The 72089-nt window shown below is 34.2% G+C and overlaps 2 protein-coding genes and 1 long non-coding RNA gene across 7 annotated transcripts; 1 reads left to right on the top strand and 2 right to left on the bottom strand.

The window, feature by feature from the left end:
- Positions 1 to 19167: 19167 nt before the first annotated feature.
- On the bottom strand, positions 19168 to 56493 carry LOC149531125 (cold-responsive protein kinase 1-like). 4 transcript variants are annotated; one of them, XM_089811210.1, is made up of 6 exons: positions 56142 to 56492; positions 55906 to 56021; positions 54821 to 55031; positions 54091 to 54328; positions 53164 to 53314; positions 19168 to 19811 (listed from the first exon to the last, which is right to left on the bottom strand). In XM_089811210.1, the coding sequence occupies exons 2-6, from the start codon at positions 55972 to 55974 to the stop codon at positions 19542 to 19544; spliced, it is 939 nt and encodes a 312-aa protein (XP_089667336.1). In that variant the 5' UTR covers positions 55975 to 56021; positions 56142 to 56492; the 3' UTR covers positions 19168 to 19541. The 4 variants fall into 4 exon arrangements, with proteins under 4 accessions (XP_089667336.1, XP_089667335.1, XP_089667337.1 ...); XM_089811209.1 differs by having other exon boundaries at positions 56170 to 56492; XM_089811211.1 differs by having other exon boundaries at positions 55906 to 55980; positions 56170 to 56492.
- LOC149531126 (uncharacterized) lies at positions 19610 to 55296 on the top strand. Its single transcript, XR_016359118.1, has 2 exons — positions 19610 to 19748; positions 54935 to 55296. It is a non-coding gene; the product is annotated as an uncharacterized LOC149531126 (long non-coding RNA).
- LOC149531127 (uncharacterized) lies at positions 49255 to 50547 on the bottom strand. 2 transcript variants are annotated; one of them, XM_089811213.1, is made up of 3 exons: positions 50331 to 50547; positions 49932 to 50160; positions 49255 to 49816 (listed from the first exon to the last, which is right to left on the bottom strand). In XM_089811213.1, the coding sequence occupies exons 1-3, from the start codon at positions 50537 to 50539 to the stop codon at positions 49601 to 49603; spliced, it is 654 nt and encodes a 217-aa protein (XP_089667339.1). In that variant the 5' UTR covers positions 50540 to 50547; the 3' UTR covers positions 49255 to 49600. The 2 variants fall into 2 exon arrangements, with proteins under 2 accessions (XP_089667339.1, XP_089667340.1); XM_089811214.1 differs by having other exon boundaries at positions 49700 to 49816; positions 49967 to 50160.
- Positions 56494 to 72089: the final 15596 nt, after the last annotated feature.

Raw genomic sequence — 72089 nt, 5'->3', positions numbered from 1 at the left:
CGCCTTCTTGCTGTGAATAACCTTTACAAACAAGTTTGGCCTTGTTTCTCAAAACTTCTCTTTGCTTATTCATTTTATTCCTGAAAACCCATTTTGTTCCTATCACATTCTTGTCTTTTGGTCTAGGAACTAACTCCCATGCATAGTTCTTTATTATCTTATCCAATTCTTCCTTCATTGCTTGAATCCAATGATTGTCTTTGACTGCTTCATTTGTGCACTTGGGTTCAACTTGAGATATCAAGCATATCTCTTCACTTACTTTGCTCCTTGTCATAACACCTTTGTCTTTACTTCCAATTATCTACTCAGGAGGGTGATTCCTTGTCAAATTTTGGTTACAAGTAGGAATTAACATTTTAACTCTTATCTCTTCTCTAGATTTAGAACTTTGTTCTCCTCTATGCTCAAAAGTTAGCACATCATTTTGCAAGTCATTGTTAGTTTGAAACAAAACTTAAGCATTTTGTTTAACAATTCTAGAGTTATTTTCTTCTTCATCTAAATTATAATCTATCACCTTTTCTTTTGTTCTAAATTTCACATCAATCCTTACATATGTGCATTCAACTATTGTCTTAGTTCTATAGTTGAAACATCTATAAGCCTTATTTTTCAAAGAGTAGCCAAGAAACATACCTTCATCACTTCTTGGATCAAACTTACCAAAGTCATTGTCTCTCTTAATATAATATTTTCTCCCAAATATCCTAAAATATTTGACTGATGGTGGATGTCCAAACCATAGCTCATAAGGTATCTTTTCCATACCTTTTCTGACATGTACTCTATTCAGAGTATACACTATTGTATTCATTACTTCTCTCCAAAATGTCTTAGAAACATCATTTTCAAATAGCATTTCTCTAGATGCCTTTGCTAAAGACTTATTTCTTCTCTCAACAATCCCATTTTGCTCAGGTGTTCTAGGTGTAGATAGTTGCCTTTTGATTCCATTTTATTTGCAAAACATGTTAAATTCTCTAGAGGTAAATTCTCCTCCTCTATCAGATCTCAAACACTTAATCTTAACACCAGATTCATTCTCAACTCTATTCTTAAATATCTTAAACTTCTCAAAGGCTTCAAATTTCTCTTTAAGAAATGTTACCCACATCATTCTAGTGAAATCATCAACAAAATTCATAAAATACCTTTCACCATAGAATCATCTTGTTCTTGAAGGACCACTTAGATCTGTGTGAACAATCTCTAGCTTCTCTATGGTAGTGAACTTCTTGCTAGGGAATGATACTTTTTTTTGCTTAGCCAAAATACATTCCTTACATACAACATTAGAAGGCTTAACAATCTTAGGAAAGTCTCTAACTACAAAAGTTCTACTAACCTTCACAATGTTCTCAAAGTTTATGTGATAGAATCTTCTATGCCACAACCAATTGTTATCCACTTTAGCTAACATGTCATCTCAGTAGGATTCAACTGAAATACATTAACTCTGGATCTAGTACTAGTTCCAATCATCTTACCATCTCTATCTTTGATAGTGGAGGTCTTCTTAGTAAACTGCAATTGATAACCTTTTTCCACCAACTATCCAACACTCAACAAGTTATGCTTCAATCCATCAACAAAATGGACATCATTAGTGTTAAATTTACCATCAAGAATAATGGATCCAATTACTGTTATATGACAGGATGCATTGTTACCAACTCTACCAATACCTCCATCATGATTCTTAAACTTAAAAAACTTATCCATATCACCAATCATGTGATGTGAATAATCACTGTCAATTATCCAATTAGACTTCTTTTCCACTTGGGTAACTAGAGCTCTTTCTTCTCTAATTTTTCTATCAAGATCATCTTCCTTGATAGCAACAAATCCTAATTCATCATCACTCTCACTTTGACCTTTCTCATCAAATTTTTCATCTTCATTTGCATATAAATAATTTCTATCTCTATCTCTTATAGGGTTAAATCTTCCCTTGTATAGTTTCTCTATTTTAGGATATTTAGATGCATAATGACCAAATTCATTACAAGTCCAACATTTAAAAATTTTCTTACCATCTTTTTCTCTTTTCACCAGAAGGGCTATTCCTTCCTCAATCTTGTTGTTTTCATCAGCTATGTTGCTACCAGCGAAATCTCCATGGGTGATTGCACTCCTTGTCAAATTAGGTCAAATGTTTAGGGCATTAAAGGTTGTTTCAACTCTTGCAAGTTCACCAAACTATCTCAAATCTACTTGTTCTGATTCTAATCTTCCAAGTAATGTTTCCTTAGTGAAATTTTTAGTGCAAGGCATCACTAGCTGAATCATCTAAGCTATTGGCTTGAATGGTGGTGTCAAAATTTTCAAGATCTTCCATACAACCCCATCATCTTCATTGGTTCCACCATGAGACTAAATAGCTGCAACCATTTATAATATTCTGCCAATATAACTTCTTACATATTCATCTTCCATCATTCTAGCATCTTGAAATGTGCATATCCAATTCTATAATCTCATTCTTTTTGCATGATCATCACCTTCAAATGTAGACTCTAAAGCTTTCCAAATTTCATGAGATGTTACAAGTGATTTTACTTGACTATACTCATTCTCTAGAACTGTTGTTAGTAGGGATTCTCTTGCTCTCATATTACACATGAATAGATCTCTCTCTTCTTCACTACAACCTTCAAAATCTTCTTTGTTAACGATTGTCTTCTTACTTTTTGTCAAGATCCAATATCCTAGACTCATGCACAATAGATGAGTCTATCTTTTCCTCCCAACTATCATAGTTGGCCTCATTGAATCTTGGACTATCCTTCCTGAACATATTCACCATTGATCTCCCAAAACTATTAACTTTTTCCTTCAAGGACCTAAATCTCTTATACCCATTGTTAGAATATTTAGTCCACTAATATAACTGAGAGGAGGAGGGTGAATCACTTATCTAACTATTATCACAAGCAACAGATTTAAACAATCTTAACCATAAGAGTAATATAAATTGAAACCATAACAAGATACTCATACACAATAACACCAGATATGTTAACTAGGGAAACCCTTGATTAGAGAGAAAACCCCGGTGGGGATGGTACCCACAAGATGATGTACTAATATAAATATTTCTTGTTAGAGGATAGACCCTATTAGGAGTTTGTTACAACATTAAATACATATGAGTCATTGTGAGGAGATTTTTAATCCCTGTTAGGAGTTGTGGAAGACAATTGGACCCACTGCCCAAATAGCTCTGAGGGCAAGACAAATGAACCCGTTGTCTAAATGATCTTTGTATTATTCCTTGGAAAATAATAGAACTGAATTGTACTTCTTTCTGTTGTCTCTATCTTGTCAATTGGACTTTTTCTCCTTCAAATCTTGTAACCAGATCTCTAACTACACATCCAAAAAAAATTTGGATCGCTTACATGCATTTAACAAGCACTCTACTCCTTTTCACATTTTGCACTTGAACAATGATCACAATACTTGAAACGCATTACAATCAAGGAAAACATCTTTCCTTTATACCATATCTTCATAATAATCCCTTGAGTTAGCCTTGAGGCTTTCCTAATTAATTATAATAAGATAATTAATTAATTACAATTCTAATAGCACTATCGGTTCACAGTCTATACAAAACTCCACATCTACAATACTAAGACTTGTGCACTCACTAATGTCATCATCTGACTGTCCTCTATCATTGCTTGATTGTGCATCACTTCATTACATCTAAAATGTAAGATAGAGAACAATCATTAGGAACTGTTTTCCCAATACTTTGTCTCTGAACTGCTCTCTGTAAATCAGGTACAACTTTCGTATGCCATTGTCTTAGACTCTGCACTCTTAACCAAGTCATCAGGATACTATGCTAAAAATGTCCATAAATGTGCATGACCAAACAATCAAACCATTGTTCATACCAACAAGATCTCTATTTTCCGCTCTATCAATCTTTATAGAAACAACATTATGTTGACATCAATGAAAAACACAGTCATGAATGCAACATATCAATACTCTCCAATGGTCAGAATACTCCCCCAATGTAGTATCATCAACATTCATGCTAACAACATGGGTGTCCCTTTGAAAACAATTGCACAATTTTTTTGGGGGGACTATTACATGCATTATTTAAGGATATTTTTTATAAGGAAAATCATCATGTTTTGGGGTGCATTTACATGGGGTTTTGTGGTTTTTACATCTACTGAACACCTGCCACATGGCGACTTTTCATCCACCTACAACAGCCTGTGACCCCACCCGACCTTGATTTCATTTTGTGTGCCTTAACATGCGTAATCTTGTGACATCATCAGAGTTTGCACTTTTTTTTAAATCACCAATAGTTTTAGCCATATATTGTGGTTTTATGTATTTTCTCTCTAGCGATTTCAAGTGTTTTTCACCCATTTTGCATGCAAATTTTTTTTTTAACCTTTTGGTGCATGCAAATTTTTATTAGTCACAGAAATCATTTTTCTAACACTGGCTCAAATTTCTCAAGATTTTTTTAGTAGACAACATTTTCTAGCATGTTCTTTTTCTAGCAAGGATGAACTTTTTTTTCCAACAATTAGGTCAATTTTATGACATTATTTTACCTTAATAGTCATTTGATCATCAAATTTGGGCTCGTCGCTTGTTGATGTCAGTACCTACATTAGCATGCATGTTTTCCCCTTCAACTCAGTTTGGAGTTATTGGTGGTTTTTTACTCATATTTCAAGCAAAAAAACTTTATTTTCCGCAAAGGTGATGTCAATGGAAAGTTGGTTCCAAGCCCGTCATATTGGTGCAGGTAATTTATAGTTTTGATACATTTTTTATGGATTTTTTCCTTTCAAAGTCAAGAGTTCATTTTTGCAATATGGGAGACATATCTTGAGCATCTAATCTTCAATTTGGAAAAATTTTGTATTGTTGGAAAGACCTTTCTATACTCTTTCTAGTGATGCTAGTTATTTTTTGAGATTTTTCTATAGGACCATTCTATTCAGTTATTTTCATTTTTGCATTCTGGTGGATATCTTGGTCATTGCATGTCTAGGGATCATTTTTATTGCTTCAAATGATTTTTCATGGGTTGTACTATCTGTTTTATTAGCCTTATGTCTCTTCTGGTCTTTGTAGACATCTATTGTATACATTTTTGCAAACACACTGAGATAAAATGCCATATTCCTTCTGTATTTTTGTTTTAGCTATTTTTGCCTTGTTTTTTCTTCTAATTCGAATAGTGTCATCTGAAAAAACTAATATAAATTACTATATTTTTGGGTTTCTCCATATCTTCTACCTTATTGTACATGCAGCACTCTAATTAAGTGCCATGGGGGGTTTATTTTTTGCCTTTTTAGTTACCATCTTCCTTTTTCGGTGAGTATTCCATCCATGGCATTAGCCTCATGATGTGTTTGAGATTGATCACCTCAGTACACACATATGTATTCTTTTTTGCATCATGATCATGGTTCCTTGATATGGAGTTCTTTTTGCCCACTTTCCAATTGCTTGTCACCTTACCCTTGTTTGCATTAGGGAGGAGGGGGGAGGGTTTTCCCATTGTTTCTTATGCTTCCTTGGTTTGATGGAGTGAGCTATGTATTCAGTATTTGTTCCTATGTACTAGGCACATGCGGTGGATAGGTACCTATGTATTCTGGTAAGATGGATCATTAACCATATAGACACTCTTCTTTTTGTTCCTACTCTGGATGCAGTCTTCCATGTTCGATTGATCAACTCTTCAAACTTTGGTGTTTCATGTCATTTGTATCTTCAAGTTCAGTTGTTTTCCTTTGTGTACCTCTTGATTCAAGTAATGTCTTCTAAGGGCACTCATGCAGATCACACTCTTCTCTATCGGTTTAGTTTCTATTGCAGTGGAGGTTCTTCAGATCAATGGTTTTTTTTCGACTGAGCTTTGCAGCTTCTTATGCTTCAATGGTGTTCTTCATGATTATCCTTTTGTTCCTATCTTTTGGGACATTCTCTAGTTTGGAGGCTTCTTTAGTCCTTCACTAGTTCTTTTAGCATTCTTTCCATCTCTTCTTGGAGTAAGGTTTTTCCCACGTGGTTTTCTCTATTTCTCCTCCTTACAAAGATTTAGTTGTGCTTAGTTACCTCATCAGGCCTTGTTCTTGGAACCCAAATTTATAAGTTTTTAGCTACTCCCTAATTTTATCTTAAGGGGGGTGTTAGAGTAATAAGGCATTTTCTTATTAACTCTATTTTACATAAACAAAACTTTAGGCATATAATTATTAATTATTATCATGCAACCTAGGTTTTACCTTTTAGGGTTTTGATATCATTTTATAAGGATTGATCTCTCTTAACAACACTTTTTAATTAATAGAAATTTATCTTTTTGCTCATATAAATTGTATCCTCTGTGGATCTATGAATTCCATCCTCCATAGTTTTTGTCCTCTCTTTCTATGACAAGTGTTTACATGCATTGATTCTTGGTAGTTGCAAGGTTGAGCTTTCATCAAATTCAATGGATCCTTTAAGGTATATCAAGTATGATTGTGATGTAGAGAACATAATAATAGAAGACAAGAAAGAAAATGATGTTCCACCAACATCAATACCAACATCCTCTATTAAGAAACTAAGATACACATATAGACATCATTTTGAAACTCAGATCATTGGAGACAAGAAGATAGGAGCTGTTACCAAAATCAAGGCAATACAAGATCATGCCCTATTATGCTTACTTTCAAAAGTTGAACCAAAATTTGTAATAGAGGCTTGTAATGATCATAGTTGGATTAGTGTTATGAAGGAAGAACTTGATCAAATTGAGAAGAATAAAAGTTGGGAAATTGTGCCTAGACTAAAAATAAGAATGTGATAGCTACAAAGAGAGTGTACTAGCACAAGCTAGATGAGAATGGAAAGTTGAAAGGAATAAAGAAAGATTTGTATGCAAATGGTATTCACATCTTAAAGGAATTGATTTTAAGGAGACATATACTCCTATTTCTCAGATAGAGGCCACTAGGAGGTTCTTGGCATTTGTAGCATTCAAGAGATTCAAGGTTTACCAAATGGATGTCAAGTGTGCATTCCTAAATGGATAATTGAGAGAAAAAGTATACATTCAACAACAAGAAGGTTTCATATAAGAAAAGGATCTTGATGAGGTTTACAATTTGAAGAAGGCTTTTATATGGACTGAAGTGCATACTTAGAGCCTGGAATGAAAAATATACAAATATTTAATTGGTCAGGGATTCAAGAAAGGATGCAACAATGAGGTAAATTCAAAGAAATTATGATTTTTGTTGTCTTTGATGATATCATCTTTGGAGGAAAAGATGACTTGTGCAATATTTTTTATGAAGAAATATTGATAGAATTTGAGATGCCAATGATAGGAGAGTTAATTTCTTTCTCGGGTAACAATTTAGTTAGAATCACAAAGCCACTTTTATCTCTCAATCCAAGTATGTGGAGTTACTAAATAAAATTTATCTCAAAATTTTCAAACCTATTTGCACTCCTATTATTACCATTTATAAGTTGACTAAGGAGGACCACTCACCAAAAGTAGGCACAAATATGTATAGATAAGTGATTAAAGGTTTTTGTATTTGACTACTACAAAATCATACATCATGTATGTTGTATTCCTAGCAACCAAATTTCAAAAAGAATCAAAAGAGTATTTTCACATACTTGAAAGGAACATAAGATATGGGAGTGTGTTATCTAGATGAGAGTCAAATTTTTCACTAATAGCATATACAAATGCTGATTGGGTTGATTATTTTGATAGCCAAAGGAGTACCATTAGTGGAGCTTCTTTTCTTGGCTCTTGGTTAGTTGCTTGGTCAATCAAGAAGTGGGATTTTGTAAGATTATCAATTGTTGAATCAGAGTACAATACAACATCTATTGATTTCACTTGGGTATTATGGATGAAAAAAACTTTGTAGGATATAGGAATCAATTTTGCAAAACCAATTCCTATCATGTATGATAGTACTAGTGCAATTTGTATGTTGAATAGTGATGCTTTACTTAACAAAATACATTGATATTAGATACCATTTTGTCAGATAAAAAGTTGAAGAAGGTGTAGTAAAGATGGAGTTTGTACCCAAAAAGGAAAATGTTGTAGACATATTTACTTGACCTTTGCGAAAATATACTCTTATCTTAGAGGGAAGTTAGGTGATGTACCCCTTGCTACTATAAATTAAATGCATTGCTGTGTGAGTTGATCTAGTGGTTTGCATGTCTATACTTTTCTAATTTAGTTTTTGGAGGCTTCCTCTTAGGGAGCGATGTCTTTCAAAAAGGGGGAGTTTGATTTTCCCTTTGTTATTGTTTTTTAAAGGGGGAGAGACTTGGAGATTCTTGGAATTTTTTCAGTAACATGTTGGTTACAGTTTGTTGCAAAATCAAGTTTTTTGTTGTTACCTTATTTTTTATTAGAGAAAATTAGGTTTTGAAAGGGCTCTAAAAATATATACAATAAATAGGGGGGGAATAACCCCACAAAGATACATAGTTGGCATAGATAAAATACTTACAATCTAGCAACCTAGAACAAACAACCAAAGAAAACCCAAGAAAGGATAGACAAACAAAGCATAGACTGCCCAAAAAATAAACAACCAACAAACTAGGAAGAACAAAAATGAAGCTCAAACTCTTTGTAAGGGTTTTGATAACAAGCTTCCTCAACTTGGAACAAACACTTACAAGAGGAACATATTAAGATTTTTCTTTGGCTCCCAACTAATTTTGGCAATGCACCAACATCTCTCATGGGGATTCACAACATAGTTTAATAGCCTGTTGTGTCTTCTATAAACCTAGTGGTTGTATGAGCATTGATAGGTAAATATTTTGGTGCAACGACAACCACTACTTGTAAGAAGTGGTGCCAAGTCTTGGTCCTAGGTTCAAATCCACATGCCACAATGAGTATGTTGGGATGGGATTGTTGGCAATGAGCCAATGTCTCTCATGGGGATCCATGATATGGTTTAACAGCCTCATGTGTCTTCTTAAGTTTAGTGGTTGTATCAAGCATTGATAGGTCAATGCTTTGGTGCAACAACAACCACTACTTGTAACAACTAATGAGAGAAAAGGGTCATATCAAAAGAAGATGAAGACCTTGTGGAATGTTTACCTTAGACTGAAATCTAGCCTTCTTCCACTTTAGCAACCTTGTCCTTCCTATCCAACGAATCTAATATATAGATCCATATACATGTGGAAAAGCTAACACACTATGTAGCACTAGTAGAACCAAGACTAGACATAGCCCCAGAGATAGCAACACCCACAAGGATATCACTAGTAGACTCACCAATAGGGTCCCTATCATACACTAGTATAGGTTCAACAGGAACATATCCAACAACACCATCCAAAGCTTCATTGGAAATACCAGTTGACCAGAAAGAGCTATATCTCTAACACTATTTGTGCTAGCAATAGGGATAGCACCCTCAACTATAGCCCCATGAGAAGGAACTATCCTATGATCTACTAGAATAGAACTGTAGAACCCACATCATGCCCCTATGAACCATTGACATGAAGATCTTGTTAAACCACATGGGAGAAGCTCTTAAAAATCATGTAATATTGAGAAGTACCTTTTCACCAAGAAGAAGGTTTCTTCAAAAATCACTTTCTCTTGATCACATTTAACTACCACAGGCCAATCTTGAAGCATCTTTTACATCTAAAGGGAATCCCTTTATAGTCCAAATGTTGGATCCAAAAACCCTTAGGATTCATAAGTTTAATCTTCTTTGTAATTCCCTTAGAAGTATCAATATCAACCAAAATACGAGGATACTTGAAATGAACAATATCATAAGACTACATCCACCATCAAAAAATCTCCAAGCACCTCACACACTTCCTCCAGAAATGCGTCCATCGATAGATGAAGTGGGGTGTGGGGGGGGAGTATAACCCAAACTGGCATCTTGCAAAAGGATTCAAAAAAGGGGTTAAAATCTAGATGCCAAGGTTTTATCATCAATGGAAAGTGATTCTCCCAAGTGAAAAAATTCTTGCACAAAATGATCTTTCTATCAACCACATTTTCAAATTTGGAAATAAAAAAGTCCTTAGCCATAGGGAAAAACTAAATAGAGTATGAAATGATGGGTTCCTAGTGCTTATAGATCTAGGTATGGAGCCCCAAAAGAATGGGCCAGAATCCCCAAAATTGGAAGATGACTACACTAGAAGTAAGGTCAAAAGAACATTGATCAATTTCAGTAACAGTCTCCTCATCTAGATGAAATATAGCAATAGAATGACAAATAGGAAATAGTCCAGTATCAGCATGATTCACCTTAGGAACAAGGACAAACCCCTTGCCCCTACCTTTAGCCATACATTTTGCATAAGAATCCCCAAGAGTCACAAGATCCTTCCTGAGAAACTATAGAATAGGAACCAAATCTCCTAAATCAATCATCGTTGATGGAAAAAAAGTTCATGACCCTTAGGAAGAGATGATAAAGTCCTAGCCATAGTAGATGAAGCCCCCAAAGAAGCCATAGTCATCATGGAAGACTCAACAACTAAAGGACCCACATAAGAGGACACAATGCCACCAATAGATAAACCTACTAAAGGAGGACCATTCCCACCTCCAATAGCCAATACCATTGACATAGAAGAGGCAAGCTTCAAAAAAGAAAGATATGCTAAAGGAGATAGGTGAACATTGACCATTGGATAAGATGCCATTACCAAAACCTTTACAAAAACCACTGTAGTAGTTGAAAGGAAGGTACAAAAATCACAAATGGAATTGGTGGCCCAAGAGGATGGTTGTCACTAACAAGCAACTAAGACAGTAAAACCCTAACTGCATGAGACATTGTCATAGGAGTCATAGTTCATCCCATGTGTTATTACCCTATTATTGATGAATATTGCCATCAATGCAAAAGTGGGAGATTGTTAGAATGTGAAGTTGATGTTTCTTAATGTGGTTTTCATGAATGATTGTCATTGATGTCAACATATCCCCATTTCAATCTTGGGATGTATTAGTTGATGTGGAACTCAAAAATTGGCATATCAATTATTACATATTAATTGTTAGTTTTTGTATTAGTTACTACTTTCACTGATGGCTTGTGTTGTGTGCTTATGGCAATTTTATGTTTGATTAGGCATCTAGATGAGTTTCATTCCCATTTGTGTGATGTAATGTTCTTCACATTTCCATTGGGTCTAAGTGCTTTAGGGACGGTGTCAGTTTTAGTATGAAGCATGACATTTTGTGTTGTTTGGGGTGGTCCTCATTAATTTCTTTCCCACAACAATGGCATGGTGTGACCTATTTTAAACGTGTAGGTTGACATGATGCATGTGAGTGTGATGTATATGTTGAGTGTATGGTCACACAAATCATACATAGATCTACAATAATATTGTATGGGTATGTGTGTGTATGTGTGTGTGTGTGTGCACACGTGTCTGTGTGTACATGTATGTGTATCTGTACGTGTAGGTCTTTGTGTATGTGTATTTCAATGTGTATGTGTATGGGTATGTGTATGTGTATTTGTATGCGTATGTGTATGCGTATGCGTATGCGTATGCGTATGCGTATGCGTATGCGTATGTGTATGTGCATGTGTATGTGTATGTATGAGAATGTTTGCATTTGTAATGCTTATGTAGCTTGTGTAGATTGTATGAAGTGACTATGAATCTATGTGAAGGAGATTCGTGTTCATTAATAGATCTTAGAGGTGGATTCTATATCTATACATATCTTCTAGCATTAAATCTTTGTGTATCGCCAATAAGCCTCTATGTATTAGTAATGAACCTTTGTGTATCAACAATGAGCCTTTATGTATTGTTAGTGATCCTTCATGTATTGGAAGTGAGCCTTTGTACAATATCACCTTTTGGTGTTACCCTAACATGCATTTTTATATTTCATGAGAATTAGCTTCTCTATGGCTTTTCCCAGTTGGGCTTTCTGCATAAAATCTAGTGTTCTATGTTTTGGTGTTCTTGTGTATTTCATGCTTATCTTTATTGTGGATTTTTTATGTACTTATGTAATGTCCTCTTCTCCGCACTATCTATAATGACACCTAGTTGGTCTATCTTTCCATCTAAATAGGCTAACAGCCTCTGATTTAGGATGTCAACCAGTCACAAGAGTTTTGGTTTCAGTTGAGGAGATTTTAAATGAGAAATTTTACGGTTAAAGTCACTTTATTTTATTGAGTTGAAATATAAAGTACTTTATTATTTAAAGTCACTTTATGACAAATGACAAGTGACTAAAAGATGAAATAGTTTTTTATCCCACATTGCTAAGATGTTTGTATCTCTCCACACTTTAAGGTTATAAAAGAAAACATTTGCATTGGGATTACCACCACAAATATATGTTGCTTTATAAAATCCTAAAGATTTCTTAAATGTGATTGGATATTTCCTAAGGACAAAACCCCTTAAGGAAAATAGTGAGGTTGGACGCAAACCTATAACTCACATTGGTACTTTTAGAACTGAAGTTCAATTGGATACAATGGAGGCTGATAGGAAGTTGAAGTCTCTCTCACAGTAATGAAGTAAAATAGGTTAGTACATGAGGATTGCATGCACAAGTCATCATTGAGTAATACTGGTTTAGGTTGTCAAGCAGACAAGAGAGCAGTCACCATGTAGCAGAGGAGATTGTTATAATATAGTACTTTGCATGCATGTCATTCCATTACATCTATTGTACATTACTAGTGTTTCTTTCTGGCATCAAACATATAGTAAGTTGAGTTTTTGAAAAGGAATAGCTGGTTGACAGTTCAGAATCATATCACAATGAAAGCAACACTTGAATACCTTTCTCCAATAGTGACGAGAAAGGAATCTGATAACAAGAACAGTACCTAGAAGTCGAAGGAGGTTACAAAATCACCTAAGTGTCCCAATTAGTAGTTCATGGGTAGTTCACGGGATCCCTCATTTCCAATCGGTGGCAATCTATATTATCAAATCATATATGTACTATCTCACACTTGTAACTATATGTTATGGTCTTCTTTTCTCATGTGTAGGAATTCTATCATTAACACAAAGCATAACTAACCTAGGTTTATCATTGCAAAATTAAATGGATATTATAGTCTAATGTGTCTGTACCACTATCCATGTATTTGTTGAAGTTTCTTCTCACATGATTGTTCATGGCATTTATAATGATATATAGTAAAGTGATAGTATAGAGGCATTTTTGTTTAAGGCGGTATATTGTATAACAATTGTTTGATGAAATTCCCTCTAGTCAAGGTTCAATATTTTTAATCAAAACCAGCAGAGATTATTACAACTTAATCGACAAATATTAAATTTGTATTTTTACTATTTAATTGTTAATCAAAAAAAGAAAAGTTTTAATGGCAATAATTGATTCGCCCCCCTCTCAATTATTTGGCATGTTCAACAAACCCATGGTAGGTCAAACTTTTCCATCACATACTTCTAAAGTTGCCTAGAAATTTGATAATGTAGTAAGAGGTGAGGAATAGATTATTCCTCTTGTTTACAGAGAATGGATTTGTGGGAGTTGAAATCCTCTTCTAACAAGGTTATCTTGGATTAGGATTCTATTATGAATAGTTTTCTAGCAAATGAAATTAATCTTACGAATTAGTTGTGGATTCCAAACTTTTCTCCAACTGTTCAAAGCACTTTCATTCTTTAACAACAATTTTTAACTTGATTTAACAAAAAACTATCCATTTTGGTTCTTCACCCAAAAGAACTTATCCTCCATGCATAATAGGGAGAACCAATCTTGTTTGTGATTCTTTGGAGCTCACTAGCTTTTTGGATTAGGCTTGATCTGTTCTAGTAGCATTCTATTAAATCCTTCCACCTTAGAAATCCTATAGTATCATTAACAACTTGTAGGCCAAATAATATTTTTGCAATCTCCACAAATTCCATGTGGCTTAGATTATCTACCATGGCCTTATCCCTAACCCATATGTCCTCCCAAAACCTAATTTTCCTGACATTACCAATCTACCATTTCATGTCATCCTTAATTGTATACTTGAGGATATTCTTCTACATTTTCAAACTTTGAGGCTAGCCATTTAAGGAAAGAATAATGTAAAATTTATAAAAGTTGAGGTATTTTGCCATCATGAAGTTACACTGGTCTACATTTTTTAGGGCAAGTTTTCATCCCATTTTGGCAATTAGTATTTTATTTAGAATTGTTTGCTTTCTCATCCCAAGACCACCTTGGCATTTTGGTTTGCATGCAATATCCTAGTTAACCAAGGCTAATCTCTTATTTTCTTAACACATGTCCAAAAAAAGATTATATGGATTCTTTCAAGTTTCTTTGTCATGTCTGTAGAGATTTTGAAAAGGGAAAGAAAATAATAGGAACATCTTGCAAGGAAACAACATGATGCATAGTTTTCCAACAACTTAATGGTTTGCATTTTCAACCAACGAATTTCTTTTTTTCTTTCGAGTATAGTAATCCAAAAATTTAGGGTGAGAAAGTAAGTAGAAGACTAGGGAAGTACCCAGAAAAATGGTGCACTAATATCCCAAAATGTTTTTAAATTTATTTTACAAATATTCCTTATGTTAAAAAATTAGACCCTCCTCTTCACATAGTTAATATGTTGGCTTAAAACCTTAGCATAGTCCAAGAGAAAGACCTCCCACTCCCTATTTTCCACAACCAAGGCTTACCAAAATAGAATAGTTTCATCAACAAACTACTATTGAACAAGACGCATAGTAGTGGCATCTATAAATCCTTGAAACTTCCCAAAGCTAATCATATTTAGAAAGTTCCAACCCATGACTTTCACTAGAAAAATGAATAGGTAAGGCAATAATGGGTTGCCATGCCTTATTTCCCTATCATCTTTAAAGAAATTCCTTGGGACTCAATTCACTAAGATTGATAATCAAATAGTTTGCACACATTCTTTTATAAATCTTATGAGTCTCTCATTAAAACCCAATCTTGTGAAAAGTTTAAACAAAAATTCCCACCAAACCCTAGCATATGCCTTTGAGATGTCAAGTTTGAGAACCATACCTAGCATTATGCACTTCAACATATAGCAAATAATCAATTGTGTGGATACAACCCCATTAAAAAAAATCTTCCAAGAACAACCTTTTTTGTTACAATTGATGAATTTGTCTAAGAAAGGCTCAATTTGATACATAAAATATTTTAGAGAAAATATTGTAGATAACATTACATGGGCTAATAGGTCTAAAATCGGTCACCTTTTTTGGCTCTTATATTCTGGGGACAAGAGCAATGAAAGTGTTACTCAACTTTTTGAGCAATTTCACTACTAATAAAAGTCTCTAGCAACCAGAGTAATATCATAGCTCACAATATCTAGAATTCCTAGAAGAAAGAAGGGGGAAAACCATTTCACTTTGGGGCTTTGCAAGCACCCATGAAAGAGTAGTTGGTCATAACTTCCTCTTTAAAGATAGGAGCTAGACTCAAATTATTTTCTCTCAAAAAGCATTTGGAAGGCGGTGTAGAAAATGATACTTTAAAGTTGTAGATCTCAAGTCCTGAATATTACTACAAGCTTCTTTGAAATATTGAACAATCATTTCTCCAAGTTGGGCATCATTAGTGATTTCATAGTTGTCATCATTCATCAAGCTCTTTATAGTATTTCTCTTCTTATGTTTGCTAGCTAACTCATGAAAGAAAGTATAATTTTTATCCCCTACTTTAAGCCATAACAATCTTGATCTTTTCTTCCAATAGACCTCTTCCTTTTTTAGGTCATCTTTTCATTACATTCATCTTCATGTAGGGCATAAGAGTAGTCTCCATAAGCCATTAGATTCCATAAATTTTCAAGCTTAGATCTAATCTCCTTCTTTTGGGTGAATATGTCACCATAATAGGTCTACCCTAGCCTTTAATTCACTTTCTAATTATATCCAAATTTTGAGAGACTATATACATGGTCAACCCTTGGATAGGAGCATCCCAGCATGTTTGGAAACCTACTTTGAAGTATGTGTGTGGGAGCCATACGATCTCATACCGAAATGGGAGAGGAGCACTTGGACATCTATCAAGCCCACGTAGGAGTATAGGATTATAGTCCAAGATAGTTCTTGGGAGATCCTTAAGAGAGGCATTACACCCTAGTCAAAACCAAAAACCTATCCATTAATTTAACTTGGATGAGGTAGTCACCTTTCTAGTTATTTGACCAAGGGATGACCCAACAATTATTTTTCAAAAAGACCAGTCATATTGATAAATTCTAAAAACTCAATTATGTTATCAGAGTATTCTATTAGGCATCGTGTCTTTCCAGAGAGAAATAGTGGAGAATTGGAATCATCAGTCACAATCCATAGCAAATTCAAATCACCAGGGATAAATGAGAAAATATCATCCCAAACATCCTTCCTTCTAGACCAGGTGTTAGGGGCATACACATTAATAGTCCTCAAACACAGTTTCCCAAGGTGAGAATCACAAGAAGGAAGCTATGAGTAACTACAAAAACTTCTCCTTTAATTTATTTGGGTTCCAAATAGTTAGCATGCCCCCTAATGTGCTCCAATATCTTCACTGATAAAAAATAACCTAGCCAAATTCTTTTAGCAATATTAGAGAAGGTCTAGGTAGTCTTTTCACTTCTTAGAGTAAAAGGATATCTATTTTAAACTCCATGATACAAATTTTCAGAGCATGTTGCTTTTGAGAACTATTTAGTCCTCCCATGTTCCATTAAAAGAACTTCATTTCTTATTTTTTGTGTTAGCATCTAGGGTCTTTTCCTTTCCATTGGCGATTTCCTTGGTCATCTCCTTTTGCCTTGATGTTCTTTTTGAAGGTTTCCCTACCTTCCTTTCAAATCCCACATCTACCTTGTTAGCTTGAGATTTAGTTTTATGATTAACCGTTATTTTTTCTCTATGTTCACAGGGTTACTAATTGAAGCTCTCGATGACAAGGATGACTTTTTAGCTTTTGGGATTATAATTATATTCTTAGTTATAATTCCATTAGCACCAAGAACAATTGAGGCTTGTTTTGCATTTGGGCTCAAACAAAGAAATATCATTTCTCCCTTAGTTCCAACATCCTCATTATGGCTATGAACTCATCTTGCACCTCAAACACAAGGGGTTCCAAGATGTGTTGCTATCCTCCAAGGATACTTCAAAAACTTGTGATTTTGCTAGAGTCTTTAATGGGAGCATCTCATTATCTTTGGTATAGCCTAATCCAGAGCTATTTTCAACAAGTGTGTTCTTCATTGAGCCTACCTTCACTTAATCTTCACCTATTTGAGCTTCATTCTCCCAATCCACCATATGAAAAGGAGGTTGATAATTCAAACTAGACTAAAACTTAGCCACCTTAGGAGTGGAAAAAATTTCCCCTTCCTCCAACATACTCTTATTTTCATTTAGAGGCATTGCTCCATTCTAAGTTGCAGCTAGCTCCAACACAAGGTAGCTACTAGGTGACTTTAAAAGCTTTAGTAGACCATCCATAAAGGGATAATCCTCAAGCACCAAGGAGTGCCCATACTCTTGTTGGGATTTCAAAATACATGGAGGGGAGGAACATTTATATTTCAACTTGGGCACCTTAATCACACTAGCTTTGCAATCAACTATTACATGTCCTAATTTTGACAATTGTGGGCAATAGATAGTTGCATTCTCATAAACCAAGGCTTGGGTCCACTTTCCCCATTTGGATTGCAAATTAATAGAGTTTGGGAGTCTTACAAATAATAATATTAACACAAAAAATGAGTGAATACTACCCTAGACCTTGCTTGAGGTATAGCATCTAAAGTCACATAGTGCCCAAAGGCATTTCCCACCCATCCAAAAAATTTCTTGATCGAAAATTTGAGTGGAAGACCAGGCATACAAACCCAAACTAGAGTCATTTTGTTGATATCAATCACTGGATCAAAACCCAATTCCCACCTATATAGACTCAAGTAATGCTTCCCATATGTCCAAGAGCCTGATAGTATTTTTATCGAGTCCTCTTGAGTCATGAATTTGAATTAAAAGAAACAAGCTTCCTGACATACCACTGGTAGAGACACTGCAATTTCCATCTAGCTACCACCCATCTTCAGACCATGCCAATAGTTGGTATGAAGGAGAAAAACTTGACAACCAATTTTTTTTCATTAAAGAAACAATTCTATCCATAACATCTAGTAGCCTGATTTTCATTCATTCACATGTTCTAACATATATAAGCATGATATTGCAAGCATTATTCTTGTAGGTCCCATTAACCAACACACCTTTCCAACTGAATTTTAAGGGACTCGCATTTTTCTCTCTCCTTGATGATTACTCAATGAATCCCCAAAAGGACCATTTGGAACAATTAAAAATTCAACAAAAACCCCATGCAAAAGTGTGGAGTCCACACAAGAGCCCTAGAGGGCACATACTCCCTATTGGAAGGAGGGTTAGGTTGTAGGGGGCAAAGTCTTACTCATTGTCAGTGTTCATGTGTATGTTTGAATCTTGAATTTCATTGGGGAGAAGTTGCAGAGCTTATTACTAGCAAAGTCTTAATGAAGTTATCCCTAGTATTTTTTAAAAATGTTGAAATTAATAAATTATGCTACATTGAATAAATAACATTGTATAAAGATTTTGGTTAAAAAATCAATCATATAAAGATTGACCAACAAAACTATTCATATTTCTACAATCATCTAATAACATCTTTAGATATTCTCACTATATTAACTATTTTATAATATTTAAGTATTACTTAACACATACATAAATTAAGTATAATTTAGAATCTTAAATTGCCTAATAAATAATATAAAAACATATTAGTATTGTTCTAAACCAAATAATTTGATAATTAATGTATTTTAAAAAATAGTTATAATACATTACACTTAATTGTTTTCTTTTTACTTTGGTATTTTGACATTTTTTCTCTTTATTTTCTTTTATTCTTAAATTTTTTAAGTTTTTATTTATTTTATTATCCTTCCTATTCTCTTAAATCATAGGCCTCCCTTCACTTTTTATATTAAGATTTACAACTTTACATCTATTATAATCCTGTTCCGCCCCATGATGAATCTAAAATCAGTGTTGTATTTCACACAGTTTAATCCAATAACTGCTATCGTAATCATATAATATTAAAAGAATCATTTCTATCAAATACAATAATTTGCCATTATCCATGGATCAATGCTTCTAAAGTACGTTGTCTTTTTTTTCACACCGTTCTTATCGTGATTGCACTCAATTCGTCTGATCATGGACTACAACGGTGATACAATATATAACATACAATCAAATCCCGAAATATTCATTGTAATCATTTCTAGTCCAATCCCATTTGTACAAAAATATGAACAGGGTCACCATTACGAACAACTGAAGATGGTGATTTTGAAAAACACGACAGACCGCTGAAAATGGGGTCGGTGTGCCCCTTCAGTAATTGGATTTGATTGTGGAATCACCTTAGTGTGTTAGTTTGGGGTTGAGGACCTTTGCAATGGACGTATTTTTAAATCTCTGAAATCTGAGATGAAACTAGGCGGAGAGACAGATGTCTGGGTAAAGGTTTTCTTTGCTGAGAGCATTGTGACGACTTCAGACATGGTCGGTCTGGTTGTGGGTGTAGCTTGAGTGCACAAAAGAGCAACTTTGATGAACTGCAAAGCTTCTTCCTCCGAGTACTCCTCTAACTTTGGATCCACCAACTCTAGCAATTTGTTTTCCTTGTACAAGCGCCATGTCTGTAAAACACTCGTGCCCAGATGACCATACATGAATCCTTTGAATTCTAGATAAGTAAAACCTAATCAGAGTAGAAGAAAACAGAATTCTAGTTTTAATAGGCATTACAATTACGGAGAGCAGCTGTAGATTGGAAGACGATTATTTTTAAGAGTATAGTAGTATTGATAGTAATTTCAATGTTGATCGTAATATTTAGAAATCGAATGACATGTAGAAAATTTAGAAAATGAAAATAAATCCTGAACATGACACTGATTAAAAAGAATTTGTGCATTAATTTCTTTCAAGAAGTCCATTATGACGCCTTAAGAAAAGCATGTTGCTGTGTTGAAATCATGATGTGTAATTTGAGAGGTCTGAAATTAAGTTGCAAAACCATACGAAATTTTGGTGCAAATCTACTTGCCTCTCTACCTTAATTAGTTTTGGTATCATTGATATAATTAGTTTTCGTATCATTAATATCACGGAACTCATAAATATCTTGTAGCATGATAATTGCCATCAACTCGTGCCTGATTTGAATATGGTTTTTGGAACGATGGCCTTTCCTAAGGGGACTAAAGGCTGCCTCATTGATGCTTTGTGCATATCTCGAATATGGATCTGGCATGGTGATTGCTTGCTTGACAACTATAAATTCTCACTATCTAAAGGCTCGTTAAAATAGTCAAGTAATAAGATGTTCTGTTGTGGGTAGGCCCAAGTCAAGTGAATACGTATGCATCTGTAATGAATTTGAAGCATTAAATATTAAAAAGCATGCTTAGCTCAAGTGTGTTGAATATTTGTTGTTAAGGTTCCTTCAATCTAATCCTGCCCCTGAGATTTCCTATCTCGATGCTTTAAAAATTTTAACGACTTGTTTATACAACTGATGGGATTCACAAATGCATGTGGACAAGAGCCTAGAATTTTATATTTAGTTTACAAGATTGATTATATTTAGTTTTTGAATATTAGATATAACTAGATATTGTTATTCACTCCAGACCTATTTTTCCTGGACTGGCATGAGATTCACCGAAGATCTATTAAGGGACTTCCGTGTTTTTGTTTGACAACAGTCCCTGTTTCTGATGACAACCTGGGCATTTCTGAGATTGAAATAGCAACCCTTTTGTTATGGGATGATCTTTTAGTAGACTATATACAAGAGGATAGCTCTTAAACATTCTGATCTGATGATTGATGGCTAACTGCAATATACCAGTCACTCGTAGGGTAGAGGGTATTGAAAAGAAATCCAATGAACCTGGTATAATTTGTTTGGATTGAGGAATGCTAAATTGCAAATCTTCCATTATGCCATGCACAAAGATTATACTCAGTTCAATTAATGCTTGAAACTTGGCTTGGACAAAACTGAAAGGATATGTTTCTTCATAATATGCTTTCGTTTAACCAAATCCAACTTGCGTGCTTGTATATTTTCACTAGAATACAGGGATTTATAGGTAAATCAACTGTAATTTTAACAACACATACTGGCTAAAAGATTGATATTGCTTCCAACTCTTACTACTGAACTGAAAGTACAGATAGACCACTTACAGAATTGGGCAAACTCAATATGGTGTACTTCCCTTTATTGACATTACAACTAGCTGTGAATAATTGGATACAACCACCTAGGCATCAACTAATTGTAGATAATGAAAGTGGTAATTTGAGTACCTAGACTTCAGTACCTTGCAATAAAATATTCTAAAATCTTACTTAATATTGGTATAGATCAACTGTATGCAGTCAATCATCCTCAATTAGAACTGGTATGAGCTGTAGAGGTGTAATCTCCAAATTCATGAGGTACCTCTATTGATGACTATGGATCTTAAACTCAACAAAATGTCAAAAAAGTCTATGTCCTATATCTTTACAATCATATTTGATTCGGGTCAACTACAGAATGTTGCAAACCTTGGGCACAAGAAGATTGGGAATCATGAGCTCATCAAGGCCCACTATAAACAAATATTTTTCATGTGGGAGTAATCATACAATCATAATAGATTATCTGTACTGTAAGTCATGAGTATCCATTAACTCAACCAATCACTGAAATATCAGATTGATCACGTTTCATTCTTTTCCAGAGCCTGTATAAAAGGTCTCTCCAGGGGATGTCAATTGCCTCTCAAGTGCTCCAATCACACTAAGAACCTAAAACGTCTGATCATTCAATCAAGCTATATCAATAGTCTCCTGAAATATCATCACTGGTCTCTACACCTGTGAGTCAGTCACTCAGTCACTCGTAGAACTAAAAAAACTTGACCCATGGAAGCTAAGATGCTCATGGAAGAACTGTACAATTAATTATTTTATGTACTACATTGAATAGCTGTCACCATTTGAAATTGCTTGAACAATCTGTCTCATTATCAAAACTTGGCATCAATCATATACTTATCCTGAATTATCTAACCTATGCATATGCCCCATATCCATGTCTAAAAATAATTCAATGATGTAGGTCATAATATAGCATATCCATACAATATCAAAGGATCCTGATGAAGCAAAATTTGTTTTACTAAATTGTGGCAATGTGCTAGTATTCACTCTAACTCCTCAATCTGTCAAGCTAAATGGGAAGTATTCCAAACAACATCACCTACAAATGATTCAGCTAACTGTGAAATGGCCCAAAACAAACTTTGGCAATATTATCATTGAATCGGTTACTCTTAAACATCGTCCAGCTCAATGGTCAACTTAAATTTTCACAATACAAGTTTCCACAAATCATCTAAAATATCCAATTCAACTTGAATTTAATTAATATGTTTTACACTTGTTACATGAGAGTGTGACAATGTTATGAACTGAAAAGATATAAATTGTGTACCCTCCTACATCAGATCGAATATAATCCATTAAAAGCTGCTGATGTATGCACGAAGTAATCCTCAAGCACTATGTATAAACTAATAAAATATAAAATAGAAGGGCTATCTTTATATGTATTTGGAAATATGAAAGCCAAGGCAGAAAAATGATTAACTAGTGACCTATCATCATCATTTGGGTGATTCTGTAATAGGGCATAAGCATTCTCTAAATAGTATAGTTGAAATGTGTCAATAACCTGAAGATCAAAATCAAGAATTGTTGGACTAAGAAAGGTTGCAATGGCATCAGCATAGTCATCAAGAAAATCATCTTCAGCAATAGAAAAATAATCTATGATATGGTGAAGAAGAAGGTGATACAGTTTTATTAGGACTTGTGTAGTATCCAGAAAATTCCATGGATAGAATGCATTGAGTAATAAAACTTATGTTCCGGTACTAGTATTGTTTCTTTGTCTAAGTTTAAATACTTGCCTCTCTATTGCTTCAGCGCTGTCCCTAGGCAAACCTAGGATTTGGTTCATACATTGCATCAAATTTGTCCTCAGATAATAGATTGTTGTCTTGCCTTCAATAGGATCTAGAATTATAACTTCCTTGTAGCATGCTTACCAATCTAGCTTTGAAGGTGAAAGCTATGCAACAAAAGGCAAAATCAACAAGAAGTTATTTTCTGACAAAAAGTTACTCATCTTTGATCATTGCCCACTCCTCTCATGCCAATCATCATCTACGAAAGGGCATTCTTCACCAAATGGATTTATTAAGGGCATGTACTGTTGTTAATGTTTTGTAGCTTTAGTCGGATAAACCTATAAATAATTATATATGAGATATAATGTGTTCATTGTATATGAGATATAAGGTTATTATTATATGAGATAAGTTTATTAATAAGAATAAATATATATATTAATTATGAAATTAATGAATAGACATGTCCCATGAAGAGACATGGGGACATGTCTCTTCATAATCTTATTCCCAATATAAATACAAGGGCGATTGCTGCATTTGAAACATACAGAAATCACAGGAAGCATTATTTCATTTGCAGCAATCCTCTAATTTTAAAATGGTATCAGAGCAAAGCCTGGAAAAAAGACCTCAACAAAGAAATTATAAAATTGATAGCAATTTGCTCCTACTTTATTGTCCTAAAACTGTAATTTTATTTTGCATTGCACATCTCAAAACACGAAACTGAAGAGAAGCAGGATCTGCTGCCTGGCAGAGCACTTGAATCAATTCCGGAGTTTTATCTAAGAGCTTGTAAGTGCTATGCATTTTTTTAACCTTTGCCTATTTAAGATGGCATTTGGTCTCCATTATACTGTGAATAAAAACTGAGAGAATCCGAGAAGAGCTTAGCAAAGCTCCAAAAAAAGGCATAAAAGATATGATGCGGAAGGACTTCTGATCAGTCTGTTGCAAAGCTTACCAGCCTAGCAATGACAGGAGGTGGAGAAGCTCGACGAACAGAGTCTGCTGTCCAAACATTGTTCATAAACACAGAAACAACATTCTTCACAATCCATGGTTCAATAAGAGACTCCTGTACGTGATATGATTCTAAGTTAGTGAGCATCACTTCTATGGCATCGTGTAGCTCATGTGGTTAATATCGGGATGTTTCTGCTCTGACTTTGTGCAGCTTCTGTCTATGTGGCTTCAAGTGTATGTGGCAATACATGTGGCATTGTGAGTACGTCGCAATGTATGTGTCACCATTCATATTTGGCATTGGGAGTGTCTAGTTGTATTCCCATCATCACGTCTTCAAGACTCTTCATGAAAGCAACGACTCCTATTTTTGTTGTCGTCTAATTTTATATTGTGGAGGATTTTATTATCATTTTTGTCGATTTATATTATTATGCGACAATGAATTGTGTAACTGACAAGGAAAAGAGAAAAATAGAACATTCAAAGGATATTGATAGTAGATGTAGACCAATATGTTCAGAATCCTTAACTTATTTAAAGAGTCAACAAAGGATTGTGGATGGAAAATTTCAATCTAATTTATGCATATAAAGGAAATTTTAATCTGATAAAATAGCTTGAGAATTGGTCTCGTGTCAGAAAGAATATGTAGTCACTCATATGTTTGCAGCAATATTATTGACCGCGAAACTTATTTCGAGCAAAAAATTTCAAGTTATTGTGGCTTCATCCCTTTCTATGTCAAGCATCTAAAATCACATGAAGGTTTAATTGCAAGGAAGACTAATTATTATTATCCGAATAAGGTCCATGTGTCTTAAGACGACATTCCAGACTGGCTTTATCTCAGGCACACCAGATTTAGGGGCTTATAGTAAAAATAAGATCACTAAAAGATAATAAAGAGTGTGACTTGGTTTCAAATAGTCTGCAGATGGCTTGACCAAGAGTATACATATGTTTAGCAATTTCTAGACTGGAAATATGAAACGCAAAAAGAATATTTGTATTCACTGGTGACTAGAGCAGCCTCAGTTCATTCTGGTGATATAATTTGATACAACATGATAATAAATGATAGAATCATTCCAAAGTGCAGTGTCCCATTTGATAAACATGTGGATATTTCCAGTTTGTGGTATTAATTCTCCTTAAGTTGCTAATACAAAGTAAGTCTGTAAATCAGGACTGTATCAGAAGTGTTACTCCAGCTATTGCTAGAAGGGAAGATTCAAATAGTACATAATCGTGTGGAGGGAGTTGTATCTGCTCACCTTGTTAACACACCTTATTTTGTAGGGAACATGTGTAAACTATTTGATGAAATGCTTTCAAAATAAAGAGCAAATATGTACTGCAAATAGACCTGGGTATGAAATTATATATGGATGTAACATAACAGAGTTCAGTATAATATAACAGAGTTCGGTGACTACTCAAACTTACATACACGAACAAATACCAGAGGAAGCACCCCAGATTGTTAAGTTACCTATGAAAGAAATCACATTTGGTTCTAACAGAGTTTGGAGACAATTCAAACCTAATTCCTTGGAGCAAGACATCTTTCCAATTGAGACCATGCGAGTTAGGTGTGTTTCCATACCAGAGGGAGAAACTAAAGGATTTGCCTAAATAGACTGTCAACTTAAGATCTATTAGAAGAAAATTGCTAAATTGTTCAAACGATATGAGAGTGGGAATTTTACATTGTGGGGGAGATAATAACTGATGTTCTATTCCCATTGTTTTATTTAGCAAATTCCTAGATGAAGGCATCTTCAGATTTGATGCATATGGACTTTCATTGGAGAAACTTGTATCAAGAATGTTGATGTGCAGATAAATATTTATCATCCTTGAGTATTGCATTTATCTACTCATTGTAGTCTCTTGTTTATATTTCTATAAGCACTATAAAGAGCTATTTGCCTTGAACTTCTCTGTCTCTGAGGATGTTCTTGTAGGGAAATAAGAATGGTACATTAGGCATGCTATCAAAAATGAGTATCCTTCTATAACAAGAGGGAGTTTGACATATCCGTCAACGGTAAACTTGGAAGTCAAGAGGTTGATGCATAAACTTGGAGCTTCAGATGGAAGCCACATTGGCATGAGTGTCCGATGTAACAAACCTGGGGATAAAATCATAGTTTAGTACATTCACTGATGTTACTATGAATCAAGGTGTGCTTTCATAATAGAGGGAGCAGATAGAGGATATGCTTCTTTTGACTTTTATCATAGGGAGTAAACAATGTCGAGATGGGTTCTCCAGTGATCAAGAAACTTAAAAGTTAGAGGACTATGATTCATGGGCTGAAGTTCCATGTATGTAGGCGAGAAAGCCTTATGTAGAGATCTAGACTATAACATTTCTAGATAGATGGATACTTGTTGAACCAAGGAACATGACACAACTTGTTGCTAGGAAGTCAGAAGGATGATATTAGATTTAGAGGGAATCTGACACTTCATCAGAGACAACCTTCATAAAAGTTGATATCAAATTCAAATGGAATTTGACTTCATATAAACTTTTGATGTCATGTGTGACTACATGATTTTAATGGGTCCGCCCACTATGTACATCATGAGGAACTGATGACTTTTAAATAATAATCATTTGTATATGCAGAATTTATTGGAAGGCAACGATCTTACAATAACTTAAGTCATGATATACATTTTATGTAAATGTTGAAACAAATCATGGTGGACTATATATTGTAAATCAACAACTAAGTGTTAGATGTCATTCACTTGACGGTCTATGAGTTGTTTGTATAGATATATGATAGGTATTTGGTGAATAACATATGTTGATATTTTGCAGGCCATTACCTTATTGAGTACTTGGTGAATATCATGTGTTGACATTCTGATTGGCCAATACTCAAATATCAAATGTGATATCAAACCTTATTGAGTGCTTGGTGAATATCATGTGTTGATATTCTAATAGACCAATACTCATAGTACTTGGTGAATACCATGTGTTGATATTTTGATAGGCCAATACTCATGATATGAAATGTGATATCAAACCTTATTGAGTACTTGGTGAATATCATGTGTTGATATTTTGATAGGCCAATCCTCGTGGTATCAGATGTGATATCAAAATGGTGGATATCTTCTAATCAAAGATATCCTTAAAATCTACCATTCCTAATATTACCAATGGTGCAATATTTATCCCGTGTTTATCCTCCCTGGCTAAGAGGGAGTGCTACGGTTTTGTAGCTTTAGTCAGATAAACTATGAATAATTATATATGAGATATAATGTGTTCATTGTATATGAGATACAAGGTTATTATTATATGAGATGAATTATATATATATATATATATATATATATATATATATATATATATATTTGTTATTATATTAATTATGAAATTAATAAATAGCAAGGTTGCATGGGGACAAGGGTACTATTTCTAATATTACCAATGGTGCAATATTTATCCCGTGTTTATCCTCCCTGGCTAAGAGGGAGTGCTACAGTTTTATAGCTTTAGTCAAATGAACCTATGAATAATTATATATGAGATATAATGTGTTTATTGTATATGAGATATAAGGTACTATATTTGTTATATATTCCTAATATTACCAATGGTGCAATATTTATCCCGTGTTTATCCTCCCTGGCTAAGGAGTGCTACGGTTTTGTAGCTTTAGTTAGATAAACCTATGAATAATTATATATAAGATATAATGTTTTCATTGTATATGAGATATAAGGTTATTATTATCTGAGATGAATTATATATATATATATATATATATATATATATATATATATTATGAAATTAATAAATAGCAAGGTTGCATGGGGACGGGGGTACTTCGGGTACTTCGGGCACCAGTACAGGTATGGGTATGACTATTTTTCTTAATAGGGGACAGGGGTACTTGGGTATGTCAAACTTTCTTTTGATTATACTTTTATATTTATAGAAAATCTGAAATTATGAGTCATGACAATGGTTTTTTAAAACAAGAATAGTGATAAAGTTTGCAAATGTAATGTACTGTTTTCAGTTTCAGATTTTCTATATGGTTGTATTAATAATATATGATAAATGTTTAGATGCATAATAGAGAAGGAAGACTTTAAACATGAACAAGAAGATCATAAATCATATGCCAATGGCATATTGCAAATGATAATCTTCTGACTTGAACAGTGATAAAGTTTATTGTTAATCAATATCGAATCAAAGTTTCAAGCTGATTAGGTATTGAATTAAGCTTGATAAACAATAAGCTGATACGCAAACGAAAAAAAGGAGAAAAAAACAAAAATCTTAATCAAAGTCCTTAGCTATAATGCTCTCCACTGAGTACCCGGTACTTGGGATATGTGTACCTAGTACTTGGGTACGTGGGTACAAGTACCAGGGGGTGTGGATACAAGTACCCATGCAACCTTGATAAATAGACATGTCCCATCAAGGGATATATCTCTTCATAATCTTATTCCCAATATAAAAACAAGGGAGATTGCTGCATTTGAAACATAAAGAAATCACAGGAAGTATTATTTCAATTGCAGCAATTCTCTTATTTTAACAATTGTACTAAACTGTTAGCACCTATAATTAGATTCTCTATTAGGCTCCACTTTGGGTGATTTCAAATTTTCATGTCAATTATGTTTGATCTGGAAACCTAGCACATTGACAAGTCAATCTTTTGGTGCAACAACACTCACACTTGTAACAATAATGCTTACCAATCTAGAGAGAATTAGGAAGTCAAATCCAAATGTAGTAATGATGATGTTGATGCCTCTGAAATTTGCTCATGTGCCATGATGTCCTTGGATGACGAAGATGTCATGAACCAATCAATAACATGCCCAATCACAATAGAAGGTTGAAAACAAGTGACCTATGGAAACTAAATGTGAACAAGACCCAACGACACAAAGGAAGTGACAACATTAGGGCCAAAACTATCATCAAAGACGAGGGATGCCTCTAAAAATTGAATAGGAGTCTCCATCACATAAGCATGATCAAATTGAACCAAACTAAGTGACATATCAAGTGAAGGTAGAGACTCGTGAATGTCAATCTCCAAAGACAGTGTAGCAGATTCTTCAACTCTGGTGAAGTTGTCATCAATTTGAAGAGAAATCCCCTCAAATGTGTCTCCCAAATCTGAAATGTGAGACTCCAAAAACAATGTACCAATATCTAGCAAATAAGAATCCTGATTAGGAAGACAAATAGATATCTCTTGGAATGACTCATTGGAATCACCAACAAAAGATAAATGTGTGTTCTCAATTGGAGAAGTAGGAGTAGCATATAGAGCCATTAGATCATCATAACTCTCAAGTGTTGCATCATATCCAACCTCCTCTAAGGTATCATCATTAAAGGGAACATTATCATCATCATCAAGTGGAAGGAGGCAATCTGAAGTAAGATCAGTTGGGAAAGGAGAAACAAGTAGATCTCCAAAATGCTTCCAAATAATGGTCTAAAATGTGTGTGGGCATTAAAAACCCCAAAATTTGGGGTAGATGTCATGGAAGAGATGCGAACTAATGTTGCTACCAATCAAATCTATGTTATGATCAACTCTTTTTTCCCCAAACTAATTGCTTCTACTGTGACTTTGGCTTGAGAATGAGTCCATAAAAATGAGGCAAGAGATTAAGCCATCTACAATGTGTGATGATTTGTTTTTCCCATGACTCATAATTACCCTTAGTTAAAGTTACAACAAAATGATGTATGTCATAACCCATGATTACATCAATTTTAACCTTCTCACATAATAGATTGAGATCAACAATTGGTTACCCCCAACTATACACTTGTACAACAAGGCAAAGTTAACTTCTGATTTTAAAATATACAACTACCAAAATTAGTCTATAGTAGACTCTAATGAACAATGCAAAGATTGAAGCAAATACAAGTGCCAAAATAGACCAAATTTTGAAAGTGATACGTCCACTCACAACACTTACAATTTAATAGCATAAATTTGAAGTAGACAAAAAATCATGCACTTTAAAAAATGACACCTTAAAATGTGTTTGTATGAGCTTGAACAGAGCCCTCGAAGAAGTAGAAATCACGATTGGATAGGTATAATCATGGAAAGCTGCAATTTCTGAAAACTCTTTTTAACAAAATTAGAATATACATTTACCATTGTGAATTTCATAAAATTTTACCCCAAAAAAATTGCTCGAAAAAAGAAGTTAAATTGGGCAAGCTATGAGCCTCCAAAGTTGAACTGCAAATCACAAAAGCTCAATGGTGAAGGGGCAGGAAATTCAAACCATGTTAACATCAACAGTCTCCACAATAAAATTTGATAGTCAAATGGTTGTCACAGAAAAGGAAACTAGCCCAAGAAATGATGGTCAAACTTAAAATCAAATTAGATGCCTTGAAAGGATGATGTCACCATACTGATAATGATGTAGAAGATGATTAGGTGTACAGTTGATGACTTGGTGTTTACTTTGCTGTACGGATTTGATGTGGCACCAACTAGGTGTTGATTTGTCTCAAGGAGTTGAGGTGGCGACTTGACACATGTATCCGTGTGGGGGTCTCAGAGAATGTCAGGGAGTATGTCTACATAGTGCCTTAGCTAGAGAGTTGTGTCCTCAGAGCAATCACCAATTGTTCCCAAGAAAATATCAGGGAGAGATTTTATATGTCAACGGGAATGTGGGTCTTGGGACTTGTTTAATCCCACATGGCTTTCAATGTGAAGTTTACTATAGTTTATATACAAAGTTGCGCACAACATAAGCAAAAGGCAATGACCACTTGTGATGATTTGTAACAAGTCAAAGGTATGTGTGGGTGTTTCTCTACAATACAAATCTAATACTACAAATTGTTAATTGTTTTCTTGCAAAAAGTTCTAACAAAATATAGAGGTATGGGGGATTACCAGCAAAACAATATTTTTGCCAAAAGAAAAAACATTTTGCAGAAAATAAAATAACATTTTTCTAATCAAGTCTAACTACACAAGTGGGTTGTACAATTTGTTTGTGCCAAAAAACATTTACCTTAGATTTTACATTTTCCCAATATATGCAAATTTATAGTTAAAATTCATTATCACAACTTTCCAAATACAATGATGATGCCCAAATGGCCTTTTTTGCACCCACAATCAAATCAAACCAATTTTTCTACTCATAAGAAGGATTATTCACGCCTAGAGAACTATGATACCATGTTAGAGTTTTAGGTGACTCTATAACACCCCCTAGGATCAAATGGAAGACCAAGATAACTTTTACAATAGAATGGCAAGACAATTGCAACAAGATGCAAGAATGATAATATTGCTAATGGGCATAAACAACAGGATCACAATACCATAAATAATAGCTTGATTTAAAATGTAAATGTGCCTTCTTATATAGGCGAGGCAATAAGAGACTAAGATGGGTAGATAACTTATTAAACACACAAGGTGGAATTACATGTCCACCAAAGGTGGATCATTCTCCACTATGCAATGAAGTATGTACATCATGTGGTGGATGATAAAGTGATATGCGCACTAAAGGTGGAGATAACACAAAAAGTAGAATGTGATAATAACTATGACCGCCTAAAGTTAAATTTATCCTACACCACGTGCAAACAAAGGGTCATTAGTGATCCAATCAATGATCTTACACCATATGCATTATCCTAAGTAAGCTTAAGTAAAATGTCATTAGTGATTCAATCATACCAACAATTTCAAGCATCAAAGGCAATTTTGAAGGCAATTTTCTCCATTTTGGCAAGCTTCTCTCCCATGATTTCCAAATATAGAGTTATCAATCAAGTAAGATACTTTTGTCCATCTACATGCATTTAATTCATCCATTCTTTAAGGAAAGAGTTTATCACGCACACAACATTGAAGATCTTGTAGTGGCATTCATAGATTCGTGCATTTTTTAAAGGCATTTTTTATTCCTTCCTACATTACAAGGTTGAACTACATTCAAGCAACATACTCTTCATAAATATGAGCTATCTCAATATCTACTAATGAAAGTATACATTTACATGGTAGACCTAACATTAACCTTTGCATTTACAGACTTTCCTTTGCATGCAATTTCATTTACATTTCAAGGTTAATTCCTAAACTAGGGTTGACCAAGGGGAACCCCTTTCAACCCAACAATTACCTTTTTTGTGTGTTTGTCGGACTCCTTATAGATCTTAAACGTAGAGGATCCAATAGTCAATCTTTGACAATTTTGGCCAAAAGTGCATGGTATATGATGAGATGGCATCCTATACTTAGGTACATGATGCCTAGGCGTCCTATACCCTCCAAGAAAACTTTAAATTCAAATTCCAAGTCAGTATTGTAGGGTAGTTTTTGCTTCTGCTCATCACAAGTTCTTTTTTGTTTGCTTGTTTCTACTAAAATTTGTCATCTAGCTTATTTAGCCTTCTATCTTGCATCTAGTCATTCCTATCCCCTCAAATCCAGCTCATATTATTTCATTATCAGTGGATCATTGACTATTGGTTCATCTTCCTTCTAATTGTGCAATTAGAAAAAAAGGTGGATCACCTCTCCCTCTTATCACTTCTATCCTCCACCTTTTCCTAATTGTATAGGGCTCAAACTACTAATATGGAAAAGAAATGAAGTATTGTTCTTGCAACAAATCAACTTGGCATTCTATTGATGAAAATTTCATTTCCTCATATGAAATATGGTAGACCATTCTTGCTAAGAAGACTTCACAATGTAAGGATTTTGATCCATTTAGGTAACAAGCTCCAGAAACTTTTACTCCTAATTGTATTCTCACAAACAAAGATTATTATGTCAACACTAGGGAAGTTTATTAACTCATAATTGCCAAATCAAGAATAGATTCATAACACTAATTTTTGGCAATGGTATCCAAAAGGTTAGATGATCTTTTGCTGCCAATTTCAACACATCCATCCCCGTGCATAACACTTCGGTGGATAAAGAAGGGAGATTCCACACTTCTAGTTATTTCTTGTTAAGTGTTCCATCAAATTTGTCATCAAGCCATTCCAAGGTATAGTTGACCGTGATGTCAATCCCTTCAATTCATCAAATCAAATACATGAAAGTTGAATCATCTTATCAATATGGTCACGAGATTGTATTTGATGACTTGAATGTGACGTTACTCCCTTCAATTCATGGAATATAATACATGAAAGTTGAAACATCTAATCAATATAGTCACAAGATTGTATTTGATGACTTCCACAAGAACTATCAAAAATACAAGGACAATAAAGTGCATCAAACCAATCCTTCCTCTCATGGTTCTTCACTATCTGGTAGACCAGTAACTGAATAGGTTAATTAGCACAAGTGTTTTAATGGTTACATAATTAAGGATGCCACGGTAAAAGAATGTTTGTAAGCTTCCTTCTAAAATGACAAATCTCTTGTTGATGTGTATTTTGATAAATTTGAAGAGCTTAAAGAGATCGCTTTGTTGATGTCATCCACATTCTAATGAACTAGCATATAGTTCTCAATTGCCTAATCGAGTGGCTTGCCAGGTTACTGCCATTGTAGCACTAAGATGTGTCCAGACAAATCAAGATATTCAATTCTCCTTGCACATCTTCACCCATTGTTTCAAATAAAGGGGATGGTATGTGAAAAATAGTTACAAGGTTTGTCTACAAAATCATTGTGAAGAAGTATACCGAATTTCCAAGATTGTTAATCAATTCAACTAACTTTATGGTGCCAAGTACTTCACTAAGCTTGATCTGATTTCTATAAATCACCAAGTGTGTGCGGATCCCTATGATTTGTGGAAGACATCTTTTAAGACAATACTTGAACTGCACTTGTCGTTCATTCCTTTCTGGCCTCATCAGGGCATTGCCCACATTTATGTGCATCATAAATGATTTTTTGTTTACCCCATTTTGGCAAATATTTTGTGTACCTTGATGACATCTTGATCTAGAGCAAGTCCTCGAATGACTCTACTAGCACACTAGAAATTGGATCATCTTCATCAACATCATCTCCAAGAAACAGTGACAAAGTCCTCCTTTGTGAAACCTTGGTTGTCTATCTAGGTTTACTGATTAAAGTGAATATAATACATAGGGTCACATATTAGCGAAGTTTATAGAAAGCTCATTCACAACTACCTACCTTTTTCCTATCCTCTAAATTAGCCCACTAGACAAATGAATATAATTGGAGACCATAGGCCACTCACCTGTTTATTCATTTAAAAAGGGATCTTTTCTCTACTTCATGTCTTGTTCACTTGACTTGCAACAAGGTTTACAACTTGAAATTGATAGCTTCCTGATTTGAAATAAGCACAATACTTAAGTAGGGAAGGCAATCAGTGGTATATCACCATTAAGCATTGTCACAAACCAAGTACAATTGCAGCACATATGACAGAATTTTATGCTTTGATCCAAGTAATTGAATCATAGCAGAATTATGCTCTCAATGTCAATGCAATTTTGCATGTCAATCACCAACCCTTTCATTTTTGAACTCCCAATTGAAGGGTCGACAGTGATTTTTGTGGTGGGCATCTTGCATTCAACGATTTAATTTGGGATACAATATACAAAAGGCATCATAAATAGGGTGGCACCTTTCTTTACACATCCTCCTCAAGTAGTTATTGTTTTGAATACTTGATGTGAAATATATAATGAGCGGATATATTGTTACTCCATTAATACTCAACGTGGCCTCAGTTTTCTAACTTTACAACATCTGCTTTGGTGAACCAAACACCTTCCCTTGACTATAATTTTCAGTGTGGTTGGTTGTACTGGTTCACTCAATTTTGTGTTCCCACTGATCCTTACTGAATTTTATAAAAGGAAGCTCACACACTCTTCCATAGATATAAAACTCAGGTTTGCTGAAAACTTGACAGCTCTCAAAATTTTGACCCAAGCATGCAACTTTTCAAAAAATTCAACAAAACTCAGCAAAAGCTCAGCAAGTTAAAAATAAATTTAAAAAATCATATAGTATTATTTAAACAATATATAAAATGTAAGTATAAGACATGAATGTTAATGAGGCAAGAGAAAGAAAACTGTTGAAAAACCATTCATATCAAGTGAATAAAGTTTAAAATATTTTAAGAAAAAAATAGAAAAACAAATTGTGCTAGTTGACAGGTTTCTAGCAAACACTTGCAAGAAACTCTACAAATCTTGGCAAGTACTTGCTACAAATTCACCAAGCTAATCTAGCTTTCAAATTGCACAAGTACTCAGAGTTTTAAAAACTAGAATTTTCCCACAGAAGGAATGAACGACTCCACATAATATACCATAAAACTAAAGCTGATTAATGCAATTATTAGACCTTTGAGGGGTGATGATGGGAGATGACGAATTTCATGACATCAATTCCAAGGGAACTTTAAGTTGATCAATCTTGAACCTGGTTTCTGAGGTATAATGCCACAACTTGGATCATATCCTTGGCGAAACATGGTCAAGTTGAGTTACTTAGGTCTTTAACTAAGAAAATGTGTAGCTTGATATGGAAGCCCTTATCCAAGCCATGATGCTGCAAAGAAAGATAACTTATCACACACTCTCCAAAGGTTTTGCTTACAAAAAGTTCTTTATATCAAATTCATCAATTGGTGGTTCCATTGTTTGTCTGTTTTCTGTTGGTTTTGTTTATGCTTAAAACATGGCTAACACAATTCAATTCAAACTGTGATTAATTTTGTTTGTAGCTCATACAGTATGAAAGACGTTTGAAGTTCCTTGCTGTTTCTTACTGCATCATGTTTTTCCTTAGGTATGGCTCTACTAACATAATCCAATGTTAACCCAAGTTTCCAGGAAGGGTTCGATATGGGGTAGGGGTACGCATTTCCAGATTCCTGATTTTTCAGGCCTTTTTTTGGGACAGCTAACAGACTGCAAAGGGGATGGCTAAATAAAAAAGAGAAGACTTAATATAGGAAAATTTTAAACATCCATATGATAACATTGATGAATCATTCATATATGTATTATAGAGCCTTCATACATAACATTTGTGTCAAATTGAGAGTTCACGAGTCCAAGTCGAACAAATTAGTAAATGTGACAATGTCAAAAACTTCATTCAAATTGCTTTAGTAGTTCATTGTCAATATGCATATGATATTAAAAAATTAATATACAAGTTACAAACTATCATATTTTCTACAAGAGTATTAATGGAACACAACAGATCACTCTGAGTTTGCTTATGCGCCTAGAACTGATGCTTTAACAAATGAAGCTAAATACTCTTTATTTAGTTGAAATTTGCTGCCTTTTACTTCCCATAACTTTGACACTATAAGATATGAAAAAATCAAGACAAAACTTATAAATGGTCGTAGAGTATGTGAATCCGGCTTTTTAATGTCTATTTGTTTGCAAAATTCCAATACTATATTCCCAATATATAGCTCTAAGAAGAAAATCTCCCATTTGTAGCTAAACGAAAAGCAACTTGCACAATATTAACAGTTCTATGATGGCACCACTGGCTTTGAGTGGTAAAATGGTGGCACTCATGCTGAGGGGAGCTTTTTGGTTGTGGTGATACCATATAATGGTTAGATCGACCAGCGAGTGAAACTCCAGTGACCAATATGGCAGTGGACCCCACGTCATCCACTACAAACTAATACCAAATGGCACACAAACCATCGCACTGTATCAAAACTGTGAAGGCACAATGCAAGTGAATATTCCAGTGAGATTTTGAATGCACAAAAATGGCAGATCTAACAGCATTGTATAATAGCTATATGCCCATAGAAGAATTTATGGATTTCTAACTAACAAAGTCTACAAACTCTCCCAAGAATGCTCCAAATTTTTTTGGCACTCTAACCTATTGAATTTGCTATTGATTTATAGGTTTTTGGGCCTTTTCAGCTCAATTGTGAGATCTATTTGGCACTAGAATGTACCATTTGGAAACTCTTGGCTGAAACTCTCCAAGCAAGGGAAAGCAATTGCAAATCTGAATGAAAGCTCTAATATCATGTGAGAGCTGTTGATCAACCCAATAATAGCCGAAGGGCCACCAAAAACCAAAACAACCTTCCACACAAGGAAGAAATGCCATGAAACCAAAAAACTCATTTGATGCAAAAATGAAACTGGTACAATATGCAATGAGAAAACCTTTTTATAGAGACAAGGATGAAACCCTAAGACATACTAGTATCATGATAAGTCTATTAGTTCAATGATATTAGACACAAAAAGTAAATGATCTAAGCTTGAGTATATAAGCGTGAATAGGACCTAATATGAAAATAGTTAGCTAATGTACTATGTTCACGCTACTATGATGTATTCAAGAGTGGGAGGTACAATGTTAGCGAACCAAGCAATGGAAAAAGGTACGCAACAAAGCCTTGTTCCCTTCTATTGCCAGTTGGTCACTATGTACGTGTGTGTTACATCCCAATTTTTTACCCAATTTATAATGTTCATATAGTTGTTGAGGTTCACGTGAAGTCAGTTGATAGTTGAAATTTGTTATAATCATGCGAAATGGTAAGATGGTTAGTCGTTATAATTTCATATGAAGATAACATGCTAGTTAACCTTTATGATGATATTTTGAAAACTATTTCAGATAGTTGGTTATTTATCATGAATTCATAGGAATTGAAAAGGCGGTTAGCCATTATGATCATTTATGATTAATAATTTGTTATGGAAATATGATTTAACTGTTGAGAATTTCCTTGTAGGGAGCACGTCAAAGGGGTGGGAGCATTGTCAGAAAAGAATGGGGCACAGGGGCACCACCATCACTGGGCAAATAGGTATGAAACCTTGAATCACCATGGCTAAGGGTATACGACTAGGCAAGCAAGAGTGTACATTGGACAATACCATGAGCTATTTGGACAATCAATAAAACATTAAATATTTTAACATAATCAAATATTGTACCCATAATATGTGTGTGTGTGTGTGCACATAAGTATAAAAGTATGTAGCCACCATAGTATTAAATTATTCAAGCTCATCTCTATTAACATACATATATATAAATATGCCTATAAATTGAGAGGATATGAAGATAAAATAATCTCCCAAGTATACACGTATTTAGATATGTGAATCCTAATAGGTATAACCTTTGACAAAATAATAATACGATGTCACCATTCAAAATTATATATATGTGTGTGTGTGTGTGTGTGTGTGTGTGTGTGTGTTTGTATGTGTGCAAAGATATAAATGTAAAATATTATAAATTATTCTTGATTAGGAGACCTTCGAATTCTTTCCTCATAATTATAAGTCTCTATAAGAGGTGAGGATTACACTTGGCATATCTTTCTTTTATCGGTGAGCCAAGAAGCCAGCTTCTTTTTTAAACTACTGCAAGAGTCGTGGCTTCTTGGAAGCCTTTATATTATTTCTGTATGTCTTTTGCGGGACACAAGTTTAGGAATCAACCTCAAGTTCAAAACTCTACCTCTGGTTCTCCATTAATCTTCTCTTCATTAATTTTTGCGTTTGGATTGAATACGCATCCGAGTCACTAAATATCCTTGGAAGATCCTTGTTCTTGAGCTCTGCAATCTGAAACGCAAACTTTAAGAGCTGGTTGTACGGAGTCAAGCAGAAAAGCTCCATATCTCCTTGATTAGGTTATGTGATTAGTTTTCCCAATTCTTAATTGGTATATGTTTTGCATTTGATAATACAAGCAAGGAATGTGTCAACAATTTCTAAATATCAATGTTTGTCTGTGATATCGAATAGTACATTCGATGAAGCAATCTCACCTTGTTAAGTTTGAATCAATTACATATGATATGCTAAGTCACCTCTTTGTTCTAGTTGGATTTCAGTCCAAGTTCATTTCTTTGAAGTTCCTTAAGTGAAGTTCTCAAATCTTATGAATTGTATTGTGGCAGTGCTGAATTTATATTATCTTTCTCAACAGCTGAGTTTCAGCAGTGAGTTGATATCCTCTGAGATTAGACACCCAAGACTCACCTGGCTGGTTGGCCACAAAGAGGGTGAAAAGGTGGAAGAAAGTTCTACAAGAACAAGAAAACGGAATCAGATTTGATATGATAATTTTATTACTTTTAAAGAACCATTTAAATAGCTCGTGCTGTCCAATTCATATACTTTGTTGTCAAGTCGAGTGGTGGAATTAAGTACCGGAATTTTCAGTGGACAAGGTGTTCTATGTCTATTTCGGGTAGGGAAGGTCTTTCTAGATAGAGAAAGTCTAGGGATAAGTTTAAGGTCCGTGGTTGAAAGGTTAAGCCCCTGACAATGTTTCCCCTCTCCACAAGATGTCAGGACGTACATCAGACAAAGATAAATTAAGCATTCAAACATTTATTGGTAACAGGTATTTTATTTTTATGATGTTTTGGATTGATTTATATCAACAATTCATTTATTTCCTTTAATGAAAGTAACTTTTCTCATCAATGTAATTGGTAACCAATTAGATCGGTTGATCTTCCAACTAAACGTGGAATATATCTATATGCAAGAGATAGGATTATCTGATGGATTTTTATTTTAGTTTTCCATTTATGTGAATAATGAATATAAGCATATTTTCTAACTGAATGTTATTGCCATAGTTAGCAATTGAAGGAAAAGGAATGATACAGTGGTATTTGATGCCCTAATTCATACAACGGTATTTGATGCCCAAAATGATATAGTGGTATTTGATGCCCTAAACGATACAATGGTATTTGATGCCCTAAATGATACAGTGGTATTCGATGCCCAAATTGATACATTAGTATTTGATGCCCTAAATGATAAAATGGTATTTGATGGTAATAGTGTTTTGATAAAGTGGTATAGCTATTTGTTCCTAAGCGGCATATATGTATTAACCTGGGTTTTGCAGAAACATCCCTAGACGGATTTCAATTTTGAATTCTACGATATGTAGATTTTTCCTTTGTTAAAATCATTGATGGTGTTTTCAAATTGTTAGTTATGAAATTTTCCATTTAACTATTTTGTATCTATTAATTTCATTCCCATGAACATAACTATTATAACTGTCTTCCTATGAATATGAAGTAATAACTGTATTTCTTTGATATGCTAGTTGTTAGTTAAGAGCCGAGAAAAGTGGATGTTACAGTGTGGGTCAACTTTGTTGGCATATAACTCTAATATGTAGGATTCGATCACTATTTGTGCTTGAGATGTATGTCTAAGTAAATCTTTGTATGTAATTATATATTTGCGGGTGAGGGTACTTTCAAAGAGCTTAGAGAAACTGGGTACAAGTCAACTTGTGCACCCCAAGTCATTGGCCTTATAAAGATCCTCATTGGCAAAATAATAGAGTCCAACTAGTAAGTGTGAAAGTTGGTTCTTCCTCACATCACATGTGGCTGGGATTGTATTGCACCATTGAACTTAAACCAGGATCCGAGCAGCCTTATGGAGGGATTGTACATGTCAAGTCAGAAACCATGAGAGGTAAAATGCTCATATGAATTATTAGTAATTAAGCGTATGGTACAATTTCCATGTTTTCAATTTATACTTTGATATTTGATATGCAATGCTGATCCCACCAGTCTGTGTATAATCATCATTGCATTCCTCACAACTTAAGAAGTGAGTCCATGTAAGAATTTCTCTACTTGTTTTGCTTCTACTATAAACTAATAATGGACTAAATGTAAAAATTAGATGACCTATATCAAATGGGATTTTGAATTTGTATACTCCTGCCCTAAATTGTATGTAGCTTTCTTAGGCTATGATGCCACTAAGAAATGAACCTTGCATGGAATGACATTAATGATCATATACATCATGATTTTACAACTGTAACATCATTGTGTAAATTGCACTGGTTCTTTGTAGCTTGTAGAAAAAATAAAATAAATTGCATTGTAGCAAAGACTGGTTACTCCAAGCACCTTCGATTGTCTAATTCAGAAAATCAATCCAACAGATAAAAATACAATTTATTTTCAAGTCCAAATACACAATCCAAACCCTGAATATCTACCACATAGATTCATTATAAAAAGGAAAACAACCACCCAATAAGGAAAAAATTATGATTAATTCTTAAAGTGGTTAGAGTGCAGGTTTTTTTATGTGTCGATAAATATTAACAAAATGCTAACTTTGAAAATGATGAGGACATCTAAGAGTTGTCATGTACCCTAGTTGCATATAAGGTAGGTTTCCCTTGTTTGGTAAAATAATGTTCCTTCTAAATCTTTTGTTTTCTCTAAGGCTTTAATATTTATTTGTATTATGAATTTGATTGCTCTTATTCTATAATTATGAATCTGCTTATTTGTGCTCTATTTTTATGATTTTAATTGCTTTGCCAATATGTAGTGTGGTTTTATATTGTTTGCATGGATAGTAAAGTGTATGAGGACTCAGACATATTCTCAACTTATAACCATCCCTACTGTCGCTTATAATGAGAGATTGATAGGAACAACCCAAGTCCATGGAAATAGCTTGTAAGACTCGGAATTTTGAAGAGGAAGATAGCTCGGAGAATTCTACTAATTGTCAGTCCACAAATCACTTGAACAATACCAAGATGGAGCCTTTGTACTTGACCAAGGATGCCATGCAGGGAGATGTGGACACCCACCATGCCGAGGAGACTAACACCTACATCAATTGTCAGGCCATTGCTGTGGACTTGGCTGCCCAAAAGACTAAGGTCCTGGATATGGAGAAGAAGGTGAGCCATTCTCAGTTTATCTTTAAGGTCATGCACAGGTTAGCCACCACATTCTGCTTGATGCAGAAGAAGGTGTTGGGTAAAGATGTTGATGACGAAGGAAATAATAAGGAGCAATTTAAATTCCTTACTGAAGACTAGGGTGGTATGTTTGCTTAGCCACTTGCTGGTTGTTTCCAAGCTTTTAAGTTTTAAGAACTCTAAGACTTTATTACATTTGGTTTTATATCTCTAGACTTATTCTGATAGTATGAACTGGTATACTATTAATGACTATTAATGTGTTGTTAATAGCTCGTTGAAGCTGCCTTCAAGTTGTTTTGTCTATAGGGTCAGCATCCTTATTTTGTTTCTTTTTTATTAAGTTGCCGCTTCGAATTCTAGTTCGGATGCAGGTTTGAAATTTGGGTTTGACATTTGCTCCTTTTTTGGGGGGGTTGGGTTCGGGTACATTTTGGGTTCATCCATACTAGAATTTTTTTTTAAATTATAAATATATATATCATAGTTACGAGACTCAAACTCACCTCTGACTCAGAAAGTCAAAATCCGACTCAAACTCGAACTCGACGACCAAACTCCGCAAGGATTTGGAAAATTGAAAAACCCATGAAATTCAAAGATTTTAAGGATTTTAAGATTTTTTCATGCATCTTTTAGTCAATTAACATCAAATACACAATAATTGAAATAAATAGAAGCTACTTAATACACATACACACTTTTGCATAGATCACATAAGTATAAAAGCGAATATCTGAAGGAAAAAAGTGATTAACACAATATAAACTTAAAGTAATAAACATAGTGTCACTACAGTGTCAAATGTCTACAATATTCATGGATTACAAAATCCATGGTATCAAAAGTTCAAAACATATATCAAAATAATAGCTAGAGTGTAGAACAGTAGAAGACTAAGGCTCATAGTAGCTTATGTTCTCCTACGAGTACACCTAAGATAAGTCATGGAAGACTGTAGAGCCATCCTCTCTCCCCGTGTCTGAGGCTGGACTTCATCCTCATCCTTACCCACATAATCCTCATCATCAAACTCGGATCCATCACTCCTAGCCTCAGGGTCCTGTACTCTATCTCCTCGCGCTCTAGCCTCCTCGATTGCCATCACTACTACCTCAACCTCTCGATCCACTTGATCAACCCACTCCACATCTTCATCTGAAGACAGAATCAACAATCTTAGTGTTTTTCACTCTGCATGTGGATCAACATCCTCTAATACAACTGGTGATGTATCAATGCCCAAGATTTGTCTATGGCAAAGGTGAAAGTTGTAATGAACAAAGACAAGATCATTCAATTTTTTCAGTGCCAACCTATTGCACTTCTTCGAGTGTATATGCTCAAATAGACTCCAATTAAGTTCGCATTTTGATGCACTAGATGGCTGACTCAAGATGTGAATCGCAATCCTCTGTAAATTTGGACTTTGACTTTTATCAAATTAAAAAGGTAATAGAATTAGAAATTAGGATGTAAAATCAAAGATTTTTACCAAGCATCAATTTTGTCCTATTTTTCTTGCACAACTCCCATGCAAATAAGTCCCCTTGAGCTTTCTTAAACAACTCAATCTCACGGACTACAATTGTTCCAACTCTTGAATCAGGGGACATTCTCTCTACAACATCATAGAGGTCACTCCACACCTCATCATCAGCCTTGAAATGTGGGTTGAATTGGTATGCTGGATTAAGGAAATAGGTCACTACATGCATAGGCCTGTGAAATAGATTGTGCCAACGTCTATCAATGACATCCCATATAGGCCCATACCTATCTCGATTCCCTGCAAAAAAAGAGCGAATGGCCTCCACCCTATCCATGCCCTCATAAATGTAGCCCATTGAGGGCTTCTCTCCATCAGTAGTTTGTAGGAGAACAACAAGCGATTTTACGAACTGCAATCATTATGAAAGTGTAATGTCCCCATTTTTCCCAACATTGGAATTTCAAGGATTAGCCTATTATTGTGATCCTCGTAGGCTAATTATTATGGATAGAGCGTCTTCTGTGGCAGTGGCTTGGCTTGAGAGGGTCTTAGCTTCTCCACAATTCAATAAGCTTGGGTTGGTCTTTGTTTGGCTCAGATTGGACTTCGTTTGGGCTTAGTTTTGTGTACTTGTTATTTGTGGTAAGTTGGGTGTTGATAGAGATGGACACTTTCTATTTTTGAAAAGTGCATTTGGTCACATGGAGAAATAATAGGTATGACTCCTATTTCAGACGACATATTTAAATGATGAGTATTTTGAGAGTTATTATATTTTTAGTGGCCAAATTATTATTAATTATTAAAAGGCTTATTATAAAGTTATAATTTAACTTTATAATTTCACTTTAAGTTGAGAGTTGAGTTATCATTGGAATGTGACATTAATTAATTAGTTAAGCCAAGTCAAGTGAGAGAATCTAAAGGAAGCTTCTAATTAATATTGTGTGGTGAAGCTTCTTAAGTGAAGTTACATTTTGGCAACAAAACGAAATCTGGAGGTTATAAATACAAGCCCATTTGTTGAGAAAAACATGCTTGAATATATATTTGCTTTTGTTGCCTTTGTGGCTTTCTGAGATATTGAATTTTGTTGCCCTTGCTGAAGTATAAGGGAAGCTAAGAAGTGTTTTTGAATCATTGCTGAGGTAAAGTGATTCCATTTAATCTCCCTTACTAATATTATTTGTGGTTGGGAGTATTACATTTCCATAGTTTGATTGGCATCTTCCATTACTATACTTACTATGGCTTGGAAGATATATGTTGGCTAGAGGTTATCTATATTCTGCCATTGATTGAGAAGAGGGCTGATAACTAAAGAAAATCTCATGCTTTGGCACACCTAGGGTCTAGAGTTTGGCATCATTTCTCAGAGTTTTGCTGTAAGTTCTTGTAGTGTCCGACCCTAGTTTACATTCAGTTATTATTGTCAAACTCTTTTAGGCCAGTTTATGTTTATGCTTGATGTTTAGTAGCATTATTTTCCAAATTATTGGATATTGATTTCATACTGAGTTGATTTTATGATGAGACTACTTTGGTACTAGTTACTTCATGTATTGGTGCAGAAGCACCCCATCAAAACTAAGTGATCAAAAGGTCTTCTAGGCCTTCACACTTTTTGATTCTACCATATTTTTTAATTAGGCTCTTTCTTTGTATGTTGATCCTATTTGTTTGATCCTTGAACAACCTTTGGTGTTTTTATAAACCAGTTGTTTCATGAGGTCACAAGGATCTAGTAGTCTCCTAGGGTCATGTTAAAGGTCTTAGGAAGTATTAGAGTCTTTTAAAAGTCATGTTAGAATCATAGATCAAAATAAGTTGCATAACTATGACACTAATGCAACATTTACATTATATTAGTAACTTTTTGGTTGTAATAAGTTCGCTCCAATGGTCACAACCTTCAAATTTTGGTTGGACCAATTGGAGGAAGGTCTTCATAAGCCCTTACAGGAAGGTGGAAGACATATGGATGTAATATTTGCTTTTGAATCAATAAAAACCTACTGTTTTCCTGCAAAAACTTTGTTTTTCTGCTTATTGTACGGATTGTACAGATATAGGTGACTGGAGGATCAGGTGTTATTAAAGTTTGATGAGTTAGCTTTCAAATGAGCCCACTCTGAGCCCTTGAAACGCCAGGAGATTGGAGTTATAAGGGCTTTTGCAAAAACTGGTTACAAACCCTAACCACCTAGGGTTTTGGCTAGAAATGACAATATCTCCCATTCCCACTGGTAGAAAAATCTGATTTTCAAGGAAATGGGAGATATGCAAGTGTATTATATGATTCTGGAGGTTTTAGGGCAGGAGCAGTTGGTGGCCGTACAATACAAGCAAGAATGAGTTGGCATCTCTATATAACAACTCTGCCGATCGCTGTGATTTTTGAGAATGCACACCTTGGGGGTTGAGCCAGATCATGAAACCTTGGAATCCTTCTATTTATGATCCAATCTAACTATTCCTTGTGTTGGTCTTGCACTGCACTTCTTATTTCTAGTAGTTCCTTTGTAAACCAAGCCTGATAGGGGCAATTAGGTCTATGGTGGAATGTTATTTTGAAGGGCTGAAATGCAATGTCGTAATTTGTCCTTTTGGGAGTATGTGTAACTCAATAAAGGGTGCTAAGAATGGTGATTTGTTCTTAAGGTCCTTTGGAAGATTTTGCATTTAAGGTACAATTTGGTTTTAGGAGGGCTACTAGGCCTTCCTGCATTCTTAGGACAAAATATTGGAGTTGGGTCTAACTTGTTGTTGGGCAGTGATTCCTTGATCTTTTGAGCATGTGTTCAACCCCTAACATGTTGATAGATTCAAAGTGTGTGAAATTCACCATTTGAGGGTGAAGAGTCAAGTTTTGCCAAATTTGAGTTGAATGGATCAGGAGTAGTCCTTTAGTGATATTCTTATTCAAGGGTGCAAAAGTTTGGGTGTGTTACTAGTCAAGTTGGGTTGGTGTCAGCATAACTTAGGTTTGTTGTCGTTAACCCCTTAGCTCTACATCATGTATGCATGATTATACCTTGATGATGATTATTTACAGTGATTTCAATTATTTGATGATGTTAGTTAGATGGATTATTTATACGTGTTTTCTATGGATACTTACCCCATATACATGTGTATAGTGTGCATGTATGTTTTCTTTATGTATGACGTTTCTAATGTGGTTAAGGAAGGGAGTCGTAGTCACCTGCTAGTGGAGATCTACACGATGTATTACTTCCTACCATTGCCTATTTAGTTTAGAATATGTGTTTGTACATGCATAGATTTTATGTAGATGGCAGGTACCGACTATCAACTTCCCTGAATTGCCAAGATGAGCATACCCTATCACAATATCTCAATGTTAAGAGAGGGGAGATAAATTATTGAGTCCAAATCCTAACCCTTAAACCAATTGTCCTACAAAATTAGGGCAAGTATCTGTGATGATTACCCTTTTGAATTTGTCATAAGACGTAAATTCATGATTATAACCCTTGAGTTTGATCTTGAATGCGGTATTTTATGATGGGTCTCCATATTTCGTCTTGTAGGTCTTTGGTATTTTTTTGTTAATTAAGTCAATTTAAAAAGTTAATTAATGATTTAATTTAATGGAAAATTATTAAGATAATTTCAATATTTAATTATATTTAATTAATTGAGAAATTAATTAAATAAAAAGAATTAAATTTAAAGAGAAAATTATAGTTTTAATTTGAGAGCGTAATTTAATTTAATTTAATAACAAAATATTTAGGAGATCATTTTTAAATAAATGCTAAATATTATTACTTAATAAATATTTTATCAAGAAATGCTTCGAAAATTAATTGAAGAGTGAAAGAGAAATTAATCTATTAAAGATATTTTAATTTGCAAAAAGTGTGCATGGATATTCAAAAAGTAAATAAAGAGTTAAAAGATTGTGATCAACGAGTTCCCTCGCGTGATCACACAATCAGTTCCCCGAATTTAGGGGAGAACTCCATATCAGAGATTGGGAGTTCATTTCGCAAGGACCGAAATTTTTGGAGCAGGGATTTTCAGATAGAAGGTTTTGAGAGAAAAGGATTCTTTAACAATCTTCGGGTGGTTGCGATTTAGCATCAGAATTAGGTAGAGCCTCATGTTTTATTCACCCAATGAATTATGTTATTCGACATTTCTATCTACATCATGGTTGTTGAATCTGTTTTCCGAAATTCTTTTGTGATGATCTTTCATTGTGATTTACTGATATTCATAGCGAATTCTATCTGTATTATGCGAATTGAGAGAATAGAAAACCCTCGTTCTGTAGATTAAAAGTTGATAACTTAATCATGAATAGTTTTGAAAAGAAATCGAAAATTTGGGATTTTAAATTTTTGACTGGTTTATCAAAATTTCTCTATCAGAGTAATTGTATAGATTCTTTTGTTAAAAATATATATATAATATATATTTTAAAAAAAAGAATTATCAGATTGTGGTTTGGGTTTATTTATAAATAAATCAAAAGCGATATTATACGCGGGGGGAGGGGGGAGTTATGAAAAATATATATATAAATTGTTTAAGTTGGGGTGGGGCTACCAATTCCCACACCCCACACCCTGCCGCAGCCATTAAAGGCTACACACAGGTGGTACTGCTACACGCAGCAATAGTACTATGTACTGTTGCCACCTGCGGCTGTAGGGGATTATAAGTCGGCGGGCCTTAAAAAACAATCTCCTTTTAAAATTTGATTTTTTTTTTTATTAATCTATTTAAAAGATTAAATTGTATTATATTTAATTTATTAAATTTTTAATTTAATTAAAATTTAATTTAGTTAAAATATAATTTAATTAAAAGTTAAATTTTAATAGGGTTTTATTAATATACTTATTAATGATTTTTTTAAATTATTAATATATGATAAATAATTTAAAGGGTTTTTATTGAAATATTATTGTAAACAATTAATTTAATTAATTTAGTTATTAATTAATTAATTGTCCATAGGACATTATAAAAGAAATTAATCATGCAAATTTCTATTTAAAATTTGATAATATTAAATAATTGCCAATTAATTATTTAATAATTATTACATAAAATTTAAGATCTTTTTTGAGATAACTTTTGTTTTGCGAGTTATGGTAATGATGTATTCACACTTAAATGTGAAAATGGGTTAAGCTTATGGGGAAATATAGTAAACTTTATCAAACCAAAAACGTACAATGAAATGGAAACATAAACCTTACTGTAAACTCAGACAGTGCGTCTTCAAAATCAAACAAAACTGTGAATTACACTGTTTATTAAGTTTTTTCTTGTATGTCGGATTTGGGGAATGGACTAGAGTGTTGACCAGTCCTAGGATGGTTACCAAAGGCTCAGGAGTTTTGTGTTTGCGATGTCATGATGACGATTTGATCTTTGATCTTTTAAACTCAACCATGGTAATGTGTCTGGTATGCTTTATGATGAGTTTGGATCTATTGTTCATTATTGCTTTTAGTGTTCTTGTGTGATAACAAGATGAATGGTATGACATATTTGACTTAATCTTTAAGAATCCCAATCTCATTTCCAGTTGTGAAGCCATAATTCGAGAATTTTGTACTTGCAAAACCTGATTACAATATTAGTAGAGGTTCTTGGGATTAGAGAAAATTGGCTCTAATTTTGTAATAATTAAGGGTGGAATTTCTTGGAAACAAAAGTTGTAGTTGTGAAGCATCTAGTTACGAACTTCCTTAGTTCTATTTGTGTGAGCTTGATTGGGTTTATTATAGAAAGTTGGAAGAGAAACAATCAGTTTTAAGGTTTTTTTTTTAAAAATGAACAATAATTTATAACATAATTTAATAAACAAATAAAATTGAAATGAGGACAGAAAGGAAAATTACCGTCACAATATCAACAATCAGTGTTCAAAAGGAAGCCTCATCACAAACGTGATCAGTTGCATCAATCCCTGCAGTGGTCTTTGCATATGATGATGCAATCCCTCCTCACTAACAAACATGCGTCTCAAACCTCTCTTTGAATCAAGCAAAGATTTCAATGTGAGAAAATTGGTTGCAAATCTAGTGACCCCTGGACGAGACAACTCCTTTTGGTCATTGTGTTTCCTCTTGAGGTTGAGGACCCATGTACAATTATATATGAATTTGCATACACTCCTTCCTTGCTCTATAATTGTTTTTATCCAAGGGAGTTTACCAAGATCCTCTAATATAAGGTCAATGCAGTGAGCAGCACAAGGGGTCCAAAACATGTGAGAGTGTCTCCATAAGAAACTTTCCTGCAGCAACATAATTTGTTGCGTTATCTGTAACTATCTGCACCACATTCTCCTCACCCACGTCTTTTATCACTTCATCCATTACCTCACAAAGATATTTAGCATGCTTTGTTTTTCCTGAGGCATCAATTGATTTCAAAAAAAACCATGGCACCTAAAGGAAAAAAAAACAAATTACTATAGTGATCAATGATGAATCATAATTTATAAACTTAATCACTTAAGTACAAGTTCTACTTCTAAATTTTTAATGTCTAAGTACAATTAACTGATGAGGAGACAAGAAAGTTGAAGAGTGTTCTACTCCTATTAGGCCAACCATCAGTCATGATGGTGCAACCCTTCGTCTTCCACTCCTCACGCTGCTCCTTGATTGCCCCTTCTACATCAGCCACCCTTTGGGTGAAAATAGGGCCTCCTAGCTCGTTAGCACTAGAGGCTTTGAACCCCAAACCACAAACAGTAACAACATTGATTGCAATTTGCCAATAAGGGGACCTAAAACAAATTAAATAAAATTTAAAGTTAAACAAATTAGTATATTATAATTAAATTTGAAAACAAAATACAAATTAAAATAAACAAATAAGCATATTATTGTCTCTTGAAAGTTGAAACTTGAAAGCAAGAGAAGTAAGACATAAGTTAAAATTTAAATAAATAAGTACCTTGCTGCATTGAATGAAATGTTGTTGTAGATGAAGAAGTCTCCAAGTGCCAATTTTGCATAATCATGTTTCTCCTTGTTCCAACCCATGCTCTCAAGCAATGGTTGTGCACCTGGAGCCATGCGTGGAACAAACATGGAATCAAATGTCGATCTTTCCTTACGAATGCAAGGCCCAATGGTCACACTCGTAGAAGCAGTAGCATCCATAGGTGGAGTAGGGGATAATGGAGAGCAAAAACTAGAAGATCCCTGTTGGGCTGGTTGTGTCATTTCTTCTTATTGCTTCTTTTTAATTATTTTTTCTCCATTTTATCCTCGAGAAGAGTTTGCGTGTCTCGCATAACATTCTGAGGTACATCTTTGCATTTTTTAGCATCATGCCTGGGTATATGTGCTAGGTGATACTTCAATCTATTTATGCCTCCCACATTATATACTACACCGCAATGCCAACATGTAACAACTCTCTTTTTGTGGCCCGGGATGACATGTTTCCAAGCCCTATCCCTTGCTATTGCAGTTGGGTCTACTTCAGGGTTAAATGCAGCCCTAGTTCCACTTCCAGAAGGCTCACCTTGAGGCATGATGTCAATGTGTTTGTTGCTGCAATATGGATATATTATAAATAGAAAGAAGTTAGCATCAAATCAGATTTTTAAACTTTAGGGCCTTCTTACTTTGTTATCAAGATAAATTAGAATAAATCTAGATTCTAAATAGTAGATAGTAAAAGTAAAGACTAAAACAAATGTAAACAAAATGGAAAGTAAACAATATGAATGTAAAACATATTAGAAACCGACACAAAGATATGCAACTTGTTGCTTACCTTTTCAAATTTGCACAAAGTCAAACAATGGAAATGAAAGTAAGTTTGTAGAAGCCTCCTCCAAATGCTCCCTTAAGCTCCTCTCAATACTTAAGTGCAAGCTACAAAGTTGCACAAACCATCAACAATCGATACAGGAGAGCCAACCGATTTGCAAATTTCTCTCTCAAAACCCCAATTCTCTTCTCTAACTCTTTCCTCTCTATCACAAGCATAAGCAAATGGTGGAATGACCTTTCTAGGTCAAATAGATGTTATAACAACCGAAAAATTGCAACTTAAGTCCTTGTTCATTTTAATTTTTGCGCTTTATTACCTTTGTTGTCGGCGAGAGTCCTGAGCTCAAGACTCGGCAAGTCTGCCAAGTCCTTGGACTCGATGAGTCCACGTGGACTCTGCCAGGACTCAGCTGAGTCCGATTCCAGAGGCCAAATGCCTCAGAAAGTCCGCCTCTGCCTCGAACTCGCAAAGTCTTGCTCACACTCACAGAGTCCTGGAACACTAAATATATATATATATATATAATTTTCCTTCAAGCTTATATCTATATCTCTATATACATTTATTCTAATAATAAAAATACAATTAAAATTATATCTCTATATACATTTATTCTAATAATAAAAATACAATTAAAATTATATCTCTATATACATTTATTCTAATAATAAAAATGCAATTAAAATTATATCTCTATATTTATATCTCTCTATGTAATTAGAATTATTGATGTTGGCTTTTATAGTAGTGTCGTTTTAATTTTCCATGAAAGGCTATATATAAATATACTATCCTTCACAAAACAAGAACCTATTTCATTGAAAACTAATGATGATGCACAGTGCAGTCAGGAGGAAAATAACATATAGTTTCAGATTAGCAGACTTTTAATATGGGCGGACCAAATGGAATGAGCGTGGCATGACCAGATTTCTTCATTGTGCAAAGATGTTCCATTTTCAACATTAGGAGGCCATCAACAGTGGAGGAGAATTATTATCCCAGTTTGGATAGCTCTGTCCCAGAATTTTTATTGATTTTTGTTTTTTCTATGTGCTTATTCCATGTAAGGGAGGTGTCAGGCAATCTGTGGAAGTTGTAGATGAACGGATACGATGCGATGGAGATCTTTAGAAGATTACCAGTGCCCTATTTGGTGAGACTAAAAATAATAATAATAAACTTAACTAAAAAACAAAACCTGCATCAGCATAACAGGAAAGTCGGTCAAAATTCGCTGGAAAAAACATAAATATGTCTCCAAATCGTCAGGTGAGGTCTGAAGCTGGTCAAAGTCACGTCACATTTGACTAGGGTTCTGCATGGCAATTTTGCAGTGAATTTTCCAGAAAAAATGTGAATCTGATACGAATTCAAATGTTTAGCGAATTGACTTCCGAATTTGGGGGTGGACCAGCGAATATGGTAACTTAGCTTTTTTATATCAAAAACACAATTCCATCAAAATATGTAGACTCAGATTGTATCTTTTTCAGTTCTGCAATACGCTTAAATTGTATTTCACCTAATGCAGTTCTAGGCAGTTTTACAAAGGTGTATTGATATTTAAAGTACTCGTAGTCAAATAATGCCTTACCATATAAATGCTGAATTATGGGCCTATAGTCGATTACTCTTTGAAGCGCATTTTTTATATTAGAGTACTTAGGCATCATAAAGGCCAAAGTGCTAATGATAAAATACATCCCATTCTTGATATCTAGGACAAGTATCTTTGGCTGCTCAGTCATATTTTATTGCTAGCAACTTCAGTCGTTACAGATACTACATTAAATCCTATTTAAAAACAAATCACACATCCTTTCTGATACTAAATGTGCTCACAGTGTCACATTATTCTTTTACAATCAATTCTCCAGGCATCACAACAAAAGATCTCAGTTTTTTGAAATTCCCACAAGAAGCATGATTCGGAAAAGAAAATTCAGATGCCAGGATTCATGAGCAAGGAATCAAATAAGGGAAGACATCTTTTCATTACCATTTCCAAAAGGATTTGCTCTTCAACTGGTAGGCTTGTGTCCGTATTGCTTCTGCCACTGATAATTTCAAGTACAAGTACCCCAAAGCTATATACATCTGCTTTTAATGTCAAGTGTCCACGCATGGCATATTCTGGAGCCAGATAACCACTAACCAGTAGACAAGCACAAAATACAAAAGATTATTTTTTAGTCTTTACACTTGTTTTATGAGATTGATAGAATTACTTTTCTTTCATGCATTTGCAAAACTATATTAAAAACTAAGCTCCTCCCTGCATAGAATTTATTCAATAGATCATTAGCATCTCATATTAATAATGAAATTACAGTACGATAGAATGAAAATTGTAGATTAAAACTTTGATAAGTAGGAGATAATTTCCACAGCTAGTCAAATTGTGATATGAATATCAGGATTTAACTGTGTGATTTTGAGTCAAACTCGATGACCCATATTTCATGAGTAGTGATTCAACATGAATCCATCTCTCATGAGAATAAATGGAACACTTAGCACTCATTGGATCTAGGTGATGCTCACAGGGGTGAAGCACCGGGACTTCCCGGGAGGTCACCTCCCGGGAAGTCCCGGTGCTTCACCCCTGTGAGCATCACCTAGATCCAATGAGTGCTAAGTGTTCCATTTATTCTCATGAGAGATGGATTCATGTTGAATCACTACTCATGAAATATGGGTCATCGAGTTTGACTCAAAATCACACAGTTAAATCCTGATATTCATATCACGATTAAAACTTTGTTTTGAGTTTCACTACATGCATTAATTGGATTCACTATTTGCTGGCATTTTTTATTGTAATTGCAATAATAAATTATGAAAGACAAGCCCATTAGTGTAAAGCCAGGATTTTTTTTTTGAGGCTTCATTTCTATGTAAAATTGAAAGTCTAAGCAAGACTTACAGTGTGCCAGCAACTCGCGTACTGAGATGTGTAATATTATCTGGGAAAAGTTTAGCCAGACCAAAATCTGCAATCTTAGGATTGAGATCCCCATCAAGGAGTATGTTGCTAGCTTTAATATCTCGGTGCACAATACGAGGCATAACTTCATCATGAAGATATGCAAAACCATGTGCAGTTCCAATGCAGATTTTGGACCTTGCTTGCCAATCCAGGTTTATTGTCCCATTATTGGAACCTGACATGTTGCAACCAATGTTATTTTCACAGAAATCCTCGGTAAATAAGATTGTTATTCTTTTTTCATAACTTAAAAAATACATTTCTAATCGGCCTCCAACAAACACCCAAAGAAACATAGCCAGACCCTGCATACCATCTTTTAGAATTGACCTATTTTCTCACAATAGCGTATCATCTGCTCAAAGAAAGGAAGCAATCAACATTATTTCTCAAGATTATAGTTATACCAAGTAGGGAATGTGAAAGGCTTTTATTCTCCAGGTATTCATACACCAAAATTCGATGATCTTCTTATATGCAACACCCATGTTATTCTTTTTTCATAACTTAAAAAATACATTTCTAATCGGCCTCCAACAAACACCCAAAGAAACATAGCCAGACCCTGCATACCATCTTTTAGAATTGACCTATTTTCTCACAATAGCGTATCATCTGCTCAAAGAAAGGAAGCAATCAACATTATTTCTCAAGATTATAGTTATACCAAGTAGGGAATGTGAAAGGCTTTTATTCTCCAGGTATTCATACACCAAAATTCGATGATCTTCTTCTATGCAACACCCATGTAGCTTGACAAGATTTTCATGTTTGATTGCAGAAATTGCAGATATCTCTGTTGCGAACTGACGGACACCTTGTTCTGATTCGGCAGAAAGCTGCTTTACTGCAACCTCTGTACCATCCTTTAAGACTCCCTGCAATTAAAGTGTGTGTGTCAGTGGAATAATTGAAATCACTGAAGCAAAATTGTATTTCCTGCAAGAATTCTTTCATTGGCTCTGCAATTTAATAGTGTCCAGGAAAGCAGAATTTATATTTATAACTATAAATGTTTGCTTATTGTCAATTACATGGGTTAGAAATGTTAAGATTGATTTCATGGTGGCTCTAGAGGTAATTAATCTATACCCTCGTCAAGGTGTTTATTTGATATGAGAGAAAAATGATTGCTATTTTCAATTTCAGAGTGTTTTGAATTGAATTTTCTCGATATTGGCTCTTTTTCTCAGTCTAGGAAATAAAAACTTCAGAAAGTGTCCAATTACTGTTTTTCTTCATCGATGTGACCAGCGCTGCAAGGGGGAATTGCAATGAAACGTTTGAAGGTAAGGATTTTATTCACATTACGTATAACCTGACGAAATTAACTCTACCTCCAGTGCATATTCTATAGCAAACTTAAATCCCTCAACAGAAATTGAACGGCTAAAAAATATCATAGATTTATTTAAAATATTCTAATAGACTATAAAATTGCGATGCCTTCTAGGTTACACCAGTCTGTCTTGCACAAAAACAAATTGGGCCATATGTCTCTTGATTCCAAGAACTTGAGTCGCGTCCACCCATCTAACCTTGGGAACGTATGTAAACGAGTTCAAGTGCTAAGATTATTTGAATATCCTTGGATATGGTGAGCCCTTACAGTTATACACAAATCAATTTACATTTCCTCCTATATAAAAACAGAATACAAAATCGACATGTTATCTGTCTATAAAATGCAAAAGAAATCAGATACACCCTGAGGGTTGAACATTTTCTTGAACAACACGCTAGGTCGCATACCTTGTACACAGTTCCAAATCCTCCAGCACCTATCCTGTTTTCTGGATGAAAATTCCTTGTTGCCAGCATGAGATCCTTATAGGAAAAAATACGAATACCCTGAGTGAGAGAGAAATCTGCTTGAACGCGAAATCATAGAAACTGCTATATATTAGCATATACCCAAGTCTAGACCAATACAACAACACAAAACTTCCATTGAATTTCGCTCAACAGCAATTAAAACATGCCATAACCTGAATGAAAATGCAACAAAATTCATACTATTTTGGGATTGCTGATCCCGTCTGAACATCGCGCCAAAACATTTCAAGTACGAAAGCATATCTGCAATCGTTCCAATTTCCAAGTAACCTTAAAATTGAAGTCTTCCAAGGAATTTGATAATTTGATGGGCAATATCAATAAAAATTTAAAAGGAAGAAGTGACTGAATGGATGAATGATTTAAATAACGTCTGTCTGGCCAAAGCGTTCTATGGAATCATCCAGGACAAAAAGCACACTCTCCATACAAAGGGTCCAAGAATTGAATTGAAGCTGCAATGAATATCAGTCTTTGACCTTTATTTGAAGAGGTTTCACGACATGTGTGGGTCGTATCGGGTACTTAAAAAGTCTTGGTGGATGACCTCCATCAAAAAAAAATTATTATTAAATTAATTTATTCTTTTGTTAACTGTCTTTCCAAAAAAAAAACTTAAATTGCTTTCTTTTTTAAATATCTCTATAATTAGATGAATGCTATTCCTTCATCCAACTCTTCACATATTATCTTTCTCACTCTTTCTTTGGTATGATCCATCTACTTCTTTTTTTCCCTCATTCACACTATGTTTTGTGCTACAGTATCCATCTATTTATTAAAACATTTTAATCTATAAAAAATAAAATTTAAATTTTTATTAATAAAATATTAAAAATAAATCTGTATTAGTCCAATAAAAAAATCATGATTTATCATTTGGCCAAACACTAATAAAATGAAATATAATATGATGTTGATGTGAAAAAAGCATCGTAGTCAAAGTACAAATCAAATTTAAAAATATAATGAAAAAGAAGAGCAAATACGTTTGCAATCGGCCAGCTCACGAAACTAAGCGCAAAAAAAAAATATAATTTTATGGTTGAAATCTGATCTTTAATAACAATGAAAGAAAAATGAAAATTGAATTTACTCCATGCAAGTCAACAATATGTCAAGGATAATTGTTAGGTTTGCGTTAGGACAATATTAAAATTAAATTTTTAGAATTTTATATAGCTGTATCAATTAATAAAAAGAATAAAAAAATTATAAATGTTTTAAAATTATAATAATAAATAGAATAATGTATACTATGATGTCCGCATGTAAGAAGTCACTAGATACTTCTAGATGTTTTAAATTACTATTGTTTTTACATTCAAGTTTTCTAAATAAATATTAATTGTTTGAAATTCAATATTATTTAATGATCCTTTTATACTTTGTTATTGTATATTTTATCTTGATCGTATCTTTTGAATGCTTGGAGGTGTATTTTTTTCAATAAAATAAAATAAAATTGAATAATTTTAATATACTTTTAAAAATAAATATTTTATATTAGTTATTGATGTATGTATAACAATTATAATATTTTTTATGAATAAAAAATTAGTCAACAAATCTATTATATTATTAAGTATATTATAAAGACTTCTTTTAATGAATGTTTCATAGTATTTTATTTATTTATATTATAAAATATATTTTGTATTTTTCATATTTAATAAATATTTTTTGCATTAAAAATAGTTGTTTATTTATTCTAAATTTCTATTTTTATATGAGTTAATTAATTGTTAGTTATTTATATTGTTGTTCATGAGGTATTGAACATATTTTATGAAGTCAATTGTTAAAAGTTAATTTTTTAGTTTGTATAATTTTGTGTATTGACGAACTTCGTACTATTTAGATGGTCTACAACATTTGACTTTATTCAAAAGGGTAGGTGGGAAAAGCATACCAATTTGGAATGAAGAATTTGACTCTTCCAAATTTAGACACCTAGATTACACACCTCCTTTTTGAAATTTTGTACACTAGTTCATTGCAATCAAATCCTTTTATATTAGAACATTTATTGTTAATTTATTTATGTGTTCTTGGTATCATTACATTCCATTAGCTAATCAATTGTTTTTTGTCCATAATTTTGACTTTACAACATCAACATTAAGACAACACTATGCAATTTTATTTTATTTTGTCAAATTCATAGATTTCCTCTCTAAGATAGGTGTTGTATAATTTAATTTGGGTAAGGTGTTAGTTGAGGTTTTTAATTTTTTCTTCTTATAAGTGATTTTGATTTCACTTTTAGTTTGATTGTAAATTAAATTAAAAATGTGGCATTCAAGGAAAAAAAAATTGATTTAAAATCTGAATTTAGATTATGATTTGTGTACTATCAACTTTGGAATATGATGTACAAGCAGAACAAGCTCAACTCTAACTTAATATTCACACCCAACAACCATAGGTAATCAAACCCTATAGGTTGCAACATATCTGTTATACAAATTTTGCAACTTACATTAAACTAGGAGAACACCGATCTTACTAGGAATGTTGTAATCACAACAAAAATGGTAATTATATCCAATGAGTAAGTACGTATTGCATGTCAAATTTTTCCTCATGTAAGGCATTTATAGACATTGAATTTTTTTATTTTTTATAAATATACAAAATATATTCATTGTTTATAATTAGACCATTACTAAATTGAGGTCTCAAATTAAAGTGTCACGATACTCAATCTATGTTAGGAAAGTGTTGTTATCACAAATTATTTCAAATTTTACAGTGCCATGATACTCAATCTATGTTAGGAAAGTGTTGTTATCACAAATTATTTCAAATTTTACAGTGCCATGATACTTAATCTATGTTAGGAAAGTGTTGTTAGCACAAATTATTTCAAATTTTACACATACTATCTTTTTTTGTCTATGTTTTGGAATCAACAACTATATAGTCAAATATATAATAAACAATTCCAAGTTTGTTACATGATTACAAGAATAAATCATGTGAGTTTCTAATTATATTCTATTTTACATTTAAAAATAAAACCTATCGGCTCATTGTTGCACGTACAAAAGCGTACAATCGCTAGTTTAATTTTATTTATTTTTAATATTTACTATAGTTTATTTTTGTATAATTTTATATTTTTTATATATCATACATGTATATATGTGTTCTACTTTCTAGCTTGTCATGTGATTATTGTACTTAACTCAATTTGAATTTTTTTTAAAATAACAAAGTCATTTTAACTATCTAATACAAACTTAAGGATATAATTCTAATCTATTAATATTTGGTATTTTTGTATATTGTTCAAATATTCTACTCTTCAAATTAAACCTTTGAATAAATTTATAATTAGATATTACTTTTAATATGTTTTAAGATTATTAATAAATTTTTTTGGAAGAAATTAGCTTTTATTTATTTATTTATCTTATTTGTAAAGGATTAAATGATTTATTAGAAAAGGGAATGGATTAGCTGACAAGCTAGCTAATCTAGGGGTTGGCAGGCATCTTATTATAGAAGAATTGATATAAGACTTTTACTATAATCGAACAACTTAAGTACTAGAGACCTAAACACCTTTCCATCATATCCTTTTCACATGCAAAACTTTATATTATGTTGTTTCTATAATTTGGGGAACATATGTTGTGCTGGTATCATTTGTTTGATTTGTAGGATATACTTGTTTATTTTTTGAAGTACATATTGTGGAATATTTCTTTGTTTTAAATATCTACATATTGATGAGGTGCAAATACATTAGCCCAATTCATTTAACACCTAATAATCTACAAAGTAATATCAAGTTCAATTTATCTCAATTTATCTATATTACTAACCTTGATCTTAGTCAAGAAGAAGGATTTCACAAAAATCTAAAACATGATTAAAGGATAAAGGAAATATTAGTAGGAAGGACCTAAAGAATAATCAAGTATCCAAATGAAAGACGCAAATGTCATCTGTGATGATCCACTAGATCAGCTCTAAATTATGGCAAAACTCATGTAAGGGATCAACCTAAGGGATCATCAAACGAAAGGATAGAATGTATCTGTGTAATATGGGGAATCCCCCATATAACGGAATGGAACTGATATATGTTTCTATGTAATAAGGGGAATGCCCCTTAAAATAATGTAATTGAGTAATGTATGTATGTAGCATGTGGAATGCCCCATGAAGACCCTAGCACAACCATATGAATATCTGTTGGATATTGGTTCATTTCCATTGGTACCCACATTGAATGAAGGACCTAAAATACAAAATTAATATCAATTAATAAAATTAACATGTGCCTAATGTCATTTATTAATTTAAAAAAGGGGATTATATATAATGTATATTTTCTAAATTGTCATTTAATAATAAAGAGTCTTGATATTATAAAAGGGAAGAGATAAAAGATTTGGCATAGAAAATTTGAACTAAAGAGAAACTTTTAATATAAGTGAATTAACACACTTATTTATCTACATCTTTAAAGAAGAGAATAATCTTAGGTATCGTGGACATGAGTATTCTCAAATCAACTTATTTTAGTTCTCGAGATTACAATTTTACTTTGACACATTTTTTAGTTTTATTTGTCTCTTATAAGAATCTATTAGATTTATGAACTCTATTGTATTCCACTTCACATTCAAAATCATTTATAGAATTGTCCAATACCACCAAGGTGTTGGAAATAATCAAGACTAGCTAGGTTACTGAGAGGGGAGGGGTGAATCAGTAACCTCAAAAACTTTAAATTAAATCATTCACCATTCATTCATCTAATTTACTGCATGCATAAGAAAAGATAAACATTTATAACACATGAACACAATATTTTGGTGACCCAGAAACCTTCCAAATAGAAAGTAAAACTGGGGTGGGGATGATACCCACAAAACTTCACTACTGCACTGTAAAGTTGGCCTATTAGGGCTTACATTGACCACTTATAATGATTTCCCTGTTAAGAGCAATTTGGACTACTAGATCCATCTTGTTAGAGGTTTTACAAACATACAATGAAGTATGCACTCTGTTAGGAGATTTAAACAAAGACTGTTAAGTCTACCCTGTTAAAGGATTTGGAAAACTGATTCACCTGTCAGGATGAAACAGTAGAACTAACTTACAACTGATTGTTCATTAGATCTTTGAAGTACAGATCACCTCTTGTGATTGATATATCTTTACTGCTCCTTGTAGACCTTGCTAAATACTCTGCTCTGTTGTTGATTCACATTCATTCTTTTCAAAACATTACATTGCATATATTTTTATGCATCCATATATTGAAAATGGTACAATACATTACATATATACCATTCCAGTATTTACAATTACAAGGTCGACTAAAACATAAGTAAAAAAAATATTACTGAGTCAGCCAAACAGTAGAAACTCAGGTTTTGAAAGCCGACTCGATGAACTTCTAATACTCGACGTCCAGTACATTACTTAGCATCATCATGCACTCGGTAGAAGTAGAGGCTTGGTCCATATTAATCACATAACGTAGCTTCGAACTCAATAATCATTGGAGACTCGGTAGATATGGTGTTACTCGATAGATGCTGAAGTCTTTGTGTACCTTGCTTTCACTCGATAAACACTACACATCCATCATTCGGTAGACACTGGCTTCACATCACACAAACGTATGACTTGGTAGACATTGTGAAGCTCGGTGACCACTATCTAGTCGGTAAACACTACTGAACTGCACACTCACTCGATAGCTTCAGGAATGCTCAGTGTGAACTGCTTAACTGATGAACTTACTTGGCAACCACTTAATGCTCAGTATAAAATGTAGAGTGAGTGATGAGCTCAGTGAACATACAGAATTGAATAAGTGTTGTCACTAATGACAAATACAACATAATGCCAAAAATCTCCCCCTTTGGCATTAGTGACAAAAACACTTATGAGCCAATACTTATGTACACTAACATACTAATTTTTGATTTTTCAAAATTGATCTTTGTAAAGCTTCTGTATATACATATCTTACATATCTCCCCCATACATATGGCATAATATATACATAGCCTTTATCTGTATAGATGTCAATCTATTTTCTCTCTTATTGTCTCCACAAGTCTCTTACCACTTACTCCCCCTTTTTGACAATAATGTTAAAGAGTTATACAATAAATTCAAATAGAGACACCAAAATGTGAGAGAAATTTAGAGTGTACCTTAAGAATAAGAGCCAATGTCTTATCCCAATTGTCGTGCAAAATCTTGCAGGTGGAGAGTGCCACTTTAACTTTTGCAAAAAGTTCAATCATATGATCTGCTATGGAAAAATAGTTATCTTGGACCAATGTTTTTCAATATGCAATGTGTCCATAATTGTAAGGATCATGTGTTGCATATCAATCAATGTGGATTTGATCTTGGCTTCCTCTCTTAGCAATGTTGCCTACATATCTAACAAAAAACTCACCTTGATGTGATGTGCTAAGCTTGAACTAGGGTCAAGTTGTAGCCTTTGAGCACTTGCCTTCATATCCACATCAATCTTCATTCCTTGCCTCCAAGTCTTCATTTGCCTTATTCCTTCATTCCAAGATTTCACACATTCTTATTGGTTGAATTTCCTTGTCTCTTTTCAATTTTCTTACCTCTTCTTGTAGAGAGCCATTATTTTCTGGGAGTTCTTTGATCGCCTCATTTGCTTCATCTAAACTGCTTGATGGGAAAAAGTCTTCAATCTTTTCTTCAACATACCAATGGTCATTCATTTGTCTTGCAAGTTCCTTCCTTCTTTTTAGGGATTGGGAAAGATGCTCTTTTGCTTCCTAGAGTTGAGCTATGACCATCTCGAGATCTAGCTTCTCATTGTCAATAGCTTTGTCAAGTCTGAATATCTCCATTGTCCTTGATCTTTGCTCAAGCTATTAAACTTTATCCTGAGAACCACAAAGCTCTAATACCAATTGTTGGAAATAATCAAGACTAGCAAGGTTATTGAGAGGGGAGGGGTGAATCAGTAACCTCAAAAACTTTAGATTAAATCATTCACCATTCATTCATCTAATCTACTGCATGCATAAGAAAAGATAAGCATTCATAACACATGAACACAATATTTTAGTGACCTAGAAACCTTCCAAATAGAGAGTAAAACTGAGGTGGGGATGATAGCCACAAAACTTCACTACTGCAGTATAAAGTTGGCCTATTAGGGCTTACATTGGCCACTTCTAATGATCTTCCTTGTTAAGAGAAATTTGGACTGTTAGATCCACCTTGTTAGAGGTTTTACAATCATACAATGAAGTATGCACTCTGTTAGGAGATTTAAACAAAGACTGTTAAGTCTACCCTGTTAAAGGATTTGGAAAACTGATTCACTTGTCAGGATGAAATAGTAGAACTAACTTACAACTGATTGTTGATTAGATCTTTGAAGTACAGATCACCTCTTGTGATTGATATATCTTTACTGCTCCTTGTAGACCTTGCTGAATACTCTGCTTTGTTGTTGATTCACATTCATTCTTCTCAAAACATTACATTGCATATATTTTTATGCATCCATATATTGCAAATGGTACAGTACATTACATATCTACCATTCCAATATATACAATTACAAGGTCAGCTAAAATATAAGTAAACAAAATATTACTGAGTCAGCCAAACAATAGAAACTTGGGTTCTAAAAGCTGACTCGGTGAATTTATGATACTTGACGTCCACTGCATTACTTGACATCGTCATGCACTCGGTAGAAGTAGAGGCTCAGTCAATACTAATCACACGACATAACTTCAAACTCAGTAACCATTGGAGACTCGGTAGATATGGTGTTACTCGATAGATACTGAATCCTTCGTTTACCTTACTTTCACTCGGTAAACACTACACATCCATCATTCAATAGACATTGGCTTCACATCACACAAACTGATGACTCAATAGACACTATGAAGCTCGGTGACCACTATCTACTCGATAAACACTGCTGAACTGCACACTCACTCGATAGCTTCAGGAATGCTCGGTGTGAATTGCTTAACTGATGAACTTACTTGGCAACCACTACATGTTTAGTATAAACCTAGATTGAGTGATGAGCTTGATGAACATACAAAATTGAATAAGTGTTGTCACTAATGACAAATACAACATAATGCCAACACAAAGATCTCAAAACTCGTCAAAGATCATGAGGAGAAAATTTTTGGAGTACTCTTTAGCATTGTTTATTTAATTTTTAGAATATTGTTTCTCTCATTGTTTAGTTATTTTTAGATGATAAAAAATGAAAAAGCTACAATTTCTACATTAAATTGCATTCATAATTTCAAAGTGGTTACTAGCAAAATTAATGCAACGTGCATACTCTTGTTTTAACTTCACATATAAGAAGCTTTTATTAACCATTCCATTGTTTATGCTTATAAATAATCTACAATAATGCATTTTCAATCTTTACAAACATGATTATCAATTAGGTCCAAAAGCTTCAATATTACTAATTAAAATAAAATGTGGTCACTATTGCATATCAATCTATCCCTTTGAACTCTCTATATCTCCTCTATTTTTTAATTTCCATTTCCATCCACACTTTCCTTCCTCTCTAACTATTGGACGGAACTTTGATGCATTACATCTCTTTATTTTTTTAAATTATAGACTGACTAAAATTAATAAAATTAAAAAATAACTAATGTAAAATCTTTAGTAATTGAAAATAATAAATACAGTAAAATATACATTATGATGTTGGATGTATGTACATCTCTAGCTACTTTTCAATGTTTTAAATTGTTGATTAAAAATAATAAATACAACAAAATATGCATTATGATTTATGGATATAAGTACGTCTTTAAATACTTTCAATATTTTAAACTATTATTATTTTGACATTGAAGTTTTCTAAATAAATATTAATTATTATTTAAAATTCAATACTATACTATGATTTGATGACAACAAAAAAAGTATTTTTAGTTATTGTGTTTTGTTGCAATGTTTATCTCTTTTGAACATTTGGAAATGACTTTTTTCATCTATATTTTCTTTATAAATATGTAAACTCTATTTTATTATAATAATACTATAGAAAGTATTATCTTTGTGTGAGAGGATGAGAATGTCTCTCTTTAAGATGTGAAGGCCACCTCATTCACCTCAAAGTTTGTACCTCCTCTCTATCTAGCATAATATTGTTGTTCTTGGTGTCTTTGTGTCATGTTGGTTAGCTTCCTTATGGTTTACTTGTGTGATTATTTTTTATTTTGTCTCTTTAATTTATTTTTTGGTGGTTCTATTGGTCTTTTTTCTTTGACTTGAGCTTGCATGTGCAACCCTTTTTTATCCTCGCCACTTGCTTTAGGATTTGGCCACTAGAACCCTAGTACTACATTAATTTTGTTTGAAATTTTATGGCTAATATTATTTTAACAATATGAATCTAACCCTTATAAAAATAGAAATGATAAGAGTTCAAGCAAAGTTGATATATTCATGAGGGAAATTCTCAATTTGTCACCAAAGGGGTTTTTTTTAGAATTTGGCAACAACTTGCCTTATGTCTACAAGTTTCAATGAAAGAACCTTGGGATAGCATAAAATGGTGTTAGAAGGATTATTGGGGGTCAATTCTGATGGAGATCTATATGGAAGCCTCTTTAAAGGTGGAGACCCACAAAGAGGAGGAAGTTGTAAATCCTCACTCTGTGGCCTAAAAAATCTTTCACTTTTTGAAAATAAGGACGATTAAGACCATTAAATCTAAGTAGTCTCGTTTAAAGAATGTGGCAATGTTTGTTGTTTGTATGGGTGTCAATTCCTTATCATCCCAAAAAAAATGATTAAAATTTGGAAAATGTATGAAGGAAAATTAGGGGTACTTGTAATTTGTTATTATATGATGCATAAAGGATTGTTTGTTGTATTTCTTAAAATAGAGTACATGCAAGAAAGGGTCATCAAGAAGGTGTTTGGAACATGGGTCAATCCCTCTTTTCATCATTTCGATGGTCATATAAAGGTGATCTTGAAAAAGTAATTTCTCCCTTCTACCCTATAAAAGATATTCTATAACCCTTGGGTACAATTTATCAACTTAAAGAATTGAGTATTACACGCCCCTACCCCACCCCCACCCCCACTCCCCACCCTGCCCTTGCATGAATGTGAGAATTATGGTTTTTATGAGTCTAATAGTGGTTTTTCCTTTTTTAAAAAACTTTAAATATTGAAGAGGATTTTTTCTCCAGCGATTTATGTTTTCTTGGTAATCTTAGTGCTTTCTTTCACTATAAAGTAAATGGACATACATTAAGAGAATAATCATCATTTTTTATCAAGGAAAATAGGCTTTAAAAGGGCCTTGAAACCCAAACATAACAAAAATCAGTCTACAACAAAACACATAAGGCTATACATAGAGCCAGAAAGCAAAAAGAAAGAACATCTCCCTAAACAAAGGTACAAACAGAAGTAAAGCTAGGGAGAGATGTCAAAAAATAGGGCAACCCACAAAAGGCTAGGGCACTTAGATGATGTCTCTTAGCATTTTAGCTGCATTGATCTCTAGCTTCGACAACTTGCTTGTTGCCTCCTTCATCTCAAAAAGCTCCTAGTATGGGACTAGGGTGTCCTTTTTCCTAGTGTTGGATATGGTTCATTTCCTTGTGCCCTCATCCAAAGTCCTGTCCTTTAAGTTGTGGGTGTCAAGGTCCTACTCCTTGCTGATGCTTTGGTTGTTTGCATAGTGAATGAACCTCATGATGTTCTCATTATCCTTGAGGATGCAAGAGCTATGTTCAACTATACCTTGCATTGTCCTATCCATCACATGAGTCATGTTATTGACTTCTTCCCTCTTTTTTCCATGCTTTGGTCATCCTCATTGACCATTTTCTTTAAGCTATAGGTCTCCCTTTCTAGAGTGCTTATTTTGTGTTTGAGGTCAAGGATTTTGTGGAAAAGCCACTTAGTGGTACAGAAGCTGTCCACCACACTATTTTTCACATTGTTAAGGACATCCATGTCCAAGTTCTCCTTAGCAATATCATTGAGGATGACAAGAGTAGGATCGATCAACTCCTCTAATTGGATTCTACCCTCTTCATTTTCTTTGACTTGAGTTTTGATTAGCTCCCGTTTGATGCCCATATTAGCCAAAGCAGAGTCAAAGTTCTACTACACCACCTTCCTATCGTTCCCCGTGACCGAGCATCTGTAAGTGCTAGTGCCAAAATCCTCAAAGCCTTGTTTGGGTCCCTCCCTATCATTGGGCTCCCCTTCCACCTTCTCACTCTCCTCCCCCTATTTGTCCTTGTTGTCATCTACGGTTTTCCTTTTTTGATTCCCTGACACCGTGACCTCCTTCTCTTTTCTTGTTGGCACTTTGATAGTGATGGTTCTCTTACTCTTCTTTTGTTCCTTACCCTACCCTTCCTTGATTTTCTCCTCTACCTCTGAACTATCTTCTCCTATGTCCATCCCTTTTGCCCATTCATTGTAACCCCTATTTAATGAAGTGTCAATGTCCTGTGAGGAATCGGGGAGTAGATTTTTCTCCTTGCTATCAGTTTTGATGGTTTTTTTCCCTGAGCTATGTTGTGGGGACTTAGAGTCCTTTGAATCCATGTGCATCTCAAGATTTCCCTCTGTATCCAAAGATGAATAAATCTCCTCAAACTCATCAGAATCCCCTTTTCTTTTCTTACCCTCTTTCCTATCTTTGAATTGTTTACTTATAGTCCTAGCTTTGAAGTATTCATAAATTAACAACAGTCGTCCCTCATGGAGCGTTGGATTCCTAGTTTTCTTTTCTTGATACTCATTAATATTATCATTCATGGAAGAGTAAAGGTAGTGGGGGATAGAGATTTTTGCCCCGTACCTAAAGTGGTTGAGTAACACAAAGTGGTGAGTGCATATGTGATCAAACCTAGTATCGAGAGTAATATATTTGATAATAGCATGGAGCACGAATCTCCATAGAGGCTTGATGGAGCTCAAGAGATAATGGGTACCTCTCTTCACCAGTGCATGTTTCTCCTCTTGGTTCTTAGTGAGCTCCACCACCGCTTGCCCTGATACTTTCTGGTCTCTATAAAATTTCTTGCCAATAATAGGGATGCATGTAATCAATGAGGTAATTTCTTTCATAACAGAGAACTCCACCCTATTGATTTTGACCATGCCCTCATTCTAGTTTCTAACCATACTTTTGGTTAGAGAGGGTTTCCATCCATAGAGGCGTTCAATATAATTCATAATTTCTCCTTTCTTCAAGATGTTCCACACCTTGGATTGTCTTCTCCACTTTTGGGCTTCATCCTCTGGTTCCCTCCTACATCTTTCCCCAACCATGGTGTTCTTCTCAATGTAGTCTCTGTAATCTATATCGAAACCCTTCAAAACATGCAAGCCTTCAACTCTCCTCATTTTCTTACACCTTTTTTTTGCCTTGTGAATTTGCTTCCCACAAGTGATACTTGACATAGGTTGATGGATATTGTAGATATGGGAAGTATGAGAAATATCATACTTCCACCTCACAACTCTGCACATTCTCCATAAATCATTGATTATCATAATAAATCCACATATATTATTTCTAACCACAACTCGCAACTTGCTAACTTTCATTATGGCATTTAATTATACCCAATCTACCTGGGATACAATCCCTTGACCTCATGAAACTTTGATGGGATATCATGTCCATCTATCCACTTAGCCACCTCATTATACTTGACTATCCAATTCGCCAACCTGTATGCCACATTGTTGGCCTCGCGGTACTCATGTGCCACGTAGGTTTTTTTTTTAAGTTTGAAGGTTCTGGATGCATTTATCAATAATATTTGTAGTAGTCCAAGTAGGCTTGTTCTTCCCATTAAGGCAATCAATTATGTTTTTAGAGTCTCCTTCTAGCCAAAGGTATTTCACTCCAATTTCTTTTGCCAAATTGATTGTTTGGTGTGCTGCAATGGCCTCCACATAATGATTAGTATGAAATCCAAGGGGTGTAGTGATTGCAGCAATCCCTTTCCCATACACGTTTCTTATGATGCCACCAACCCTAGCATTACATAGGTTGCCTTTGGCTGCCCCATCAAAATTGGCCTTATGCTAGCCCTTAGGTGGGAAAGACCAGCTACAACCCTCCCTTTTGTCTTTGACCCTTGTATTGAGAGGGGGGATGGAACCTTTAATGTTGGTATATTTTCCAACAAAGCATTGAGACATTTGTGAAAAAAAAATTTGGCATTAGATTCCTTATCCCTGAAGATTTGGTTGTTTTGCTCTTTCCAGACCCCCTAGCACACATGAGGTAAGGCCCATATCCATAAAGTCTTGGAATCATTATCAGCCGTCCCAAATTGCCATTGAACAAAGAGCTCCAAAATATTGGAAGGAAAACACCAAGCTAGGTTGAAATAAGATAGGAAAAGAGACCAGATAGAAATAATTAAAGGAAAGTTATAAACGTATGGTCAACACTCTCATTGTTATTTTTGCATAAGATACATCTATTGGGCATCATGTTACCTCTTTTGGTGAGGTTATCCACTATGAGGATATGATTTTGGAGCAAGATCTAGAAGAATATGTTAATCTTTGGAATAAGGCCCGAATATCAAGCTTTGGCCCACATAGGGGCTTGGCCCTATAATTGTAGAGTCTCATAACTAGAGGTCACAGTATAAAGACCATGCACAGTCTCCCCCCAAAAAATGGCATCTTTATTGTGAGATAAAGGAATATGTCTAACCATGTTGATCAACGGCTTTAGCTCCTTAGACAACTTTGCTAGGTCAATCCACCCATTGTGAATTTTGTAGTCACTCACCCTACTCCCAAATCTTTGAATATAAACATTAGCCCATCTATTGAAAGCCTCATTTTCCTAGAGAGGGTCTGAAATGAGCCATTCATCAAGCCAAAAGTTAATATCATCCCCATTTCCCACATGCCATTTGGCTTTCTCAAAGGCTAGATCCTTAGTTCGCATAAGAGCTATCCAGATGGAAGAGCCTTTGGGGTCAGAATCCCTATTAATGAACTATTTAAGATCGAGATTGTTAGCATATTTGGACATCAAAATCTCTCTCCATTCACCTTTTTTCTTAAAAATTATCCATATTTTTTTCACTTGAAGAGCTAAGTTGAACTGTTTTAGCTTTTGAATCCTCAGACCCCCTTGCTTCTTAGATTTGCAAATGGAATCCCAGGCCGCCAATGGGTATTTCTTACTCTCATCAATGCCTAACCACAAAAAGTTCCTTTGGATAGCTTCAAGGTGGTCAGCCACCTTGAAAGGAATAGAAAAAAGGCTAAGAGCATAAGTAGGTAAATTATGTAAACCAAACTTAATCAGTATCACTTTACCTGCTTGGCTCAAAGTAATACCTTTTCAACCAGCAAGCTTCCTATTGAATCTATCCACAAGATTATCCGAAAAAGTGTCCAAAGGTTTAAACCCCAAGGGAAGTCCTAAGTAAATGGATGGAAGAGATCCAACCTTACACCCCAAAATATCCACTATTTTCTTCTCTCTTCTTATCGAGGTATTGAAGAAAAACACTGAGCTCTTGTCCCAATTAATGAGCTACCCAGAGGCCCTGGAGTAAGTGTTTATAATTTTTTTAATAGATCTAGCTTCCCTCACTGAATACTCACCCCCCATAATGGTATCATCAACAAACTATTGGTGAGTAAACATAGAAGTACCAAAAGACAGTTTTGAATGAACCAAATCCCCTCTGCCCCTTATGGAGTAAATGAGCCTATCTAGGCCTTCAACCAGAATGACGAATAAGATAGGGGATAAAGGTTCACCCTAGAAAAGACCCCTTGAATGTTTAAAAAAGTTAGAGGGGCCCATTCACAAGGACTGCAAAGGTTGGAGTGGAAACCAATTGGGAAAACAACTTCCTCACTTTAGCATTGAAACCAAAAGCTTCAAGAATTCTATCCAAAAACCCCCAGTCCACCTTGTCGTAAGCCTTAGAAAGATCTAGCTTGAGAAGAAATCCTTCCTACCTCCCCACCTCTAGAGAATGGATAACTTCATGGACCTCCATGATAGAATAGAGAATTTTCCTGCTAGGAACAAAGCCCGATTGTTGGGGTGAGATGATCTCCAGAAGAATTTTGATAAGTCTATTAGTAAGAACTTTCACAAAGATCTTATAAAAAGAGTTGCAAAGATTGATAGGCCTAAAAGAACCAAAGGTATCCTCCCCAATGAGTTGAGGAATCAGAACCAAAAAAGTAGCATTAACTTCTTTGAGTGGGTCTATAGCATTGAAGAATTCCTGGACAACTTTAACAATATCAACATGAATAATATCCCAGTACAATTGAAAGAAGAAAGTGGGGAAATCGTCAAGGCTAGGGCCTTCTCAGTTAGAAGATCAAAAACTGCCTTTTTAATTTCATCATACTTAGGGATAGCCAGTAAGGCCTAGTTTTGAGCATTACCAATGATTTTGGCAATGGATTTAATAACCTCATTCTGATCCTTTACATCCAAGTTGAGATCTTTCATAAGAATCAATGAGTAATACTTGATAGCCTCCTCTGCTATCTTATTATCTTCTTTTAAAGTCTCATTACCCTTTTTGATCTCATAAATTCTATTGGTTGCCCAATGTTTCATAGTGGACAAGTGGAAAAATCTAGAATTTTTATCCCATTCCTTGAGCCATATCGACCTTGACCTATGCTTCTGGAATATTTCCTCCTTCCTAACAATGTTGTGAAGCTCCACCAAGATTTCCTTCTCAGAGTTAAGCATGTTATCATCATAACCCCAATTCTAGATATTATTCTGCACCTTAACTAGGTTCCCCAAAATCCTCTCTTTGTCCTAAAAAATATTGCCAAAGTTAGATTTGTTCCATTTGTAGATCTCTAATTTTATGAACGTAAGTTTCTTTGCAACCTTATACATGGCAGTCACATCTACCTCAATATCCCACCACTCTTTGATTTTGTTATGCAAACCACGGTGAGTCGACCACATTTTTTCAAATCTAAATGGGAATGCCTTCTTTCTATTGATTTTATCAAGAGTAAGAGAAATAAGAGAATGGTTTGATCCAAGCCTCACAAGAGAA

The sequence above is a fragment of the Cupressus sempervirens genome, chromosome 11, assembly GCF_028749045.1.
Source record: "Cupressus sempervirens isolate cs-2001-9-10 chromosome 11, ASM2874904v1, whole genome shotgun sequence".
In the NCBI taxonomy this organism is placed as follows: domain Eukaryota; kingdom Viridiplantae; phylum Streptophyta; class Pinopsida; order Cupressales; family Cupressaceae; genus Cupressus; species Cupressus sempervirens.
The sequence above is the reverse complement of the archived record's forward strand: the minus strand, read 5'-3'. Positions and strand labels throughout refer to the sequence as shown.

What these genes read in the sequence shown, in the direction of transcription:
- LOC149531127 (XM_089811213.1), bottom strand. Translation starts at nt 50,539, where the DNA reads ATGGATGCTACTGCTTCTACGAGTGTGACCATTGGGCCTTGCATTCGT. An exon ending in ATTTCATTCAATGCAGCAAG is followed by an intron (nt 50,161 to 50,330) that starts GTACTTATTTAT and finishes AATTTGTTTTAG; the next exon opens with GTCCCCTTATTGGCAAATTG. An exon ending in ACTTTCTTGTCTCCTCATCA is followed by an intron (nt 49,817 to 49,931) that starts GTTAATTGTACT and finishes TTTTTCCTTTAG; the next exon opens with GTGCCATGGTTTTTTTTGAA.
- LOC149531125 (XM_089811209.1), bottom strand. Translation starts at nt 56,230, where the DNA reads ATGCTTTCGTACTTGAAATGTTTTGGCGCGATGTTCAGACGGGATCAG. An exon ending in GGATCAGCAATCCCAAAATA is followed by an intron (nt 56,022 to 56,169) that starts GTATGAATTTTG and finishes GCGTTCAAGCAG; the next exon opens with ATTTCTCTCTCACTCAGGGT. An exon ending in CCTTTCACATTCCCTACTTG is followed by an intron (nt 54,329 to 54,820) that starts GTATAACTATAA and finishes GCAACATGTCAG; the next exon opens with GTTCCAATAATGGGACAATA.